Below are 72,089 nucleotides of genomic sequence, written 5' to 3'. Positions count from 1 at the left end.
TTGAGTACAGATCTTAAGTCAAAACAGTGAGGAAATAATAGTAAAAGTCCCCTAAAGGTCCAAACATCTTGGCACGAGGCCCAAATATGGCATTCAGCCCAAATCATAGAAATTCTTTCTAAAGCACATAAGAATCAAATAGTTTTTAGTCAAATATGCAACTTAATAGTTGCTACGAGATGGACCAAGTCGCAATCCCCAATGGTGCACGCCTACACGTTCGTCATCTAGCATGTGCGTCACCTCAAAATAGTGAAACGATGAGTAATCCGGGGCTTCATACCCTGGGGACAAGATTTACAATCATTACTTATCTCGAACCGGTCAAATCTCTATTCCGCGATGCCCTTGCCTCTGGAATCGACCTCCAAACTTCCCGAATCTAACCAAAAACAATACAATATGATCAATATAGGCCAAGGGATCAATTCCAAATGAAAAACTATCAATTTATACCAAAATCCCAAAATTCACTCAAACCCGACCCCCGGGCCCACATCTCGGAATCCAACAAAAATTATGAAACTAGAAACTTCTTTCACTCACGAGTCTATACATACCAAATTCATCAAAACCGACCTCAAATAGTCCCTCAAATCCCCAAATCAAACTCTCCAATTTCAAGCTCTAATCCCCTCAAATTTCATCCTTAATTTCTACAAATTTCATGATTAATGAACGGGAAATCATTACATATACCAGTATTAGGGCTCAACCAACTCACCTTGCTGATAAACTGCTGAATTCCTCCTCAAAATCGCTCTCAAAAGCTCCAACGCCGTCTAAAAATGGTGAAAAATGAACTAAAATCCGCGAAGTCCACCTTATATACATTCTACCCAAAACTTTCGCATTTGCGGTCCACATGTCGCTTATGCGATGATGTACCTGCAAAAATTCCATCGCAGGTGCGCTTTTCACTTAAAGCTCGGAAACCGCTTTTGCGGTCAAAATCCCGCATCTGCGATATCGCAGGTGCGGTCCCATATGCGTACCTGCGGGTCATTATAATCAACAACATTTAACTTCATCAAAAATACATTTCAGTAAGAACTACACAAGACACAATACATTTCAGCAGGCACTACACAAATCAGTAGGCACTACACAATATATTTCATCAACAACATTTAACTTCATCAAAGACAATAACTTGTTCACGATAACTTGTTCGAAATTGGTCTTAACTAATGCATTACTTCATCATCATTACCATAAGAAAGCCAACAAAAAGTGCAAACGGTATCAAAACAAACATCTTCATCTTCAATAATTTCTCTTCCATCTCCCTTGCTTTATTCACTTCAATATTTTTTACAGCCTTTAATACATCAACTTTATCCACTAATTTGTCCCTTTCAACTTTGCAAGTATCCAACAATTAATTCAACATATTGATTGTCACATTAGCAGCATCTAATTTGCACTGCAACTTGTTGATTTCTATCAACGCTCTGTCCAGGTAGGCTTCGTCTTGTCATTCCCAATATCCGCACGACTCATTCTAACAAAAACAATCAATTACGGAATTTGTATCATACCTTCAAACAACGAATCACAAGCAAAATTAAAACTTACTTCAGGTTTAGCACACTTATAGAATCTCCTTCCGGAATTTTGAGGTGTGGTTGATTTGAAGTTCTTGGCAATCTCCCCACAATGGCACCTCCTCTTTGATGTAGCAGTTAAATCGGACATTGAACCCACCTTTGAGACCGAATCTTGAGTTTTGGAATTACAAATTTTGAGTAAAAGAGAGTAGACGATTTTTCTCTGTTAAGGGGGACGAAATTAGGATTCTGAGCCGTGTTTTTGTTTTAGAAGGGTGGGTCAATTATGTGGGTCGGAGCGGGTTGGAAAAATATGGGTTATTAAAAGAACCGGATGGCCTTGATCTTTAAGGTTACGCCACATGTCTATGTCGTCTAATTAGGGGTATTTTTTTTAATAGTGTAATGGTAAGGAGTCTTTTGACCCGATAGTATAATGAAAGATATTTTTAAACAATTGTTAATAGTAGAGGGACATATCAAACCCTTTACCGATTAGTATAATGAGACTATCGTACATCATCCGTGTAATTAATTTATGAAACTCTTGTACATGAATAAATCTATCTGTCTATATCTATATTTATCACGATCCCAAACCGGACCCGGTCGTGATGGCGCCTCTCGTGAAGATAAGGCCAGCAGACACAATTACCAAGTTCATTTTTAACAATTTAATAAGTTAATTTAAGTCATTTATAAGAATAAATCCCCAACAAGTATAAATTTAGCGAAATAGAACAAGTGCGGAAATAGATACAGCCCGACATCGGGGTGTCACAAGTCACGAGCATCTACTAAGGTTTAAATACAATGAAAAGTTTGAAAATGTACTAAATACAGTCTAATGAAATCAAGAGGGAGAAAAGCAGTGCTGCGAACGTCGGGCAGCTACCTTGCTAAACTCCGATGACTCTACCTATGATCAACTAATACATGCTACCGGGTTCAGAAATACTTGAATCTGCACACAAGGTGCAGGGAGTAATGTGAGTGCTCTGACTCAGTGAGTAATAATAATAAATGAAGACTGAGCGATAAGAAATCACGAAAAGGCACGTCAACAAGCTATAAAGAAGCAGTAAAAGCCAGTAAAAACAATAAAATAGTGGAAATATGTAAAGTCACTTTAGTTCAGTTTAAGCTTCTTTAGAAATGCCTTTTTAACAGTTAAGCAATTAAATGCAAAGCAGCTAGAACATATAAACAATGTACATAGAATCTGCCCCTCAGGCACAATGTCAACAGAATCCGCCCCTCGGGCAATATCATGGAACAATCACCAACCCCTCGGGCTATATCGCATATCACAATGGGTACCCGCGCTCACTGGGGGTGTGCAGACTCCTAGAGGGGCCCCTTACGGCCCAAGCACATTATCAAGCCATCTTGTGGCATAATTACATAGGCTCTCGACCTCATATCAACAAGCCACCTCGTGGCGTACAAATTTCAGGCCCTCGACCTCATAATCATAATCAGTGTTTCCTCACAACATAGGCCATCGGCCTTACTCAGTCAGAATCTCGTAAGCCACTCGGGAAACAGTAAAACATGATGCTCAGCCCAATTTATCATTTAAAATGTCATTTAATGTTTAAAACAGAGTAAACATGGCTGAGTTATAAAAACAGTAGAATATAGCATGACAGAGTACAAGTATAAAGTCAAAACAGTGAGGAAATATCAGTAAAAATCACCTAAGGGTCCAAATATTTGGCACAAGGCCCAAATATGGCATTCAGCCCAAAACATGATGGTAGCAAGTAGTTTTCAGTCAAATACGCGGTAAGACAATCATTCGGGATGGACTAAATCACAATCCCCAACAGTTCACAACTCCACGCTCGTCATCTAGCGTGTGCGTCATCTCAATATAGCACAATAATGTGTAATCCGGGGTTTCATACCCTCAGGACAATATTTACAATCATTACTCACCTCGATCCGGTCCAAACTCTAGCCCGCTATGTCTTTGTCCTCACGAATCAACCTTCGGATGCTCTAAATCTTGCCACAATCAGTACATAACCATTAAAATATGCTAAGGAACAAAGCCCACTCGAAAATATCCAATTTACATAAAAAAAATCCCGAAATTGCTCAAACCCGGCCCCCGGGCTCACGTCTCGAAATTCGATAAAAATCACATCAATAGAATCCTCATTCACTCATGAGTCTACCTATATCAAATTCATCATAATCCGACCTCAATTGCCCATTCAAATCCCCAACAGAATTCTCAAATTTTTCTTCCATTTCCCACCAATTTTCATTCTAATTCCTCAAATTAAATGATGAAATTCAAGACTAAATCATGGAATTAAACCAAATATAAGTGAAGAATACTTACCCCAATTGCTCCACTGAAAATCCCTTCAAATTCACCTTCTCCCGAGCTCTCCAATGACTTTTATGATATTGGACTTAAACCCTCGATTTTAAAATATAAATTGTCTGCCCAGGTTGTTCTTCATCGCGAACGCGGCATATCCCTCGTGTTCGCGAAGCACACAGCTTCTCTGAGTGGAATTCCTTATACGCGAACACGAGGACCCTCTCGCGAACGCGATGCACAACAGACTCAACCCTTCGCGATCACGACCCCTACTACGCGAACACGTAGAACAAATGCATTAGGGCCCAGCTACTCCTCTTCCTCTATGCGAATGCGGCATAAGCCTCGCGAACGCGGAGAATCATAGCATCACAACATCGCGAACGCGACACACAAAACACGAACGGGAAGATAAAATTCACCACCTCAGAGAATACCCTTCGTGAACGCGAGTCCCTGACCGCGAACGCGAAGAACAAATCGTCTACAACAAAAACCAGCAAAAATCTGCCAAGTCCAAAGTCCAGAATTGATCCGTTTAACCATCTGAAACTCACCCTAGGCCCTCGGGACCTCAACCAAACATGCCAACATATCCTATAACATTGTTCAAACCTGTTCCAACCTTCGGAACGCTCAAAACAACATCAAAACATCAAATCGCATCGGATTCAAGCCTAAGAATTTCAAGAACTTCCAAATTCCACTTTCGATCAAAAAGTCTACCAAACCTCGTCTGAATGACCTGAAATTTTGCACACACGTCACATATGACACAACGGACTTATTCAATTCCATTCCGACCCCTATATCAAAATCTCACCTATCAACCGGAAAACGCCAAAATCTCATTTTTGCTAATTCAAGCTTAAACCTTTCGCGGACCTCCGAAACACTTTCCGACCATGCTCCTAAGTCCCAAATCACCTAACGGAGCTAACTAAATCATAAAAATTCCAATCCAAGGTCATCTACTAACAAGTCAAATTTTGGTCAAACCTTCCAAATTTTAAGCTTCAAACTAAGAACGGTTCTTTCAAATTCACTCTGATTACCCTGAAAACCAAAACCAACGATTTACATAAGTCATAATACATCACACAGGGATAGTCATGCCCGAGAACTGGCGAGAAAAGTGCAAAAGCTCAAAATGACCGGTCGGGTCGTTACATCCTCCCCCACTTAAACATACGTTCGTCCTCGAACGTGCTAGAGTTGTTCCGAAAACCATCAATTTGCTTTATAACCTTACCATGCACATACCCTGGGGTGATCCCACATTACCCTATCTCATATAGGTCCGATAACACAATGTAACTGAAATTTCACAATCCAATCTAGCCCATAAACCTTAGAACCACATTTCCACTTCCGAAATCATCCACAAGATCAGAATCTCACATATATACTCTGAATAAGCCCGCACAAGCTGTAATAACCCATACCTGTAGCCTCAGGTGCAATTACATGATATAACACATAACTCCAACACTTGTAGCGATAACTTCTAATCATAGTAGATGCACACAACAATCGAATACCGATAGAAAACATCTTATCAACTAAAGTCTCATTCCAACACTTTCATATACTGCCAATAATAAATAAAACACACAGTAAGCCATAACCATTTCTCAGATTAACCATTCATGAAGCCAGTTCTACTTTGGCAAAGACCATAGCAAATTTCTGAGTCGAACCTCGATATTATCCTTCCAACATGCTGAAATCAAATCTGTTTGTATTCATTAAAGATCCCAACGATCTCATCTAATCCAACACAACTACTCTGGTGACATGACACCTCACTACAGACTAAAGCCACGACTTGCATAATCCGCGCACCAATAAGCAACAATCCAAACATACTCAAATCATAAAAATGACTCAAATGAAAGAGCTGTACCACAAGCTCAACAGTACCACCGCACACAATGTTGAGAACCCGTAACACATCATAGAAACATAACACACTAATCTAACCTACAGGATCATACCTCTACATAGCTTCGCTCGAATGCGCGACCTCATCCAAACACTTGTCCACATGAAACATCTCAAGTCACTATGCTCAAAATCGACAACCATGCGCAATATGATATCTAAAACCAAAGCAATCATCATAACCACCGCGAAGCAATAGACATAACATTACACAAACCCGAAATGACATAACGGATATGCCATCCACCGAGCAATACCCAGTACTCTTCCCGCTCGACTTCCACTGTGGAAACCACATGGAACCGCACCATGCATGCCTATAACCAACAAATCATAACGCCTCGCAACACAGAAAAGTAACTCATAGATCAACTCAGAACACTAATAGCTCAATAACAAACGAATCAACACATCCCTCACCCATAGCAACTCAAAGTCAACAAAGCCGTCTTGATGTAGAATACACATCCATATAGGTCTACTAATGAACCCCTTATCAAGGAGTTCCTGAAGCTACTCCTTCAACTCCTCTAACTCCACCGGTGCCACACGATGCGGTGTCCAGCACCAAATCAATACCGAAATCAACAACCCTATCCGGTGACATGCCTGGCAGCAGGAAACACATCCTAAAGGTCCTTCACCACCGAAACTGAATCAATGGTAGGAGTCTCTACACTGACATCCATCACGAAGGCCAAATAAGAAAGACAATCCTTCCCAGCCATCCGCCGGGTCTTCGAAATATAAAACCACCCTACTAAGAACATAATCCATCGAACCTCGCCACTCAATCTGTGGCATTCCCGGCATAGCCAACATCGCTGACTTAGCGCAATAGTCCAGAATAACATGACACAGAGACAACCAGTCTATACCCAATATCACATCCAAAACCTAACATACCAAGCAACAAGCATCCACTCGGGTCTCCAAACCTCCCAATTGTTACCACACAAGACCGATGTACGCGGTTCACAACTACGACCTAACCTGTCTATGAGATTCCCAGTCTCCAAATCCATATAGCACACGGATCACCATATCTGATCCCAACTCCACCTAAATATGCAACACACCTCTAATACCCAAACATCTATGAGAGGTACTCCTATAATTCTTCTGTGCCACCAAGCAAACTCGAATATCAGCAATCGATCAAACAAGAGAGTGCCGCAATACTAATGGAGTATTCTCAACTCAACCACATTGCTCTTTCTAAAATGTATACCCTCATCAAGCCACACCAATCAGTGATCCCATTTAACTAGTCATCTGAACTGTCCATGCTACCTAAGAATTTGTAACCTTCCTTTCAAAACTGAACCATGACCTTGCACATGCAAATCCTAACTCTACACAAGATACCGCATATACCATACCATCCTAGGATAAACATAAGAACTTCATATCCCTTCCGGGCCACAAGCAGCTACGTACTCAACTAGCCAAGAACTTTCCGTTGATCCCATCTAGAAGAAAACCACTACATATCCCATGCTCCTCACACACGTAGAAAATACACATCTCTAACCGTGGTAGAAACCATCAAGAACCCTCTAAATTCCATTTGCACCAAACTAAACCGTCAGGACTGAATCATTCTAACTCAACCAAGCTATACAGGTCACCAAAACCCAAGAGAAATCCCGCAAAATACCTGAAGAAACTCATTACCTCGTACATATTCAAAGAACTAATCATATCCTTGCCATGTCGATCCGGCCTACTATCAAGCTATCCCATTTATCCAAGTTCCTTCTGATTTACCTTCAACTTGATACTTCTTCTTGCTATAACACCACAGTTCCTCAACCTGAACTCACCACACGAGGCCCAAGCATAAAACACACCATCTAAGGCTCATAAGTTGCTGAATACTTTCTTAAATATTTCCAAAAGTACCACGTTCAAAATACCTACCCCGAAGAGACTTCTCGCGAATCCAAAGTCATTACATTCACCTTCCTGATACTGCTATGTAGAATCCCTTAATGATATAGAAATACCACGAGCCTTGACACCTTCCAATGCAAACCTCAGTTTTTAGCCAAACATACAACCTAAAAATCTCCAATTATTGCATGTAACATTTTGAATCCACTAAAACCATTCTCCACTCTGCTCAAACCTCAATTAGACTAATCAAATGAACCAAACAACCTGTGCCTCATTATCACTCCGACACTGCAGAATATAACCTCACCTACAACCAAGCAACTTCCTGCTCTATGCACCGAGCATCCTTTACCAATAACAACTCAAGTCATTTCGTGACTCTCATACACCCATAAAGCATAGCATAACCGTTACTAAAATTTCCTTTACTCGAGCCATTATCGATCTCAACCTCTGCAAGCCCTAACTGACTCGTCAGCACGCCTCAAGCTGGAACCAACGCAGCACATAACCGTAAAATCACCTAATCAATAGCAGACTTCCCCACTTGACTCAAAGCCATAGATCAAATCACACAATAACTCATAATGCATATACTATATCACTGCCATAATACCATAGTGGGATTGTGAACACGTGATGTTTTCCCTATGTGAATTACTCCCATAAAATACAAGAAAAATAATTTTTTTCCATTTTTACAAATTTATAGGATTTTTGTGGAAATTTGTGCTAATTATTTGCATTTTTGTGCATGTTTATTTTGTTAAAAATCATGAAAAAGCCAAAAAAGAAATTACCATGCATTGCATTTAGGTCTTTTTTTTACTTTTTTAAAGGTTAATTAGTCAATTATTTGCTTTATTAAAATTGAAAATCGAATGGGTTTATTTTTGCATTTTTAGTCTTTTAGTATTAAATTAGTAATTTATTCTTTTAATTTATGAGTAATTAACTTTTGCAAATATTATAGTATATAATTAGTTTGGTTTCACAATTTATATTAATTTTGGAGATTAATTTAAATTTTATTTAATTAAGAGAATAGAAAAAAAAAGGGAAAAAACAAAGAACAAAGAAAGGGAATGGCAATTTGGTCTTAAAATGCAATTTGGGCCGAGACCCAAACTCTAGAACCCAATTTACCCAAGCAATTCCGCCCAGGCCCAATCCATACCCGGTTCGATTCTATTAGGCATTGAGACAACCAAAACGACGTAGTACTGAGTCAATACTACGTCATTTTGAGTTCAATAGTTTAAACAAATCCTGGCCTTTCATCTTAGTTCATCCAACGGCCCTGAAGACTTCCCCCATTTTTTTTTAAAATTGTCTGAAGACCCTCAGAACAACCTAGGACCCTGTTCAGATTCTCTTTCATCTCTCTCAAGTATAAACCCTAGAAGACTCGCCACCCTAAAATTCCTAAGCCTCCACCGGCTGGCGGCGTGGCCTAATCGAACCCAAATCTCTACCACACAATCATCACCCACCCTCGATTCCTAATCCACCGCTACATCTCCCCAAAACCCTACCAAATCTGACCAGTGCTAGATCTAAAAAAAGAAAAATCTTTCAATTCTTCATGTCCCAAAAACGATTGAGCCTGAAACTTGTATTGATTGTTTGTTCTCGATGAGAACGTGCGATTGATACCAATTTCGGGTCAAATCGGAGAATGCCGGAGGTCTGTTCAAGCCAAGCGTCCGTCTACTTATTGTAGGTATCTCTATTCATTTCTTCTCCTATCTCGGTTTTTTTCTCTTCCCCATTCTTTTTTTTTGTTCTTTATGACCGGTTAAGAGAATTCGGATAGAAATAATTTGTTGGTAATTCTGGATAATTTTGTCATGCAGATTAGAATTAATTTTGTCCTTTTTCCTTTGTTTGTCTATTTGTCTTTATTTTCTAGATTTCGAGTCAGTATTCAAATATAATCAAGTTGCCTGTTTTTTTATACTATCGATTAGGTTTTAGCTTGGAATGGGTCAGAATTTGAGCTTCAAATGCTTATGTGGTTTGGTTTAAGTTCAACCTTGGGCTTTTGGGTCATTTCTGACCCGTTTCAAAGAAGCCCTGTCATTTTGGTTTTAGGTTTTGGGCTAATTTGACCCATTTTTGATTTCCTGAAGGTAAATAACAAAAATTTAAAGGGTATTTAGGGCATTTTTATTGGAAGAATCTTTTACAACTACCTGGAAAATTTCCAGGAAAGTGGGATTGGGGTTGGCTTAACAAACAGGCTAAAACTTGGGGTCTGAAGTAAAAAAATGAAAATTGGGGAAGGGTTAAAGTGTGAAGTAAAGAATCAGATTTTGCTGCCCTAAGGTCCTCTATATAAGGGTTGTTTTCAATGAAATTGGGCAGAGATTAGAGAACCAAGAGCTAAAAACCGCTGGAAATTGATAAGTACCATTTTTCTTCTGCACTTAGAACAAAAATACATAGAGTATCATAATCAGAAAAGAAAACAAAAAAAATCTCTCAAGCACTATTCCATTGCAGTTGGGTTTTTTCACATTTTTGTTTTTTTTAGAAGTTTGAATATACTACTATTTTCTGGGTTCAAAACATGGTGGAAGCTGATTGATAATAGTTGTTGGTTGTTGTTTTAGAGCTCTACTGATCTTCTATTTCTCGCTGAAGCTCTGTTGATTGTTTCTTATTGTTCTAGGTATATTCCGAAGCTTGAAGTGATAATATGGACTTGTAAATTGTTGATTTGGAATGGGATTCTTGGTCATCTAGCTGAATATTTCTTTTTCTATTGTTCATGATACTGTTTCAGTTTTGTTTAAAGTTTGTCAATGTTGACTTAGTATAGATGGATGATTTAAACATCTAGGTTGTCTTAGCTTATTTATAAGTGTTAAATAATTTATTATACTTAGTAGCTGTAACTATTTGGGACTGTTTCTTTCAAAAGATTATTGGGATGTAAGTTCAGGTATTTGTATTGTTAAGCATGATGTTAGCTGTAGATATAATATTGATCTTTGAGTGAATTTCAGAATTTGATCTCTTGTTGTGATTAATCGCATGTTTAGTGGAATCATTGTTAAGATTAGCAAGTAGTTTTATAGTCTAGGATCGTGTATTTAACATGAATGGTAACAGTGATTTTAAAGCTCATAATATGGTTATTCATGTATTATGATTCTCAAAACTTGTTCAGTATTCTATTGTGTGTATTGTAGTTAGTTGGGCCTTGTCAGGGCCTGGTCGTTTGATTTACTACTGCCCAGCGTTTGGGGTTTTGGAGTTGGCCCAAATGAGCCACCTGAGCTGTGGCCTATCTTATTTGATTCAAGCTATCTCCACTCTTTCATTTGGCTTCGATCTAGAGCCCAGCTGCCCCCTCCCCCAGCGTGTATTTTGAGCAACCTTTTTCAGGTTGTGCAATTGGGCCGTTTGTCGTTAGCCCAGTTATGCCCAAATTCTTCCTTGTTGATTCTATTCTCAATCTGGGCCTCATGTTGAGCCCAGCTTCCTCTCGTGTTTTGTCATGGAAGCTTGCACACGATAATTGGGCCTGCTGCCAGCCCAGGTCCTTTCAACCAAATACCTGATTTCATTTAGCGCGAGTTCATTAATTATTAGGTTTAGTTTGAACATTAACTTTGAATAAATTCAAACTCCCTTAGACGTCTTTAATTAAATAGGACTCTTTAATTAGATTGGGGTATGCCATATCAACAAGACCTATAATTTATGGTCCTCAAAGATTAGATCAAAAAATCTTTTAAAGAGAGAGATTTGAGGCGTGCCATAAGCCAATTAAATCATCTATGGCCCTCACAAATTTTAATTTAGACATTAAAAATAAACTTCGTAGTCTGCTTTAGGCGCGTTAATTATATAATTATCATGGTTACTACTAAAATTCGGGGGTACATTTCATGTGGCCCGATATTAACTTTCTACCTAGGTTAAATAGAACGTGTCGTGACTCACGGGTGAATTTCATGTAGCATGGCTTATGATGTGTTTTAAATAACCCTGAAATAATCTCTTAAATAAATAAAAGCGATTTTAAAGTTCAAATGCACATAGGTTTAAAGGTGTTTTAAAATCAGATAAGTAGGCCAATAATAACAGTTGAGTGACCATGCTATAACCACGGAACCCGAGAATGCCTAACACCTTCTCCCGGGTTAACAGAATTCCTTACCCGGATTTCTGTGTTCGCAAACCGTGAATAGAGTCAACCTTCCTCGATTCGGGATTTTAACCGGTGACTTGGGACACCATAAATTATCCCAAGTGGTGACTCTGATTTTTAAATAAATAATCCTGTTTCGATTGTCTCTTAAATTGGGAAAACTCCCTTATACCCCTTCTCGGGTAGTAAAAGGAGGAGTGACAGCTCTGGCGACTCTGCTGGGGATCGAACCTAGAATCTCTGGTTCAGGGTTCAGAATTCGAGCTTAGAATATCTGTTATAGTTGGTTGTATTTATTATCTGATTTTTATGTGTTTGAGCCTAATGTGCTAAATGTCACCTTTTACCGCTTTGATATTGTTGACTGTATATAAATTGTTACGAATCCCTCCTCTCTCTGAGTCTTCTAAATCATTTGAGAAGGGTGCACTTCGTATGACTTCTCTTCTGTTAGAGTCATATCCTAATTTTAGAACGAGGTTTGGACAAGTTGCAAAGCCGGTGAAGCTTCTGTATTCCCGGTACGCTGCCCCCCCTCCCCCGGCTCGAGCTATTCGCTCGAGTAAGCCAGGTCTAGAACAAATAAACCCAAGTTTTCAAACTTAGTATAACATATCCTCATACCAGATCCCTAGTAGGAACGCTTGTTTGCATCTTGTGCATTTGATTTTGGGGACCCAACACAGGGGTTGGGTCCGTCTAGGATAGGTGCACCTAAAATCAAAAGACCATCTTGATGCATTTTACTTGCTACTTGCGCATTTATTTGACTCGGATTGCATGTTGATCGGCTTCTAGAATAAGGGAGAAAAATTGATAAAAAACAAATTGAGGTGAGAGAGAGGAAATTACCTGCCTGTGAAAAAACCTGGTGTCCAAAATACCCCGAAACTCTGCCGAAATTTTCGAAAAAAAAAAGAAAAAAAAGCTATTTCAAAAAGTTTGTGTTTTCTGTTGCGTCAAAATTGACTGAACTACACAAGTTTGATTCTCACCGGATGTGGGATACGTAGGCAACCCTCATCGGGTCCAACTCCTTTTTTGCAAAATAACCCAAAAAATATGAAGTGTCGTCGTTCTTGTCCAAAATAGCCAAAGTACTGTAAAAGGGCGCCAGAAGGCTATTTTTGCAAGAATATCCACCTAGGGTCCTTTTTCAAAAATTTTGGTTGATTAACAAACACAGCCCTAAAAATTTTCTTTCTTAAGGTGCTGAAGGACTGTATTCGCAAAAATATTTTTGTTTTAAATTTTGTGAAAATTGGTATTTCTCTCTTGAGTCAAAATAAATCACAGTCTTTTAATCAGTCACTTTAAATAAATGTGCAGGATGAGCATGATTGAAAATAAACCTTTCACAGTCCTCGAGGAAAACCCGTTAGAACTACATATGTGGTGGAATGATTTTGGGGGAAGTCAGCCGCAATACTGTGATAAAAGCTTTGGGTGGTCTTGTTGGGCTTCTGAAGATTAAGCCGAGGAAGGATATAATTGAGGCTTTGATACCCTTATGGGACCCAGCACATAATGTGTTCCATTTTGCTGATTTTGAGCTAACTCCTACGCTTGAGGAAATAGCGGGCTACGCTAGTTTTAGTGGGAATCTCAGAAATCAATACCTGGTGGCACCTAGAACAGTGACTCCTCATACGTTTCTGGATCTTCTAAGCATTAGTCGGGAAGTTCAAGATGGAAATTTGGCTAAGGTATTTTGCACATTCTACTTCTTGTACCGTCGTTACGGGAATCCCCGCGGTTTTGAGATGCCAGATACCGGTCTTACTTATTCAGGGAACAAAGACAAGTGGGAAGCTCGGCGGGGACTGGCTTTTATAGTGGCATTTCTGGGTGTTTTGATTTGCCCAAGAAAGGATGGAAACATAGAATTGGGGCTTGTGGGGATAGCCGACTTCATGACTAAAAAGGCAAATGTCACCATTGTACCGATGATCTTGGCGGAGATTTACCGAGCTTTAACTGTTTTTCGAGAAGGAGGAAAGTTTTTTGAAGGATGTAATATGCTTCTACAACTCTGGATGGAGGAACACCTATGCCACCTTCCAGGGTACATGAACCTTGGTATGACCGGTCTTAAATGCATTGAAAAACATGAACAACGGGTGGAGGGCTATGAGTTTCCGGAGGGTACGGAAGCATGGTTTGCACACTTGACCTCCCTAACTACAAACAAGATTGAATGGACATTCGAGTGGCTCTCGGTCAGTGAAGTCATTTATATGTCGGCCGAGGTGTGTTTTCTTCTATTAATGGGTCTCCGGAGCATTCAGCCTTATGCCCCGCATAGATATCTATGCCAGTTAGGCAGGTACCAGACTATCCCATATGATGAGGATTTGAGTCAGCATGTCATCAAACTAGAACCAAAAGCTGTTTTCCTGAAAGAAAGGGTGCATCGGATTTGGCATCAATGTAGGTTCTTAGAGCTAAAGACTCATGTACGAGATCTGTCTAGAGGCGAGTTGGAGCCTAGTTACACAAATTGGTATGGTAAAAGGTCCCAAGTCCATCAAGAGCCCGAACGGCCCACAAAAAGTCCTCATGTACAACAATTCGCTTATGGAGTGCAGGAGCAATGGGATTGGTTGGCAAAAGAGGCAAGCTACAGAGCCACCATAAGCAAATTGGAGGGACAAATCCGAGATCTTAAATTTGACAAAAGTGTACAGGCCGCTGTCGATGAAGGGGAGAAGAAGAAATTGGCTCAAGAAAACAAGGCCCTTTGAGCACAAATCCAAAAAATGAAAATAGCTGCTGAGAATTAGGAAAGGAGCCGAAAGGATGAAAGACTCATAAGTGGCTTTAAGAGGAAAATAGTTGAGTGTGAGGATGATCTGGAAAAATTAGAGGTTAATCTGGCGAGGGCCCAGGAACAGTTAGCGAAGAACGTAGAGGGACGAGTAGAGTTTGTCCGACAATTAAAAAGGAAATATGAGGGAGAAGCCACTAATTTGAAGAAAAAGCTAACTACCCTCGAAAATGAGATGGCCAAACAAGCTAAGAACTTTAAAGTAGAAAGGGAACATTGCTATGCATTAATGTCCCAGCTAGAGGAAGATATGCAACAGTTGTAGGGTCAGACCCATCATGATGCCCAGGTGCTAGAATCTAGGTCTTAGCAAATAGGGCGTTTGCTCCAAGAAAAGGGTATCATCAGGGAGAGGGTTAGAGCAATTGCTGACTACATCGTCATGAAGTGTCATGAATGTGAAGAGATGACTAGAACCACCTTCTTTGTTGCGTTAATGACCTTTGTTCATCAAATAATGAGTGACCTAGAGCGTCTTCAAGGGGATCTTGCGCATAGGCCCGTGGCAAGACCGACTGATGTTCCACGGGCCCCTGGAGCAATTGAGGCACTAGTGTATTCATGATTTTCTTTCAGTCTATATTTTCACCTTTCTTCCACAGTTTGTTAGTCCTTTTTTGAGTTTGTATTTTTGTTTTTCTGTTGGAGCCTGTTAGTTCCCCTTTTCTAGTCTGCTGGTTTTATGATTAAAATCTGTAGAAGAAGTCGTTGTAATCGAGATGTTTTGTGTTTTATTTTATGAAAATTTGAAAACCCCAAAAATGCTTGCTTTATTTAATTTATTCCCCAGCACTACGCTTGGTCTGATTCATGCGTCGTCATGATATGTAGGCAATCCCTATAGGATTCGATCATAACCGTGAAATGAAAAGAAAAAAGGAGAGAAAACAAGAAAATTGTGAGAAGGAAATAATGGAAAAACAAGAGAGGAAAATGAGTGAATAAAAGAATAAAGACAAGAATCAAGCAAGGAAAAGTAGGAATGAAAAAGAAAGAGAAGAGAGAGAAATTTCAAAATGGAAATTAGGGAAAGCCGGGATGACGCAAACGGCCGTTCAAATGCATAATAGAAATGGTTAACTGCTTAGGTGCATCGCATCCCCAACGTGTGGTTGCCTATCTGTTAAGCTCTAATCGCTAATAAGTTGTTGTTGTCATCAAGTACAGGCAGGTGGTTAGTTTGTTTGGCATTCTAGCAACTCACCCGTACAACACCAGGTCCAAAGACAAGTTGATCATGACTAACCAAGAACTGGATGCAAGTGTTATTGATCTGTCAAGAGAGGGGGAGGAGTCTGATGTTAATCTGAAGGAGGAGTTGTATAAGTTGAAGCACCAGATGGAAGAGATGTACCAGGCATGGGTAAAAGGGCATCCACCACCATCCAACCCCGCCAACCCTACTTTCATCCCATCGCTGACTCAATCCTAAGAACCTCCCACTGTTGATTCATCTCCAGGCTTCCCCATTTACCACCACTACCAAGGCACCACTTCCCAAACCCCACAAGCACCACCACCCAAACCAGTCCCATACCCTCATCCACCAACCACCCCTATTTTCGTGGCACCCCCACCCGCTACACTCCACCGATCCTCCAGTGATCCCTTATTCCAGACCCAGGATAACTAGTACTATCCCCCAGAGCCTACTTTCAAGGCCCCAAAGCATTACTCCTACACTACTCGTTTCGACCTCCCAGGTGAGACTGAGAAACCACCTAAAAACCCAGAGTAGGAGGAGATATTCAGGAAGGTAAGAAGCCTGGAATCGTTTAGAAACATGCAGGGATTGGGAGGCCAGGTGAGCGTAGCCTACAAAGATTTGTGTCTATTTCCCGATGTTCAGTTACCTGTGGGATTTAAGATGCCGAAGTTTGATTTGTATGACGGGCACGAAGACCCGGTGGCCCACTTGAGGGGATTCTGTAGTAAAATGAGGGGAGCCAGTGGGAAAGATGAGCTGTTGATGGCGTACTTTAGCCAGAGTCTAAGTGGCGCGACATTGGAGTGGTACACTCATCAAGTTCACAGCAGATGGTATACATGGGATGATTTGGCCCAAGCATTCACTCGTTATTTCTAATACAACATCAAGATTGTTCCAGATCGTTTGTCTTTGACTAAGATTGAGAAGGAGCCTAGTGAAAGTTTCAGAGAATATGGTTTTCACTGGAGAAAACAAGCAACGAGAGTTAACCCCCCGATGGAGTAGAGAGAAATGGTGGAGTACTTTTTGCAGGCTCTGGATACCTATTTTGTCCATCTGATATCGGCCATAGGCAAGTCTTTCAACGAGGTAGTGAAGATGGGCGGCATGGTGGAAGAAGGGCTTAAATCAAGCAAAATCATGAGTTATTAGGCTATCAAAGCAACTACCTAAGCCACCCAGAACGGTACTGGGGGAGTGATTGGAAAGAAGAAGAAGGAAGATGTGGCAACAATTGATTCAGGATCATGGTTTGGACCTAGGGGCCCATCACACCATTACACCCAGCCTCGACCCCCTCACCGAACCTACACCTAAACCCTATATAACCCACCCCAACACTACTTCCCATCACCAAACCCTCATATTTCTATCCACCATGCCCAGACATATACTCAACCTCCTGCCTACGTGCAATGGCATGCCCCAACCCCATAAAACACCTACCCAGCTCCACAAAATGCCTACCTACCCCCACGAGCCTACCGAAACCCTGCCGTCCCAGGTTTTTGGCCTAATCCAGCATTCAAAAACGAGAGGTTGCAGCGGAAAAAACCTTCACCCCATTGGGGAAGTCTTATACCAGTTTGTTCCATAGGTTGAGGTAGTTGTATATGCTGAGGCCTATTGAGTCGAAATTGCTAAACCCTCATCCAAAGAATCTTGATACTCCGTAAGCTGTGAATATTGTTCTAGTACTCTGGGGCATGATACGGAGAAGTGCTGGCACTTGAAAAATGCAATCCAGGAGCTCATTGACACAAACTAGATTGAAGTCCAAACTCCAGAGTCACCCAACATCAACCAGAACCCATTGCCAACCCATCAGGAAACGAACATGATCGAGATAGTACACAAAGGGGGGAACCCAAAAGGCCTTCACAATCTATTATTATGATTCGGTCCAGCGAGATCATGCCAGTCAAAAAACCAATGGGTGAAGGATCAGTGAACAAGTTGAGCATGGCGAACGGTGAATCATCTATGGTAGTCAAGAAAGGGTCCCCAAGTGATGTTGCGGCGAAGCAGGAAAAGTCAAAAGTGGTTGTTCCAGGAGTGGCGAACAAGCCTATCATAATTGTAGAGGGTGTTCGTACGGATCCTGTCATCATCAAGCCTATAACCCGGTTGCCGGTAATCAGCACCAAGGCCATCTCATGGAACTATGAATGGGTGATAGTGACCTATAAGGGGAAGGAAGTGAAAGAAAAAGTCAATGAAGCACAGGGATTAACTCGTTTAGGGAGATGTTTTGCCCCGGAAGAGTTAAGGAAAGCTAAAACATCCAGAGATAATCCAGTCTTAGTAAAGAAAGTAGTGACTAAAGAAGAGGCGGAGGAGTTTCTGAGAAAAATGAAGGTACAAGATTATTCCATCATGGAGCAGTGGAAAAAGACGCTTGCTCAGATTTCCTTGCTGTCATTGTTAATCCACTCAGACGAGCATCATCGGGCCCTGATGAAAATTCTGAACGAGGCTCATGTCCCCGACAAAATTTCAGTGAACCATTTGGAAAAGATCACCAACAAAATATTTGAGGCGAACAGGGTCACCTTTTCTGATGATGAGTTGCCTGTGGAAGGTACTGAACACAACAAAGCTCTCTATCTTACGGTAAAATGTGAAGATTCTGTGGTTACCAGGGTATTAGTTGGCAATGGCTCTAGTGCAAACATCTGCCCTCTTTCTACTTTGAACAAGTTGAAAGTTGATGATGAGAGAATTCACAAGAATATCATATGCGTCCGAGGTTTTGACGGTGGAGGGAAAGACTCAGTTGGTGATATAGAGCTTGAATTAACAATAGATCCAGTGGAATTCACCATGGAGTTCCAGGTACTGGACGTAGTCGTCTCTTACAATTTGTTGTTGGGTCGACTTTGGATTCATGCCGCCAAAGCAATCCCGTCCACTCTGCACCAGATGGTCAAGTTCGAATTGGATAGACAGGAGATCGTCGTGCATAGCGAGGATAATTTGTGTGCCCATAGTGATGCCTCCATCCCGTTTATTGAGGCTGAAGATGACAAAGGGCCTTGGGTCTATCAAGTTTTTGAAATAGTGTCGGTCGAGAAGATTCCAAAGGGGAAATGTGTTCCAACTCCAAAGATAACCTCCGCATCAGTCATGGTGGCCTTTGAAATGCTGAAAAATGGCTTTGTGCCCAGTAAAGGTTTGGGTGCATCTCTGCAGGGTATCGTACGGCCAGTGTCCCTCCCTAAAAATTTGGGTACATTCGGTTTTGTGTTCAAACCTACAGCGGCAGATGTGAAAAGGGCTAAAAGGTTGAAACAAAAGGCGTGGGCACTTCCAAAGCCTGTTCCGCGTCTCTCCAGGTCTTTTGTCAAGCCTAGTACCAAGAAACGCCCAGTGACGACAGTTCCAAGTTCTATGGTTGACATTGATGAGGAGTTAATTGAAAGGTTCCAGAGGTTGTTTGATGATGTGAACGTGGTATAAGTTGGAGAAGGTTCTAGCAAAGTGGACGTGCAGTTCGTCGGGCCGAATGTAAAGCTTAACAATTAGAAGGCTACTCCTCTCCCTACCCGGAAGGAGTCTTGGTAGTTTGTTTTGTTTTCCTTTTTATTTGGGTCACTCCAGGGTTGTGACCCAAATTTTTATTTTCCGCTTATTGATGTACAAACCCTGTTATCCTTTATTTTAATGAAATGCAATTTCCCTTTCCGAAAGTTTTATTTTTTTTGTTTGTTTTTTTTCTCTATACAGTTCTTTTTATGCTGGTTTCAATGACATGACATGCATGAGGAATCTTCGGCCCAGTCTTAAAAGTCAATCTAATTCTGAAATAATAATCCAAGAAATAGAGTGTGATGATGAATCATAATATGATGAGGATGAGGCCTTTGAAGAGATTAGTAAGGAACTAAGTCATTTTGAAGAAAAACCCAAGCCTAATCTGAATGAAAAGGAAGCAATCAATCTAAGGGATCCAGATAATGTCAGAGAAACTAAGATAAGTATCCATCTTGTACCGCAAATCAGGGAAGAAATAATTAAAGCATTGTTTGAATATAAGGATATTTTTGCATGGTCGTATGATGACATGCCATGCTTGAGTACCGATTTGGTGGTCCACAAATTGCCAATTGATCCAGCATTTTCTCCCGTTAAGCAGAAGTTGAGAAAGTTCAAAACTGACATGAGTGTGAAGATTAAAGAAGAGGTCACGAAACAGTTTGATGCAAAGGTCAGTCGGGTCGCGCAATATCCCCCGTGGTTAGCCAACGTTGTGCCTGTGCCAAAGAAAGATGGTAAGACCAGAGTGTGTGTTGATTACCGTGATCTCAACAAGGCAAGTCCAAAGGACAACTTCCCACTGCCAAATATCCACATTTTGATTGATAATTGTGCCAAGCATGAGATTGGGTCTTTTGTGGATTGCTATGTGGGGTATCATCAGATTTTAATGGATGAGGAAGATGCGGAGAAGACGACCTTCATCACACCATGGCGAACATACTGCTATCAGGTCATACCTTTTGGTTTGAAAAATGCTGGGGCAACTTACATGAGGTCAATGACAACCATATTCCATGACATGATACACAAGGAGATTGAGGTTTACGTGGATGATATGATCATGAAGTCCAGGAAGCAATCTGACCACGTCAAAGATTTGAGAAAGTTTTTCCAAAGGCTCTGCAGGTACAATCTTAAGCTCAATCCTGCAAAGTGCGCATTTGGTGTTCCATCGGGGAAATTGTTGGTGTTCATAGTTAGTCGTCGAGGCATTGAGTTGGACTCGTCAAAGATCAAAACTATCCAAGAATTGCCACCTCCAAGGAACAAGACTGAGGTGATGAGCTTGCTCGGGCGATTAAACTACATCAGTAGGTTTATTGCTCAACTCACGACAACTTGTGAGCCTATCTTTAAGTTTCTGAAGAAGGATGTTGCGGTCAAGTGGACTGATGAGTGTGAGGAAGCATTTTTGATAAGATAAAAGGGTACTTGTCGAATCCACCTATGTTGGTCCCGCCGGAACCTAGAAGACCTTTGATTCTTTATTTGACAGTCTTGGATAACTCATTTGGTTGTGTGTTGGGACAACATGACATCACTGGCAAGAAAGAGCAAGTCATCTACTATCTCAGCAAGAAGTTCACATCTTATGAGGTTAAGTATACTCCCCTTGAAAGGACATGTTGCACCCTGACTTGGGTAGCACAGAAGTTGAAGCATTATTTGTCATCCCATACTACTTACCTCATCTCTCGTCTAGATACATTGAAGTATATCTTTCAGAAGCTCATGCCCACAGGAAGGCTCGCAAAGTGGCAGATCTTGCTCACAGAGTTTGACATCGTATATGTGACTCGGACGGCGATGAAAGCCCAAGCCTTGGCCGGGAACCCGGTGGACGAAGAATATGAACCTTTGAAGACTTATTTTCTTGATGAAGAGGTAATACACATTAACGAGGTCGAGAAGGAGGAAAAGCCCGGTTGGAAACTCTTCTTTGATGGGGCTGCTAACATGAAAGGCGTTGGGATAAGAGTTGTACTTACTTCTGAAACAGGGCATCACTATCGTGTCACTGCTCAGCTTCGTTTCTATTGCACCAACAACATGGCCGAGTACAAAGCATGCATTTTGGGTTTGAGATTAGCTATAGATATGGGAATCCAGGAAGTCTTGGTCTTAGGAGACTTAGACCTTCTGGTGCAACAGATTCAAGGAGAATGGGAGACACGGGATTTAAAGCTTATATCGTATCGACAATGTCTGCATGATCTTTGTCAACGGTTTCGATCTATAGAATTCAGGCACATTCCAAGGATCCATAATGAGGTTTTCGATGCCTTGGCTACTCTGGCGTCGATGTTACACATCCAGATAAGGCTTATGTTGACCCTTTGCATATTCAGGTCCGTGATCAGCATGCTTACTGTAACATGGTGGAAGAAGAACTTGACAGTGAGCCTTGGTTCCACGATATCAGGGAGTACATCAGGTCGGGAGTGTATCTAGTACAAGCCATAGGGGATCAGAAGAGAACTATTCGACAATTGGCAAGCGAATTTTTCTTTAGTGGAGGAGTTTTGTACAAAAGAACTCCAGATCTTAGATTGTTGAGATGCATAGATGCTAGACAAGCCACTACTATCATGACCGAAGTGCATTCAGGAGTCTGCGGACCGCATATGAGTGGGTATGTTCTGGCAAAGAAAATCCTCATTATTGGCTCACCATGGAGCGAGATTGCATCAGTTTTGTGCGCAAGTGTCATCAATGTCAGGTACATGGAGATTTGATTCATTCTCCGTTGTCTGAACTGTACACAATGTCCGCACCATGGCCCTTTATTGCTTAGGGTATGGATGTCATCGGACCAATTGAGCCAGTAGCATCCAATGGACACAGGTTCATTCTAGTGGCCATTGACTATTTCACTAAGGGGGTTGAAGCTAAAACTTTCAAGGCTGTGACCAAGAAGGCAGTGGTTGATTTTGTTCATTCAAATATCATTTGTCGGTTCGGAATCCCAAAGGTGATCATCACAGATAATGGTGCTAATCTTAACAGTCATTTGATGAAAGAAGTGTGTTAACAGTTTAAGATTACGCATCGCAATTCCACCCCATACCACCCCAAGGCGAATGGAGAAATTGAGGCAGCCAACAAGAATATAAAGAAGATACTTCGGAAAATGGTACAAGGGTCCGGCAATGGCATGAAACGTTGCCCTTTGCATTGTTGGGTTATCGCACTACTGTTCGCACTTTAGTGGGTGCAACTCCTTATCTGTTGGTATATGGCACTAAGGCGGTGATACCCGCGGAAGTTGAAATTCCATCCCTTCAGATTGTTGCTGAAGCCGAGATTAATGATGATAAGTGGGTCAAAACCCGTCTAGAGCAATTGAGTTTGATTGATGAAAAAATATTGTCAGCGGTGTGTCATGGCCAGTTGTATCAAAAGAGAATGGCGAGAGCATGCAACAAGAAGGTGCGTCCACAGAAATTTGAAGGGGGTCAGCAAGTATTGAAACGCATCCTTCCACATCAAGCTGAAGCGAAAGGCAAGTTCGCCCCAAATTGGCAGGGGCCTTTCATTGTAAAAAGAGTGTTGTGCATTGTATTTAACAGACATAAAAGGAAAATGTGTAGATATGGCTGTCAATTCTGATGCAGTCAAAAGATATTATATATGATTTCTTTGGTTTAAATTGTGTTTGTTTTTATTTGGCATGTTTTGAGGATTGGAATGACGAAGGCATTTTGTTCTGCTATCTAAATACTTTATCCTTTGTTACCCCTTTGAGCCTTATTTATTTCCTTTCATACCCCTCTTTTTGAATCAGTAGAAACATTCAGAAACACGAACGCAAAGGTAAGTAAAAAGAAAAGAGAAAAGAGAAGAGAAAAGAAAAAAGAGAAGGAAAAGAAAAGAAAAAAAAAGAAAAAAAAAAGAGAAAAGAAAAAAAAGAGGGGAAGAAAAAAAGAAGAGAAAAGTACAAAAACAAAGCAATTCCTATGACATGAACTACGTCCGACCTAATTCCTTTTAAGGATATGTAGGCAGCCTCACGGTTCGGTCCTATCAAAGTAAAAATCCAGAAGTCCCCAAGCAAAGAAACTGGGGCAGAAAGTTGTGGTTGTTGTAAGAAATATGATTCCAAAAGCTGTAATTTTGAACCCATTCAAGTTGTTTTGAGCCTTTGTGATACCTTTTCTTTCTAACCTTATCCAAAAGCTCACATTACGGTCCAAAGAAAGACCTTCCGATAAGTCTTCAAGAGATGCCAAGTCTAGCAAGTAGGGGTGTGATTCATATCAGGGGCAACACTCCAGTCTAAGTAGGAAAAATGAAAAATGAGAGAGTCTTATTGGTGAAAACCCTCACGGGCACCGTAAGGCGATGGAAAGCTGAGAGAAATTAAAAATGAGAGAGTCTTATTGATGAAAACCTTTGCAGGCACCATAAGGCGACATTGAGTTGAGAGATGAACAAATAAGAGAGGTATATTGGTGAAAACCCTTCAGGGCACCGCAGGCCGAACAAGGTCAGTGATTAGGCGAAGAAATTGGGTTATGGAGATCCTGGGGCACAAAGTATGGCAACTAAAAGGTGATTGGTTGAATAGATTGGGCTGATTAATCCGAAATACATGTCATGATCATTGGTACCAGTTGCTCCACTTAGATAAGTCTCTTGTCCTTTTCTCCCTCAAACAGTCATCCAGTTTTGGATTTTCTTTTATTCCTAACTCTTAAAGTCATTGCATTTCATTTTTATTGGGTTTATTTCTCTAAGGTTTTTCCAATGTCAGCTTTGTTTAAGCAAGTAAGAAAGGATTACAAAGCTTACTACCAACTTCCAAAATTGCACAAAGCAAAGTGTGGCCAAAACATACCAGAGATAGCAGGATGTAAAGCGGGAAATAAGGTGTCATCGAAAGTTCCATTGGTCGATTGGTTTAGTAATCTTGTGGGAGATACAAAGGTTCAGGTAGAAGGGTCAGAAATGTAAAAAAAACAGTTTGGGTGTAGAGCACTCCGGTCATCCAAGGTCCTGCGGTTAAGAGTCAGTCAGAAAGTCAAACAGTTCTTGGCTAGTTTAAGGCAGGCAGTCAGAGCAAAGCATGGTAGTGGAAGGGCCACTTTCAGCAAGAATGCCACAAACTAACCACCACATTTTAAACTGACAAGATATTTCTTCGATTTGCAATAGGGGCAGAAAATTTCATTCGTTTCGGAGAAACCCTCCGTAAGGAAAGCAAGTACCAGACAGGTTCGACCATAAATTTTCAGGACCCGCCTGGATAATGGGATTTAATTTGAAGTTTTCAGAACCTTCCTAGACAATGAGACCTAGTTTAAAATATGAGTAACAAGATCTAGCATAAGCTTTACCTTGAGGAAATATAAGTTGGCTTTGAAGTTTTCATTCTTAGGATAGGATTCAATTTGAAATTTTCAGGACCCTCCTGAATAATGGGACTTAGCTTTAAGACCTTCATTAGATAACAAGATTTAGCGTAAGTTCTGCCGTAGAGAAATATAATTTAGCCTTAAAGTTGTCGCTCTTAAGATGAGATTTGATTTTAATTTTCAGGACCCTCCTAGATAATGGGATCTAGCTTTTAAATTCTTAGAGATATCGGGTAACATGATCCAATTAACACTCACAGGTGTACCCAGCTATAAAACTGGGGCAGAAAAGTTTCTTTTATTTTTTCTGTTTTGTTGTAATCAGGCACCCACCTGGAGAAACAAGGGAAGATAGTTCAAAGGGAAGACAGTTCCATGGAAAAGAAGTTTCAAGGAAAAGCAATTCAAGTGTTGGTAATCAGGAGCCCACCTGGAGAACAAAGAGAAAGCAATTCAAATGTTGGTAATCAGGAGCCCACCTGGAGAACAAAGGGAAAGCAATTCAAGTATCGGTAATCAGGAGTCCACCTGGAGAACAAAGGGAGGTAGTTCAAGTTTCAAGGGAAAGCAATTCAAATGTTGGTAATCAGGAGCCCACTTGGAGAACAAAGGGAAAGCAATTCCAATATTGGTAATCAGGAGCCCACCTGGAGAACAAAGGGAAGCATTTCAAGTTTCGAGGAAAAACAGTGTAAATATTGGTAATCAGGCGCCCACCTGGAGAACAAAGGGAAAGCAAATCAAGTATTGGTAATCGGGAGCCCACCTGGAGAACAAAGGGAAGTAGTTCAAGTTTCGAGGAAAAACAGTGCAAATGTTGGTAATCAGGAGCCCACCTAGAGAACAAAGGGAAAACAATTCAAGTGTTGGTAATCAGGAGCCCACCTGAAGAACAAAGGGAAATAATTCAAGTTTCGAGGAAAAACCGTGTAAATGTTGGTAATCAGGAGCCCACCTGGAGAACAAAGGGAAAGTAGCAATGTTCAAAGGAAGACGGTGCAAGTTTGGCAATCAGGCGCCCACATGGAAAACATAGAGAAAACAAGTCAAGTTTCAGAGGAAAGGAAGATAATTCAAATGCTGGTAATCAGGCGCCCACCTAGAGAACAAAGGGAAAGCAACAATGTTCAAAGGAAGACGGTTCAAGTTCAGCGATCAGGCGCCCTCCTGGAGAACAAAGGGAAAGCATCTCAGAATACAATTCAAGACAGCAATAAAGGAATTTCACCTGGAGAGTACAAGTCAACAAGGTGGCAGAAACTGCGAGATCAAGTTGAAGATATAGATAGGATTCTTGTAATTCAAAAATCATAGTTTAGTCTAGCTTCTTCTTTTTTGTTTTGGTGTAATAAGGAGTTCAGTAAGCAGTAGCAGCAACAACAGCAATAGTGAAATCACAGTTTCCTGGTAGTCCCAACTACCGAAACTTCTCGAACTATACTGACCTGATTCTTTTATAGCGAAGGATATGTAGGCAACCTTGGAAGTATGGTGCGGTCAAATCATTCAAAAATGCTTCCCACGAAGTATCCAAATGGGCAAAAATCGCTCGTATCCGCTCACTTTATCTTTGCAAGAAAACTCTTCGTGTTTCTGAGCAAAGAAGGGCCAGCTGTGAGCACGCGATTTTTGCCCTATGTGAATTACTCCTATAAAATACAAGAAAAATATTTTTTTCCATTTTTACAATTTTATAGGATTTTGTGGAAATTTATGCTAATTATTTACATTTTTGTGCATGTTTATTTTGTTAAAAATCATGAAAAAGACAAAACAAAATTACCATGCATTGCATTTAGGTCATTTTTTTTTACTTTTTTAAGGTTAATTAGTCAATTAGTTGCTTTATTAAAATTAAAAATCGAATGGGTTTATTTTTGCATTTTTAGTCTTTTAGTATTAAATTAGTAATTTATTCTTTTAATTTAGGAGTAATTAACTTTTGTAAATGTTATAGTAGATAATTAGTTTGGTTTCACAATTTAGATTAATTTTGGAGATTAATTTCGATTTTATTTAATTAAGAGAAAAGAAAAAAAAAGGAAAAAAAACAAAGAACAAAGAAAGGGAATGGCAATTTGGTCTTAAAATGCAATTTGGGCCGAGACCCAAACTCTAGAACCCAATTTACCCAAGCAATTTCGCCCAGGCCCAATCCATACCCGGTCTGATACCATCAGGCATTGAGACAACCAAAATGACGTAGTACTGAGTAAATACTACGTTGTTTTGAGTTCAATAGTTTAAACAAATCCTGGCCTTTCATCTTAGTTCTTCCAACGGCCCTGAAGACTTTCCCCATTTTTGTTTAAAATTGTCTAAAGACCCTCAGAACAACCTAGGACACTGTTCAACTTCTCTTTCATCTCTCTCAAGTCTAAACCCTAGAAGACCCGCCGCCCTAAAATTCCTAAGCCTCCACCGGTCGGCGGCGTGGCCTAATCGACCCCAAATCTCTACCACGCAATCACCACCCACCCTCAATTCCTAATCCACCGCTACATCTCCCCAAATCCCCACCAAATATGACTAGTTCTAGATCTAAAAAAATCTTCCAATTCTTCAAGTCCCAAGAACGATTGAGCTTGAAACTTGTATTGATTGTTTGTTCTCGATGAGAACATGCGATTGATACCAATTTCGGGTCAAATTGGAGAATGCCGGTGGTCTGTTCAAGCCAAGCGTCTGTCTACTTATTGTAGGTATCTCTATTCGTTTCTTCTCTTGTCTTGGTTTTTTTTTCTCTTCCCCGTTCTTTCTTTTTTTTTTGTTCTTTTTGACCGGTTAAGAGAATTCAGATAGTAATAATTTGTTGGTAATTCTGGACAATTTTTTCAAGCGGATTAGAATTAATTTTGTCCTTTTTCCTTTGTTTGTCTGTTTGTCTTTATTTTCTAGATTTTGAGTTAGTATTCAAAGATAATCAAGTTGTCTGTATTTTTTATACTATCGATTAGGTTTTAATTTGGTATGGGTTATAATTTGAGCTTCAAATGCTCATGTGGTTTGGTTTAAGTTCAGCCTTGGGCTTTTGGGTCATTTCTGACCCGTTTCAAAGAAGCCCGGTCATTTTGGTTTGGGGTTTTGGGCTAATTTTGACCCATGTTTGATTTTTTGAAGGTAAATAACAGAAGTTTAAAGGGTATTTAGGGCATTTTTATTGGAATAATCTTTCACAACTACCTGGGAAATTTCCAGGAAGGTGGGATTGGGGTTGGCTTAACAAACAGGCTAAAACTTGGGGTCTGAAGTGAAAAAATGAAAACTGGGGAAGGGGTAAAGGATGAAGTTAAGAATCAGATTTTGTTGCCCTAAGGTCCTCTATATAAGGTCTGTTTTCAATGAAATTAGGCAGAGATTAGAGAACCAAGAGCTAAAAACTGCTGGAAATTGATAAGTACCATTTTTCTTCTGCACTTAGAACAAAAATACATAGAGTATCATAATCATAAAAGAAAACAAAAAAAATCTCTCAAGCATTGTTCCATTGTAGCTATTTTTTTTACATTTTGGTTTCTTTTTAGAAGCTTGAATATACTACTATTTTCTGGGTTCAAAACATGGTGGAAGCTGATTAATAATAGCTGTTGGTTGTTGTTTTAGAGCTCTGCTGATCTTCTATTTCTTACTGAAGCTCTGTTGATTGTTTCTTATTATTCCAGGTATATTCCTGAGCTTGAAGTGATAATATGGACTTGTAAATTGCTAATTTGGAATGGGATTCTTGGTCATCTAGCTGAATACTTCTTTTTCTGTTGTTCATGATACTGTTTCAGTTTTGTTTAAAGTTTGTCAATGCTGACTTAGTATAGATGGATGATTTATACATCTAGGTTGTCTTAGCTTATTCATAAGTGTTAACCAATTTGTTATACTTAGTAGCTGTAACTATTTTGGACTGTTTCTTTGAAAGGATTGTTGGGATGTAAGTTCAAGTATTTGTATTGTTATGCATGATGTTAGCTGTAGATATAATGTTGATCTTTGAGTGAATTTCAGAATTTGATCTCTTTTTGTGATTAATCACATGTTTAGTGGAATCATTACTAAGATTAGCAAGTAGTTTTATAGTCTAGGATTATGTAGTTAACATGAATGGTAACATTGATTTTAAAGTCCATAATACGGTTATTCATGTATTATAATTCTCAAAACATGTTTAATATTCTGTTGTGTGTATTGTAATTAGCTGGGCCTTGTCAGGGCCTGGCCGTTTAATTTACTACTGCCCAGTGTCTGGGGTTTTGGAGTTGGCCCAAATGAGGCCACCTGAGCTGTGGCATGTCTTGTTTGATTCAAGCTATCTCCACTCCTTCATTTGGGTTCGATCTAGAGCCCAGCTGCCCCCCCCCCAGCGTGTATTTTAAGCAACCTCTTTTAGGTTGTGCAATTGGGCCGTTTATCTTTGGCACAGTTATGCCCAAATTCCCCCTTATTAATTCTATTCTCAATCTGGGCCTCATGTTGAGCCCATCTTCCTCTCGTGTTTTGTCATGGAAGCTTGCACACGACAATTGGGCCTGCTGCCAGCCCAGGTCCTTTCAACCAAATACCTGATTTTGTTCAGCACGAGTTCATTAATTATTTGGTTTAGTTTGAACATTAACTTTGAATAATCAAACTCCCTTAGACGTCTTTAATTAAATAGACTCTTTAATTAGATTGGGGTGTGCCACATCAACAAGACCTATAAGTTATGGCCCTCAAAGATTAGATCAAGAAATCTTTTAAAGAGAGAGATTTGAGGCGTGCCATAAGCCAATTAAATCATCTATGGCCCTCATAAATGTTAATTTAGACATTAAAAATGAACTTCATAGTCTACTTTAGACGCGTTAATTATATAATTATCATGGTTACTACTAAAATCCGGGGATACATTTCATGTGGCCCGGTTTTAACTTTCTAACAAGGTTAAATAGAACGTGTCGTGACTCACTGGTGCATTTCATGTAGTGTGGCTTACGATGTGTTTTAAATAACCTTGAAATAATACCTTAAATAAATAAAAGTGGTTTTAAAGTTCAAATGCACATATGTTTAAAAGTGTTTTAAAATCAGATAAGTAGGCCAATAATAACAGTTGATCGACTGTGCTAGAACCACGGAACCTGGGAATGCCTAACACCTTCTCCTGGGTTAATAGAATTCATTACCCGGATTTCTGTGTTCGTAGGCCGTGAATAGAGTCAACCTTTCTCGATTCGGGATTTTAACCGGTGACTTGGGACACCATAAATTATCCCAAGTGACGACTCTAATTTTTAAATAAATAATCCCGTTTCGATTGTCACTTAAATTGGAAAAAACTCCCTTATACCCCTTCTCGGGTGGTAAAAAGGAGAAGTGATAGAGATTAATCTCAATCCTTCATAAGCTCGTACAACATGGACCATCTAGTACTTCAAATCTTCTGCAAATCTCGCATTCAGCCTTGTAACAATCAAGCCCACTCTCTTAAGCGACCCAAATTTAAATTGCAACATATATATTTCACTTGTAAAAGAGATCTTCCAACAGACAACATAAGGATCGCACAAACTTCAGAACACCCGCAGGAGATAACCTACCTGCTTCGTCTCAAACTAACATATTTTTATATCCTTCCACCATTATAACCATTATGCAGTCACTTAATCTTCCTGAGTCTGAACTCATATCGCAACATGAAATTTACTTCGCTCCCCAACTAGAAAATATGAAAAGACTCTTTACACTCTCATAACTCGGGGCTATACATCAAATCAAGATGGAAATCAAGTACCAAATAGTTCTTTCTGTCCTCAGGCAGACCCTTCTCGTCTCATTCAATTCATATGAACACATCTCTTAGTCACATCACACTCGTCACGTAGCTATCCAGTCATCACTCCCACTAATAGGGACACTATCGGACATATAGATCCAAAAGCACATGCTCACATGATCAACGCCTCAGAGCTCAAGCTATAGGCAAAAACCCAGCCTCAAGTCCTCCAGACTAGCCCAACATCAACACACAGAGATCACCTCTCGCCCCTCAACCAGGGAATCACAAGCCATCGATGCGCATCTGATACTGAGCGCTCATGCGCGCATACGAATGCGTGGAAGGAATTCAAGGAATTACATTTCAAGCTGAATCAAGGACGCACGATAGGATTTCAAGAATATGAAGTTTTTCCTAAAGGTTCTGCAGCCTCCCGAGGATAAGTACAGAAGTCTCCGTACCGATTTGCAAGACTCTACTAAACCTGCTCATGACTCGTGAGACCTATGTAACCTAAGCTCTAATACCAACTTTTCACGACCCCAAACCGGACCTGGTAGTGATGGCGCCTCTCGTGAAGACAAGGCCAGCCGACACAATTCCCAAGTTTATTTTTAACAATTTAATAAGTCAATTTAAGTCATTTATAAGAATAAATCCTCAACAAGTATAAATTTAGCGAAATAGAACAAGTGTGGAAATAGATACAGCCCGACATTGGGGTGTCACAAATCACGAGCATCTACTAAGGTCTAAATACAACGGAAAGTCTGAAAATGTACTAAATACAGTCTAATGAAATCAAGAGGGAGAAAAGCAGTGCTGCGAACGTCGAGCAGCTACCTTGCTAAATTCTGATGACTCTGCCTCTGATCAACCAATACCCGCTACCGGGTTCAGAAATACCTGAATCTGCACACAAGGTGCATGGAGTAATGTGAGTACTCCGAATCAGTGAGTAATAATAATAAATGAAGACTGAACAATAATAAATCACGTGAAGGCACGTCAACAAGCTATAAAGAAGCAGTAAAAGCCAGTAAAAATAATGAAACAGTGGAAATATGCAAAGTCATTTTAGTTCAGTTTAAGCTTCTTTAGAAATGCCTTTTTAACAGTTAAGCAATTAAATACAAAACAACTAGAATAGATAAACACATAAGAATCCTCCCATATGGCACAATGTTAACAGAATCTGCCCCTCGGGTAATATCATGGAACAATCACCAGCCCCTCGGGCTATATCTCATACCACAATGGGTACCTGCACTCACTGGGGGTGTGCAGACTCCTGGAGGGGCCCCTTATGGCCCAAGCGCATTATCAAGCCATATCGTGGAATAATCACATAGGCTCTCGGCCTCATATCAACAAGCCACCTCGTGGCGTACAAATCTCAGGCCCTCGGCCTCATAATCATAATCAGTGTTTCCTCACAACATAAGCCCTAGGCCTTACTCAGTCAGAATCTCGTAAGCCACTCGGGCAACAGTAAAACATGATGATCAGCCCAATTTATCATTTAAAATGTCATTTAATATTTAAAATAGAGTAAACATGGCTGAGTTATGAAAACAGTAGAATATAGCATGACTGAGTACAAGTATAAAGTCAAAACAGTGAGAAAATATCAGTAAAAGTCCCCTAAGGGTCCAAAGAATTGGCACGAGGCCCAAATATGGCATTCAGCCCAAAACATGATGGTAACAAGTAGTTTTCAGTCAAATACGTGATAAAACAATCATTCGGGATGGAGTAAGTCACAATACCCAAGAGTGCATGACCCCACGCTCGTCATCTAGTGTGTGCGTCACCTTAATATAGCACAACGAAGTGCAATCCGGGATTTCATACCCTTAGGACAACATTTACAATCATTACTCACCTCGATCTGGTCCAAACTCTAGCCCGCGATGCCTTTGCCATCACGAATCGACCTCCGGATACTCCAAATCTAGCCACAATCATTACATAACCATTAAAATATGCTAAGGGAACAAAGCCCACTCGAAAATATCCAAATTTACATCAAAAATCCGGAAATTGCTCAAACCCGACCCCTGGGCTCACATCTCGGAATCCGATAAAAATCACATCAATAGAATCCTCATTCACTCACGAGTCTACCTATATAAAATTCATCAAAATCCGGCCTCAATTGCCCATTTAAATCTCCAAAAGAATTCTCAAACTATTCTTTCATTTTCCCCCAATTTTCACTCTAATTCCTCAAATTAAATGATGAAATTCAAGACTAAATCATGGAATTAAACCAAATATGAGTGAAGAATACTTACCCCAATTGCTCCACTGAAAATCCCTTCAAATTTCACCTTTTCCCAAGCTTTCCAATGGCTTTTATGATATTGGACTTAAACCCTCGATTTTATATATAAACTATCTGCCAAGGTATTTCTTCATCGCGAACGCGGCATATCCATCGCGTTCGCGAAGCACACAGCTTCGCTGACCGGAATTCCTTAAACGCGAACGCGAGGACCCTCTCACGATCGTGACCCCTACTACACGAACGCGTAGAGCAAATGCATTGGGGCAAAGCTACTCCCCTTCCTCTATGCGAACGCGGCATAAGCCTCGCGAACGCGGAGAATCACAGCATCACAACATCGCAAACGCAACACACAAAACGCGAATGTGAAGACAAAATTCGCCGTCTCAGAGAATACCCTTCACGAACGTGAGTCCCAGATTGCGAACGCGAAGAACAAATCGTCTGCAACAAAAACCAGCAAAAATCTGCCAAGTCCAAAGTCCAAAATTGATCCGTTTAACCATCCAAATCACCCGAGGCCCTCGGGACCTCAACCAAACATGCTACGTATCCTATAATATGGTTCAAACATGTTCCAACCTTCGGAACGCTCAAAACAACATCATAACATCAAAATCGCATCGGATTCAAGCCTAAGAATTTCAAAAACTTCTAAATTTCGCTTTCGATCAAAAAGTCTACCAAACCTCGTTCGAATGACCTGAAATTTTGTACACACGTCACATATGACATAACGGACCTATTCCAACTAACCATATGATAGGCTTCAAGAATGAGATCACTCTACTGGTTACATAGTCAGTCAAACCTCGCCACTCGATCTGTGGCACACCCGGTATAGCCAATGTGACTGTTTTGGCATGACGGTCCAGAATAGCACGACACGTAGATAGCCAATCCATGCCCAAAATGACATCAAAATCCACCATACACAATAATAAAAGATCCACTCGGGTCTCCAGACCCCCAATAGTCACCACACATGACAGGTACATATGGTCTACAGCAACAGTATCGCCCACTGGAGTAGATACATGAACAAGTGAAACAAGAGATTCACGGGGCATATCCAAATAACGAGCAAAGTATGATAACACATAAGAAAAGGTGGAACCGGTATCAAATAGTATAGATGCATCTCTGTGGCAAACTAAAACAATACCTGAAATCATGGCATCTGAAGCAGTAGCATCTGGTCTACTTGGGAGGGCATAGAAACAAGCCTGACCACCACTTGATCGACCTTCCCCTCTAGGGCGACCCCTAGCTGACTGACCTCCACTCCTAGCTGGATGGGCGGGTGGTGAAGTAACTGGAGCTGAAGTCAAGGGCTGACTCCTCTACTGAGACGGACCATCATGAAAACGAGGACACTGCCTCCTCATATGCCCAAACTCTCCACACTCATAACAACTCTCCGGTGCTGGAGATGGGGACTGAAGGGAACCCCTAGCACCAGAATGACCAGTAGTAGGACCTGGCATGGAAGAACCTTGAACTGATGGAGCACAGGACGAACTCTGGGCTAGGAGGGCGCTGAGTGATGAATGACCCTAATGAGAACTGTGAGAACCATGACCCGATGATGACCCGATGATGCCCCATGATAACCTGGGCGAGCTGACTGAGCCTACCTGAATGGATGGTCTTTGCTCTACTGGAACTGACCCCTCGAAGGAGCACTACTAAAGCTACCAGATCCCTGAGGCCTCTTGGCCTCCCTTTTATCTCGCTCCTGGAGACGAACCGACTCAATCTCACGGGCAATGTCAACAACCTCCTCGAAAGTAGCACCTGTCACCCTCTCCCTAGTCATGAGAATCCGAAGCTGATATGTGAGGCCATCAACAAACCTCATGATCCTCTCTCGATCTGTGGGAACCAACCAGACCGCATGACGAGCTAACTCAGAGAACCGCATCTCATACTGCATCACAGTCATCTCTCCCTGACGCAACTGCTCGAACTGCCTGCGTAGCTCCTCTCGGCGAGACTGTTGCACATACTTCTCCAGAAAGAGAACAAAGAACTAATACCAGGTAAGGGCACTGCACCAATAGGCCTACACCTCTCATAAGCCTCCCACCAAGTGAAGGCAGCTCCAGAAAAAACTGAAAGGTAGTGAATGCTACACCACTGGTCTCTAGAATACCCGTTGTACGAAGCATCCTCTAGCACTTATCCAAGAAATCCTGGGCATCCTCGCCCTCTGCACCGCTGAAAGTCGGAGGCTGGAGTCTACCAAATATCTCTAATCGATGTTGCTCGTCGTCCGGCATAACCGGTACCACATACTCCTGAGTTGGTGCAACCAGCTGGGCTAGAGGTGCCCCCGGTGTCTGGAGTCCCTGCACAACCTACTCAGGTGTGCGAGCAACAGGAGTCTAGGTGCGTCCTTCGGCCTGAGAAGTAGCTGCGGCCATAGTAACTGAGACCGCCTGAGCCAAACCGGTACACACTGATAAAATCTGAGCTAAAGCCTCAAGAAGGCATGGAATCACAATAGGCACAGCTGGTGCCCGAGCTGGTGCTGCTGTAGCGTCCATAACTAGGACCTGACCCTGAACTGGGGCAGCTGGTGGATCTACATGTGCTGCCCTAGCTGCTCTGCCCTACCACGGCCTCGACCGCGTCCTCGGCCTCTAGTGGCCCCAGCTGGTGGTACTGGTAGTCGTCCATCCGGCCTGGTAACATGTGTCCTCACCATTTGTAAGAGAATGGAATAATAGAAGTTTAGTACTCGGGTCAACAGATTCGCACGATGAGAATTTCAAGAATATGAAGTTTTTCCTAAAGGTTCTGCAGCCTCTCGAGGATAAATATAGACGTCTCTGTAATGATCTGCAAGACTTTACTAAACCGTCTCATGACTCGCGAGACCTATGTAACCTAGGCTTTGATACCAACTTGTCACGACCCCAAATACCCGGTTGTGATGGTGCCTATCACATTACTAGGCAAGCCAACCCAAACATTTATCATAACCCTTTTTCTTTTATAAAGCCATTTTTCTAACACGGGTTTAAATACCAATTTTCATAAGAAGTATTTAAAATAACTAAAAGTGTGCGGAAATCAATAAAAACATAAGACAACACAGCCCAAACATCTGGTGTCACGAGTCTAGAGCCTCTAATACACAACCAACTGTCTAATACATCACAAGTCTAAAAATGCGGAAAAGAACAAGATAGGAAAGAGGAAAGCAGGGCTGCAAACGCCATGCAGCTACTTTGCAATCTTCGGCAACCTCTGAAAATGCTGAGGACTCTCACTCCGCCACTCAGGCACCTGGATCTGCACACAAGGTGTAAGGAGTAACGTGAGTACGCCAACTCAGTAAGTAACTAAAGTAAATAAGGTCTGAAAGCAATGACGAGCAGTTAAAAATCATATAAATGAATAAACAACAGGATAACAGATCAAACTCCACAGTTTAAAACCAGTTCCATAATAAAATCCTCAATTTCAGTTTAAATACTTGAGATCATATACTTAGCAATTTTTCAACAGAGGCTTATTTTAAAAGAAGAGTGAAATCAGTAAAAATATCATAACTGGGCCCCTCGGGCAATGAATCACTCAGAATATGGCCTCTCGGGTAGCCTCTCAGTCACTCGTGACTCAACTCTCGTGACTCAGTACTCACTCTCAACACCATGCTCCTTAATATCTCATAATAATAATCATAGTAACCGTTGCGGTGTACAGCCCGATCTGTAATTTATAGTCGACTATGCTCATTAGGGGTGTACAGACTCCGGATGGGCTCCTACAGCCCAAGCGTCATATCGTTATGGAGCGCATCCCGATCCAATATATATATCGCTGCGGCATGCAGCCCGATCCATATAAGTATCATTGCAGCGTGCAGCCCAATCCATAATTCATACATATATGAATATCCTCACCATTAGGTTCTCAACCTCTCTCAGTCATTAGCCTTACAGCCTCTTGGGCACAACAGTAGAAATTAGGGAACTCAGTCCAAACAGTCCTCACATTTTAAGAAGTAGAGTGATAAAACCAGTTTTAAACACTAAACAGGTAAAACATGACTGAAGACATACTTTCAAACAAGTAGAGTGAGGAAAGACAGTAAAAATGCCCCTAAGGGTCTCAACAGGTCAGCACAAGGCCCCAAACATGGCATACAACCCATAATATAGTATAAATGACTAAAGTACGGAATATCATAAGGTTTCAAATCAAATACGCGGCTTAATAATCACTACGGGATGGACCAAGTCACAATCCCTACCAGTGCACGCCCACACGTTCGTCACCTAGCATGTACGTCACCGTATTCATCAAAAACAAGTCAAATACCAAGGTTTTGTACCCTCAGTTCTAGATTTACAATGGTTACTTACCTCAAACCGATGAAAATACTACTCCGCGATGCCTTTGCCCCTCGAATCGGCCTCCACTCGCGTCGAATGTATCCAAAATCAGAATCACGGTGTCAAAATATGCTAAGGGAACAAAGCCCAAACGAAAATAATCAATTTACAACATAAATCCTGAAATTACCAAAACTCGACCCCCGGGCCCACGTCTCGAGATTCGATATTTTTACATTAATAAATTTCCTTATCTCCTCACGAGTTCATACATATCAAATTTTGAAATCCAACCTCAAATAGACCTTCAAATCCTCAATCAAAGGTCTAAGTTTCCAAGCCCTAGTTTCCCCAAACTTTGATCCTTAAATTCCATAAATTACAAGCATAATCCACGAAATAATACCATAGAAATGAGTTTTAGGTCGAAAATCCTTACCTCAATGAAGTTCCCTTGAAATCCTTCTTCAAAATCATCCAAAAAGCTCCAAGGCCGACTTAAAAATGGTGAAGTAGCTCAAAAATCGCGAAGGAAACAATCGACGTATATGACTAAAACACTTAAGCATCTTAAAGGCCTTCGATTTTATCGAAGACTCGAAGCCACCAGTAATCCGAAGTTGCCATCGAAATCGGGCCCCATTCGGGCCTCCGAAGAACGGATGCTCTAACTACATTTGATTTTATGCTAAGACATTAAAAATGATACGCAAATAAAAAATTGCAAATAGACGCTGGAAGGTAAAAATATGGTATCGCCAAAAGGGGAAATTTTATATATTTCAAAAAAAAAATATTTACAAAGGCACGATAAAACAGCCTCTAAATAAACAAAAACAAATATACAAGGAAAAACTAAAAATGAGCTAAGTCATCTATGCCTGGTCTTCACCGGGGTTCAATTCGTCACCAGAACCGTTGGAACCCTCGAAGTCTTTGGGACCCTTAGGCTCATAAAGTTTCTTTGCCTCGACCTCAAGTCTCTTGGCTTCTTCGATCTTGGCCGACAGGTTAAAGCCTTGGGCATGAATTTCCTCAAGGATCTCTCTTCGGGATAGCCGCTTCACATAATTGGTCTTCTCTTTAAGCAAGCCTCGGCTATCTCCACATCAACCTTATACTGGGCCAGAATTTCCTTAACATCAGAGGAATCGATCGGAGTTTCCTCTAATTTAGACCTCAGCGCATTGTATTCTTAGCCGAGGGCATCCTTACTTTCTTGTCCAGATTGGCATGCTCTCGTTTCACAGACAAGGCATCTTTCTGAGTCTTTTCCAGCTCGACCTAGAGAGTTGGGAGATCCTTAAGAGCCTCATCTTGTTGCTTACTGAGAGCCCTATACATGTCCTTTTTCCGGATCCACTCTTTGAGCTCGAATTCGAGCTTACTGATTTCCAAGCAAGACCAAAGGAAGCTTTCTTGATAAAGCACCAAAGCCTGAAAAACAATAAGGTCATTAGAATATGCTGAGCAAAAATCTACAAAGGATAGATGTCTCACCCAATTTAGTGTCTGTTGCACCTCGTTGAAGATGCTCGACGTGCCTGCTTCGTTAATCTTTTCCTGGTCCTCCTTAGTCACCAGGCAACGAAGATAGCTGGCCACGCCCACTAAAGCGGACAACGTTTGGGAGTCCGCTGGGATAGTAAGAACGACTGTTCTCTTATGTCGGGGTCCACACTCGCGCATGGAACTACTTCACTAGTTTCGGGTTTGAGCTCACCTCGCCCACTCCCGAGGGCACATCCTTCTTTGGGACCTCGAGGTGACCAAGCCCAGAGAAGTCCTCCAATGCGGCCATGCCCATGCCATCAAAGAATGTTTTGAGGGCATTATCTGGGCCCGATGCCATCTCGTTTGATTTCTCTTTGTCAACTTGAGCCTCTTCGAGCATGGACTCAGTATAGGATGACGTCTCCGTGATGTCAATGGCACTAGCTACCTCTTTCGGGGTAGGAGCGGCTTCTCGGGAGGCCGTGGCCTCCGACTCTCCCTCTAGTTCCCAAGCTAGAGGGGGATTAAACTCTAGGTCACCTTTCCCGGTTATTGCCTGCTCCCCCACATTGATGGTCGACTCATGAAAAATGATCTCAAGGTCGTTATCCTCGGGATAATCCTTGAGCCGGTAGAGGGAATTGGAGTCCAGTCCCCTGGACTTGGTGCTCCCTTTGTTGCTTTTCCGGGTCCAGATGACCACCCTCTTCTTCTTCACCTCGACATCCGAGGAGCCCAAGGGCTTCCTCTTCTTCTTCTTTTTCTCCTCCTTTGCAGCAACCTCGGGCTATCCTGAAGTGGAGGGTTTGGTGAGCGAGGACAGATCCTCGCCCTTATCCAATGGCCTGATCTCGGTGGTCTTGGGAAAACCTGCGAGAGGGAAGAAGGCTGAGTGAAATACAAGCTAAGTGTATGAGTGTAATCATTCAGGATAGAGCCTCACCATGGGAATGGGCCTCCCACCTGCCTCTTGAGAGCTTGCTCCATGCACGTTCGAAGTAGGACATCTGTTTGTAGATCCCTTCAATCCATTCCTTGAAGCAAGGGACTACATTAGGAACCCGGGCAACTGCTGCACAACGATAATCACATGCAATTAGGGAAAGAATAAAGGGGAGTACAAAATACTTGAGAGGAAAAAGACTTACCTTTTCGGGGAACGGTAGAAATTCGGAGGGAATGAGGTCTTCGATTTTCACTCGAGGAACCTACCCTGCCAATCCCTATCTTGGTCCTTATCGATGCTCGAGAACGGAGCTTTGCTTGCTTGGAGAACGAGCTTGACCAACCCCACTTTGGAAGATTCGGGGACTGTATAGATGAAACAGATGGTTGAGGGTGAACTGAGGTGCTTCGGTATTGTTTACAAAGTGACGGGGGAGGGTTACAATCCTTCAAAAGGGCGGGTGAATTTGCCCAAGGCAGACCTCGTATCTTTTGCAGAAGTTGAGGACTACGGGGTCCATGGGGCGAGCGTGAATGGGTAAGTGTAAATACTTAGGTACCCCTCCACGTGAGTGGTGATGTCTTTGTTGGACCCGGGAACGACCACCTCCTTGCCCTCACAGTTACAGTCTACCCGAACTGTGGGGAGTGTCTCCTCAGTGACGGAGCATATGTACCTCCATGCTCCCTCGTCTCGATCCTGTTGACTGAAGGCCTTTTCAATGTTGAATTCGTTCTTAATAGATCAACCCCCAGGGATGAAGGTCTTCAAGGGAGGCTCCTGGGCCACCTTGGGAATGGCCGCCTCAGCACATGTGGCCGGATTGGAAGATGAATGGGCGATTTGTTGAGGCACAGATTTAGAAGTTTTCACCATCAGATTATGGGAATATGAAGGTTTGAGGAAAATATATGAAGGTTTGAAAATGGGATGAAGATATGAAGGTCTGGGTTGAAGTTTCAAAGAGAAAGTATGAAGAATTGAAGATGAATAATATATGAAGATTTGAAGAAGTTAAAGGTAAGTAGAGAATTCGAGGGTAAATCAAAGAACTCTGGAATTGAAAAGTGGAGAACTGAAAAGGGGTCGGAGCTTTTATAGAATAAGGGCAATCAATGCGTGACATTTCATATTCGAGGACAGTCAACCAGCGACTGATACATGTCCGAAGTCAGAACAACACTACTGATGGGACGTTTCGTTGACCCGTCATCTCGGTTGTAACTTATGAAGGAAGGAACTAGGGTTCATTTGTCGCTACCCCTCATTTCAATAAATCCATCCTCCGGAAAATAAGGGGACTATCTGTGTACGGGTAAAATCGGGGGCAATGTCTACCCTGATTCCCCGATGAGAGAACGAAGGGGGAGCATGGATCCGCGAGATTGTAATCGAGGCCAAAGACCCTTCGTATCGAGACCCGGAAAGAGTAAACGATATATCCAACATCGGACATGGTAAAGCGACACATCCCGGACTGAGCAAACCTTCTAGACCTCAGGAGATGCGGTGGACGGTTATGCACGACAGATAGAGGCTGTAATAATTGCCCTCAACCGAGTATTACGACACGAATCTCATTTAGAATCAATTATGGATCAACAATTACCAGAAAAAGAAGATTTTTATCTTTTTTAGACTTGTACTATGACTGAAATTCTCCTACTATATAAAAAGAAAGTTTTTCTTTGATCTGACACATTGTAACACACAATTCAAAGCAATAAAAGTGTATTTTTGCCTTCTAGCTACTGTTAAAGACATTGCTCACTTGTTCTGTTTTTCATTCATGACTGGGCTTGAGTCGAGGTTCCAATCGAGGACGAAGTCACTGTTCAATCTAAGATCAGGCTTGACCATAATATTGCGATTAATTTTAATCATTTATTTTATCTTTAATTCATTTATCTATTTTTCTTAACTATTCGTGTTGAATTAAACAACGCATAAATTTAATTGTTATCCAATTTTGGGGTAAACACTCTTATTCGTTACTATTTATTCTCTTGTTTCATGACAAATTTAGATGGTATTTAGAGGGGACGAGAGGGAGAGAGCCTCCAAAAATACACTCATTTGATGGAGCTCTTCACTTAAATCTTGCTTGAACATATGTATGGTGTACTGTTTGTTCTTTAGAGTTTAGATATTTCAATTTTTTATCTGATATACCTAAATTTATATTAAGATTTTCTAAAACTTTTTGTTGGCATAATATTTAAATACTTTTTTAATCTGAGTTTATTTATAGCCATAACCTCTAAGTAAAGATAAACTTTATTCAGATCTAAACCTTAGTATTCGCATGTGTATTTTTTTAATTTTATATACATTATTAAAAACAAAAAACTCTTAAGTGAAAAGTCAAATTACGAAATTATCCCTTACTAAAACATTGCTGGTTCGCAGATAATGTAAATTACCCCTTCGCTATATATTTGTTTGAAAACAAAGTTAACCTGTCGCCCTTTCTCCTTACGGTCCTCGGCAAGCAGTGTCACCGATTGCTTTCCCTGCCTTTAAAATCAGATATACCATGCCAATTTCCCTCACTCTGCTAAAGCAACAGGCTAAATCCTAGGCGATATCTGTCCCTTGCAAAGTCGAGTTGTAAGTTGCTTGTCAATTTTATACTGATTTTCTTATGTGAATACCTTAATAGTTTTCTGCAAAATTTTAAACTGAGATATGTTGTTTGTGAATTTTGAGATGACTAGCATCTAATTCAGTTTTAGTTTTCACGGCCTTTGCCCTTACTTTTCTATGTTTCTCCTTTGCTTTGTTTAATATGGTTATTGCTGCAATTTGTCAATATAACTTGTACATGTGCTTCATAATCTTCATAACCCATTCTTTTATTTATGATTTTAATGGTTAGCGTGGTGTGTTCATGTAGAAGAAAAAGGACTTGGGGTTAAAATTTCTTAGCAAAGATTTTGGTGGGACAAAAGACAATTCTTGCATTACAGATTTATCCAAGTGCAACAACACTGATTAGTTTCGGATGTTTTTAATTGTAAATTGGTTTAAATTGTCGTAAACTTTTAGTTGGAAATAGTTCCCTTTGCTTTTTATTCAAGGTTTTAATATGTTAAAACATCCAAGAAAAAAAGATTTTCTAGCAGAACATGAAATACCCACAAGATGAAACGATATCAATATCAAGAATAACATATTGTTTGTCACATACCTTTTGGGTAAGAGCTAGGTTACAGAGAAGAGAAGGGGATTGAATAGTTATAATAAGATTTGGGTTTTGAGTTTCTTATGTTGGTTAGCTGAATTAACACTTTATTTTGTAACCGACTAGAGATATTATAACTCGTGTGCTTTTGAAGCATTAATTATTTACAATAATTCATATCTTGAGGATTATGTTCGCGATTTTCATGTAATTCTACATTGTGAATTGTGTTTACCTTCTCTATGTTGTCTCTAGTTTGATGTGAACGATATTACACACTCTCCAAAAGATTAAAATAAATCTTTCGAAAAATAGTAGTTTTGGTTCCTAAATTGGCTGTTGGACCTCTTTTGTTTGAAAATGGTTGTATGGTTATTCTGATTGGTGATTCTTAAAAATGCCTGAGTGCTGAATTTTCTTAAAAACTCTCGGAGTTCTTGAAGGTTCATTAATTTGTCTTTATTTAGGATATAATATACCACTGGACTATTTGAGTTGGAATTCTTTCGCACTTTGTTAAATTCATCTTCTTAGATAGTTTCCGAAATTCCAAGTTGATATATTTTTAAATGTCCCATAAAGATTTTAAAGTTGTCTTAGTCATTCAGAGCATGTTGAATTTAGGTAAATGTATAAAAAAAGTTGGAACTATTAGTACCAATTAAAGGAAGAAAGCCTTCTTCATTATAGGGAATAATTGGGTCACTTCCAGTTATCTAATCTCATGGGAGAAAACAATTGTATTTTTTGATAATTGCTAAGAAAAAATATATTTTCCTAAAGCATCTAATCTTACATTCAAACTTTGTGAGACAACCATCCTCTCTGTTGCAACTTTTCAATTGACTTCTCTTCTCAGGTTGAATTAAGCCATTTTTTTCCCTTCTCCAGGATCAACATCCACCTTTGTAGGTTAGTGATGTTCTCTCCATCTCATCCTCAATATTGTATTTCCAAATCTCAAGACTATTATTTTTTTCTTTTAAATTAAACCATTCACCCAGGCTTTCACGTCCGGTGGTGATGGGGCATTTGGCAAGGTTTATATTTTTTTTTACTTTAAATGGTTCACTTTTTTGCTATGTTTTTTGAGATTAATTATAATGATCACAATGTTAAGAATGTCTATCGGAAACAACCTCTCTTTCTCTATGAGGTGGACCCTCCCCAGACCCCATTTATTGGATCAAACTGGGTTTGTTGTTGTTGTTGATCACAATATTAAGAACCTATTATGGTCTAGGTGGGGCAGGAGCTCAGGGAATCAACTTCAAGATCTTGTTTTCAAACTTCTTCCTCCCTTTGTTATTTGGGAAAATCCGGATAAAAATGTGCTTCTATATATGTCAGTTAACTTCTAATTGGAAGGAAATCTGTACTATAGTGGATGTCTATTGATAAAACTGATTTCTTTCCCAATGTATTGCTCAAATAAGAGAAATATTCTTTCAAACTTAATACAAATAGTAGCTCAATGGAAAGGGAGAAGACTGCATGTGGTATCTCTAGGGATCACAACACTATTGTTATGGTTTTCACTCTCCCTGCCTTATTATACTAACAATCTAGCAGAAGCCATGGCAGCTAACACTTATTAACAATGTGATTTTGGAGATGGCTCCAAGATCATTGTTGGTTCACTAATAATAGGACTCCCTCATGGAAATTACTGGAATGGATTTCAAAGATCCAAAGAAATTTAGCTACTATACATGGTGAATCCACTCATTGCTATAGAGAAGCTAATATAGTGGCAGACTTGCTAACGCTGGATAAATCACAATTCACAAACACCTCAAGAGTCTATTTTAAGTTTGAACAACTCCCCGAAATGGTAAGAGGAGCATACAAATGCGAAAAGCATGCTTGAAAACTATAGGATATGGACTGAAAAGAAGGGATTTGGCTAAGGTCAATGAACAAATGAGGATTTTATAATTGAAATAGTCATATGTTTAGTGAACCTTTCTGCTGAACTTGAACTGAAAATGGGAAATTCTCATTGCTTTCCATTAGTGTCTTCTTTTGTAACTTTTCTTTGAAGATAAGGTTTTGTGTCCCCCTCCTTGTATCTTTTGTTTATTAATATGGTAGGAGTCATGCCCATCATCATAGGAGATGAAAACCTAGGTGAATGGCTTATTTAAAGAAAAAAGTAAGTAGTTCACATGCAACGCACGTGTCGAGAAACTAGTTTTAATAAAAACAAATGAATCCTTAATACCTTTTATAATTCTGTAGTCGGGCCCAAATAATCAAACATCGCCTGCCAAATTCCGGGTTGTCCTTCACGGTACCTACCCCAAACCGGGTCACCCGGGTCTCCCTACTCCACCCGAAGTTCCAAAACGCAAAGACCTTCATCCGGTCTGTGTTAATCGGCCATTGTTGAAACCTCTCTACGGCCAATTAGGTATTCTAGTTCATATTCTGTTTACCCATAACTTACCTGAATTGGAGATGTCACAGTAGCACATTAGCACAAGAAGAAACAATACTCGACTAAGTAAAGTGGTTTAATCACCTCTTTCAAACTGGTGGAGCTTTTCTACGAACCGCAATTTTACTGTTTCTGAAACAATTGTCAATTGTTAGTTCAATTATTGAATTTCGAATATAGAAGAAATGAGTGCACTTCAGGTCGAAATTACATGACGGTGTAAATGTCTATCTCCATTGTATTGAATTTCCACTCCTATTTGATTTTATTTAGAAAATATTGAAAAAAGTTACTACCTTTTTTTATGTTCACCGTGAAATTATATGAAAGTCTAAAACTCAACTTGTTTTCTAGTATGTCACATGTGAACAACCGCCCCTATCATTTCAATCCCTGTCTGTGACTAAGAATTTTTAATTTATTAGTAGAAGTAGTTTGGTCTAAGGAGAATTCCAGTTTGATAACACATGAATGGGGTCAAAAGCTCAGGTCTTTCAGCTGATCGATCAAACAGATCAATCAACTATGCCTCAATCCTATTCTACAGACTTGAACACATTCCGGTATTGCATGCTGAATAAGAATCAAAGTTACGTCAACTACTTGCTGATTTCTCAAAGCTCTTACTAAATTAAAACGGGTGTTAGATTGTGGTATTTGAGCAAATTAATCCCAGCATGTATAAGCTAATACAAAGTTTGGTCGGCCACAAAAAGAAAAAACCACAGAGCATTTGATTTGCGATATTAAATAATGTTGGTATTAAGTTATATGGGAATCTTTTTTTTTTATATGCGGGATAAAGTGTGCCCTTTTAGAGTAACTAATTCATGTATGACAATCCCTTTATAATTAATCATCACATAACAATCCCTTCATTATTAATCACTGCATAAACAATCGCTATATTATAATCCCCACATAACGAGTATGTGAACCGGCCGACTTTTGAGTTGCTCTGTTGTTCGTCTAAGTTTCTTGATCTTTGGGCGCAGATGTTGTTTGATCCTTGTTTATTTCTGAATAAACTGCACATTGTCACCATTTTATGCTTGCGTGGGATTTGGTTGGGATTGTGAGTTTTGGTTTTCCTTTGCTTTCCCTGTTCATACTATGTTTACAACATCTAAGTTTCTTAGTGTTTGGCCCCAGATGTTGTTTGGTCCTTGTTTAGTTCTGAATAAACTGGAATTATCGCTACTTTATGCTTGCGTTGGATTTGGTTGTGATTGTGAGTATTGGTTTTCCTTTGCTTTCCCTGTTCACACTATGTTTGTTCGTTCTTATCTATTCTACTTGACATTTCTAATTTAGGTGACCTGGTACTAACAGTGAATGTGAGTGATATTTAGCCTTTTTCAGTGCTTCCGACCAACCTTGCTTTTTGAAATTTTGCAGGTTGTGATGGAGGAGCATCTAGTACGGAGAGGCAAATATTTAGTCATTTTTGAGGATACAGTTGAGTGCTAAGTGTTTGTCAGTATTCATAGGCATCAGCCTTTTCAAATTCTGTGCTGAAGATGTCTTTGTCTTTGAGTTCAACTGCATTATCTAATGAAGATAAAGAGTCCCATCAGGAGAATGTGCTCTTGGTACGCAGCAACTTATCCAACAATGGAAGTCCTCTAGAACAAGAGGCTGATGAACAAAAGAACGATGAACAAAAGAACGAACACCACGATGGTGGTTGTAACAGGGATGGCGATGAGATTGAGTATGACGAAGACGAGGAAGAGGATGTGGACTTTAATCCTTTGTTAAAAGAAGCTGTTTCTCCTGATGCTTCTTCAAGCCTGAGCTCAGAAATCGAGGGTTTGGATGCTGATGTTGTTGACAGTGTGGAGAACATTGCTGAATCATTGAAAGCTTATTGCAAAGAAAGAATGCCAGGTTTGCGACAGGACTGTCTCATTGGAGACAAAGAACTTGGTGTGGAAACTGTGATGCAAAATAGAGCTTCTTCTGGAGCTTGTCCAGAAGACGTGAAGAAAATCTCTTCTTCTGAACTCAAGGAGAAAGAATCTGTTTTGGATACTGAACCTGAAAGTGGAATTTCAAATAACAAGAGGACTGTATTTAGTGGAGGGGGAGAGGGCATTGAAGATCTTTCAGTTGGAGAGTGTAACAATGTTGCAAATTCAAGGAGATCCATCATAGATATGGATAATGAAGATGCCATATGCAAGCGCACTAGAGCGCGGTACTCACTTGCTAGCCGTACACTTGATGAACTCGAGACATTTCTTCAAGAAACAGATGATGAGGATGATCTTCAGAATGCTGACGATGAAGAGTACAGGAAGTTTCTTGCAGCTGTTTTACTGGGTGGAGATGGAAATTCTGGAAATGTACAAGAGAATGAAAATGCTGATGATGAAGATGAAGACAACGATGCAGATTTTGAGCTTGAAATTGAGGAGGCATTGGAGAGTGACATTGATGAACACGTGAAGGATGATGCTGAAGAGGAGTACGAGGCTGTTAGTCGAAGACCTAAGACTAGGCAAATTAGGCGCCAAAGAGCTTCTGTTGAGAACAAGAAGAAGGTTTTAGGACTGTCAAATAGGCCACTACGCCCTTTGTTACCATATCTGCCCATTTCTCCTTACTCTGGACATGGTGCAAAAAGCATGATGTTGCCAAGATGTTCTCTAGCTTCACCCAATCTGTCGGCTGCAAATGATGGCTGTATGAATGGATTTACAGCCCATCAGATAGGACAATTACATTGTTTGATACATGAGCATGTTCAACTTCTTATTCAGGTTTTTGCCGTTTGTGTTCTTGAGCCGGCCAGACGGCACATTGCTTCTGATGTTCGGGAATTGATATCACAAATGCTTCATAAACATGATGAAGTGTTAGCAAGTAGAAGTGTGCCATATCCCAGTTTTTGCTTCTTCTCCCCATATGTTCATCCCTCAGTGTCTGATGAACCTTCGAAGACTTCGCGTGCCCAAATCACCAACAAAATGTCTTCAGCACATGTTTTGCAGGGAGATTGCTCATCTGGACTTAACATGGTGCAGCCTTTTGATGGAATTTCTCCTTCAAGAGGAAGACATGATGCTATTAGTCAAGTGGGATGCCCTGTAGGCTCCTGGGTACCTTATATAAGTGGTCCAATACTATCTGTTCTTGATGTGGCTCCAATCAAATTAGTTAAGGACTTCATGGATGACGTTTCTCATGGTATATCATGTTAGAACACCAAATTCATTTAGTTTTCTTATGGTTGTTCGTTTTATGATACTTTATTTACTTCATCACGGGTGATATTTATTGACAGCTATGCAAGATTACCAACATCGGCAACTAGGAGGTATGGATGATATCTGCTCCGAGAAGGAACCCTTGTTTCCTGTGCCAAGTATTCATTTTACTGCTGAACCTGATGGTCAGGCTTCCTTGTATTCAAACATTGTGCCTCCTCCTTCATCAAGTTTTCGAACATCAAAGAAGACTATGGCTGCTGTATTAGTAGAAAAAGCTAAAAAACAGGCAGCTGCTCCTGTTCCAAAGGAGATTGCTAAGTTAGCCCAGCGCTTCTATCCTTTGTTTAATCCTTCCCTGTATCCTCATAAGCCACCCCCTGCAGCGGTAGCAAACCGGGTGCTTTTTACTGATGCAGAGGATGAGTGAGTTTATGTCTTCTTTTACCTTTCGTGCAGTAGCAGTATCAGGGTTCTTATGAAATGAGTTGCTTTACTGATTAGGCCGTGATTGTAAAATTGAGGCAACATTGGCCTTGCTTCGGGCCATTTGATGCTTCTTGCTTTTATTAGTTGGTATTGCTCACCTTCTCCACAGTGGTCATTCTCTGCTATGGTGATAGGTTGTGAACTAAAACCTTGCTATAGGAAGAACTGAGAAAGTAGTGAATTTAGTTAGATTTTAGAGTTGCAAAGTTGGAATGTTGGAATTCACATCTTACGAAAATTTAATGGATTCTGAAATTTCCCTAAATAAACGATCTCTTTTAGTACAATTTATTTCTCAGTGTGATACAAAATTAGGTGTTATCATAAAACGGAAAAGAATTTTGTTGCATCTATTGTACGAAAACAATTGAATGAAGCTAATTACCTATATCTGTGAGAGCCTAAGCAGTTTTAGTCATTGTGCTTTGGTTATATACCATGTATCATTCATCCTCCACTTCCTTAGGCAATTTCATCAATTCCCTACTAGGTTCTTAAGGTTTAATGTCATGGATGATCTTCATTTTTACCCATATTCGCTTTTACGATTACTGATAAGTTTAGTAATATTACCTTGGCATCTGGTGCAGATTATTAGCATTGGGTTTGATGGAGTATAATACAGACTGGAGGGCAATTCAGCAGCGCTATCTTCCTTGCAAATCTAAGCATCAGGTGATTCTTATGTTCACTTCCAGTTGCAGCAACAGTGTTGTCAGTCATTTATCCTCTCGATTTCATTGTCTTCTTAAAAGTTTAATTGTGCTTAACGTGAGGAAGTACTTGACCCTTTTTGCAGATTTTTGTCAGGCAGAAGAATCGCTCGTCATCTAAAGCACCTGAAAATCCAATAAAGGTTTGTTACTGGTGTACTAACATTAATAAACAATCATAGTATTTAACGCTATGGCCCCATTTTAACTGCCTCTGCCGAAATGTGCCTGCAAAACCGCTTTAGCAATCTATTCATTCTATCAATTGGGACATGCTGGGCATGTTTAAGCCATCTCCTACCACCCCTTCAACTGTTCTAAGATTTTTTTAACTCAAAAATGACTTCCTCGATTCACCTAATAAAAGTACAACTCACAATCACAATTCATCCATGAATCATGACCTTTTTTTGCAGTTAGTATTTTCCAAAATATGTGGTCCTTACTTTGTTTGGGGTGTGATGGGTGACGCCGGGCACAATGAAGGAGGCGTTGCATAGTTGGGCTCACATGAGGGGGAAGAGACGTCCAAAGGCTTGGAGGGTTGCCCTCTTAGCAATCATATGGGTTATTTGGAAAGAGAGAAATAGGAGGGCTTTTGAAGGGGTGGAACTTACAACAACAACAACAACCCAGTAGAATCCCACAAGTGGGGTCTGGGGAGGGTAGAATGTACGTAGACCTTACCCCTACCCCGTAGGGGTAGAGAGACTGTTTTCGAGAGACCCTCAGCTCAAGAAGACGAAAATAGACAATAGAATCTGTGACAACAACAAACTTCAGAAAGATAATATAGGCATCATAGGGAACAAAAACTAGATGGAAAAGCAATAACAACAACTAGTAATAGAGCCACCGTACTATGAAAAAAAAACGGAGAAATAGTGTGGATACAAACTTACACCACTAATAATCCAAGACAACACCCTAACATGCTAGCCCCACCTCCGATACGAAGGAAGAAAAACGCTCGACTCCCTCCTAACCATCAACCCTAATGCTTGATCTCCACACATTCCCATCTAGAGCCATGTCCTCAAAAATCTGAAATCACGCCATGTCCTGCCTGATCATCTCACCCCAATACTTCTTAGGCCGCCCTCTACCTCTGAAGGGATGGAACTTGAGTTTGTGAAATTGCAAAGTTGCCTTTTGTTTCTAGTTTCTTTTTTGGTGCACTCATGAGGTCCCCACTTGTATAGAGGATTGGGCCTCTTTTGTTGAGAACCATATAGTTGTGTAGGTTCTCTTCTTTTTGGCGCACGGCTTGTATACAAGGTTTCCCTTAATTGTTAATAAAATTATTTACCTTATCAAAAAATATATATGTTACTAGACATGCCATTTATTTTGTTTTGATTGATAAGTTTTTGATCATGGTGTGTTTTATGATTGTTGTGGTCATTGATTGTGGTAAATAATGCTGTAATGAATCTTGTAGGCTGTTCGTAGGATGAAAAGCTCTCCCTTGACAGCAGAAGAGGTTGCACGTATTGAAGAGGTAAGTTTACACCGCAACTTACATTTCCGTTGCACCACCATCTCCATTTGTCGCTGCTTCACTATTTACATAGTCATGATCATGCAGGGTCTGAAGGTGTTCAAGTTTGACTGGATGTCAGTGTGGAAGTTTATTGTTCCTTATAGAGATCCTTCATTGTTACCCCGGCAGTGGCGCACTGCTATTGGAACTCAGAAATCATATAAATCTGATGCTAGTAAGAAGGCAAAACGTCGGTTATATGAAGAGAGAAGAAAATCAAAAGCTGCTGCTTTGGAAACTTGGCATATTTCTTCCGAAAGGGAGGTAAGGCTGGAATTTCCAGATCGTTTTAGTTTTATAGGTTGTCCTGAGTCAATGATTGCTCAAAACATGAACAGTAGAGTATAGGACACTAAAATTGGAAGAAATTGCCAGGATCAGGAGGCTCTCGGTAGACAGTTCAACTAGGTTAACTCTAGATTGAAGGGAAAGGAACGGTTTCTGGGGGAAATTAATTCTCTTTGATCGAAATTTGACAGTAAACATATGTTCTCTGTGTAAGGTACTTATGACGCCCTATCCAGTTATGCAGACAGTAGACGCCCTTGGCGATGGAAACTGTCGCAAAACTAGAGGTCTACCCGAAGTTTCATGTTTTGGTTGGATAGTAGTTCATGAGGCATGTCTAACTTAGGACAATTTAAGCAGAACAGGCTAGTAAAAACAAGAAGCCGAAGAGGCTTTATACCATATGCGGCAACCGTTACATGTGTTAGGAGGAGACTCAAATATAAATCATTTGTTTTATATTGTGCTGTGGCTAATAAGTATTAGTGCAGTGTTTGGAACATGAGACCTCTTTTGTTCTGTGGGTTATCTGGTGGGAGCAGACCACAAATATTTGAATGAAAACAAAAATTAGTATAGTTTGAAATTTTCTTGTTTACAACTGTTGAATATCTTACGTAATTTTATTTCTATAGATGACATAGATGTTATGTGTGAGATTTAGAGGATCTCTAGTTTTAGAAAACTTCTAATTTTCTTAAAAGTCAAATTATTAATTAGTATTAAAATAAAATGTCCCGAATAAAGTGGAATAGATAGTACAATCCCAACTAGTTTGTGATTGAGGCATAGTTGATTCATTGAATGATGAACTGATTTTGTTGGCTCCCTACACTTTTGAGAAGGCTCTTTAATTTTAATTTCTGTTTCTACATGCATCCACTGGGTGCAGTTGTATATAAACTATAATGCCCTTGCTCATGAAAAAAATGCAGGATAATGTTGCTGACTATGCTGTAGCAGAAAATAGTGGTGCAAATAATTGTACAGAAAGAGATGAGGAAGCTTATGTTCATGAGGCCTTTTTGGCAGATTGGAGGCCTGCTGTATCCAGCATCCAAGTGAATCATTCTATGTCAGACCTGGCAAAGAAAATTCCTCCTGCTCAGCTATTGGGAGATGAGAGTTCTCTAGTTGCTGAAGAGATGAATAGCCATCGTTCTGGAAATGGGCGTTCTCACATCTCTAACGAGTTCCCTGTTTCTCTGAGGTACACATTGCATCTTTATATTCTTTTTCATCTCCTTTATTTTTGTGTTTGTGTTCTCAAGATGGAAGACATTCTGCATTCTCCATTGTGATGTGCTTCTCATCTGACTTGAAGGGCCTCAGAAACCGAGTCCTTTTCACGGCCATACCGAGCCCGTAAATTTAACAATGGACAATTGGTCAAATTAGCTCCGGGCCTGCCTCCTGTTAATCTTCCACCATCTGTTCGAGTAATATCTCAGTCGGCTTTTAAAAGCTATCACGGTGGAACGTATCCAGGGGCTTTTGGTGGGGATGCTTGTACGGGTGATACTGTGAGAGACAACACAGTCCCAAAAATTGCAAGTCCTGCAAAGAATTATTTTGTGAAAGATGGACCGTTTAGCAGTAGTGCTGGGAGGAACAGTATAAGTAATCAGAATCTACAGGAAACCAGTGTGTCGAAGGATAATAAGAATGTTACCGAAGGAAAAGATGAGTCAGGTCTACAGATGCATCCTTTGCTCTTCCGGGCCCCTGAAGATGGCCCTTTGCCATATTATCAGTCTAACTCTAGTTTAAGTACATCCAGTTCGTTCAATTTCTTTTCGGGTTGTCAACCTCAACTAAATCTTAGCCTCTTTCATCATCCACGCCAATTAGCCCATACTGTTAACTTTCTTGACAAGTCTTCTAAGCTCAGGGACAAAACTTCAATATCATCTGGTTTTGACTTTCATCCACTTCTGCAAAGAACTGATGATGCAAATTGTGACTTGGAAGCTGCATCCTCTGCTGCACGAACCTCATGTATCTCAGAGTCATCAAGAGGAAGGTGCACTCAAGTTCAGAATGCTGTCGATAGTAGTTCAAATGCTGCCTGTTCTATACCCTCTAGCCCTGTGGGAAAAAGCAATGAGGTTGACTTGGAGATGCACTTGAGTTTCACGTCCAGAAAGCAGAAAGCCATGGGAAGCAGAGGAGACACTGACCATTATATGGGAAGATCACTAACTAGTGCTTCAGATTCTGGAGATCAAAATCATCACATCAATAGAACTCCAAATATAACCATGCAGCACCATGATTCAGGTGCTACTGCAATGATTTTATCCAGCGACGAAGAAAATGGAAATGACGTTGATTATATGCCAGACCAGTCTCTTGCAGAAATTGTGATGGAGCAGGAAGAGTTAAGTGACTCAGAGGAAGAAATAGGAGAAGATGTAGAGTTTGAGTGCGAAGAGATGGAGGACTCAGAAGGAGAGGAGATATTTGAATCTGAGGAGATAATTAATGATAAAAATGAGGTATCTCTTAAAAATAACTCTCAGATATCTAATTTGGCATAAAATGGATTAGTTCGGAATCTTACTAAAATGGGTTGCACCGCATCTTTATCAATAACGAAGCATTTATGAACAAGATAAAGAAAAAAATTAACATTAACCTTTCTTCCTCACCTATTAGTATAACGTAGAAACTTACTTGAAGGTGAAGATTATCTCAATTTTAGCATATCTTTTGCATTTATCCTCCAAATTCATACAACAGTTGTAGACAATAGTTTGTTACTGTACTTATTTTCTTCTTCTTCTTCTTCTCAGCTTTTGTCCAATAACGTTTTGAAGACTTTCATTCAGTACACCTAATTAAGATTTCAATATGCAGATACATTAGTTCGGTCATCCCAATTGGTGCTATGTTTGCTATGACACTTTGGCTGGGGAACACTGCTTACCTTTATCATGTCATCATGCTGACATTTATGCACTGAAGAAACATCTTTTACCTACTCTGGTATAAGGTTTCACATCGTGTTAAGTACTTTAATGGAACAGAGGTATCACATTCCAACATAATTGTGGCTATCTGACATATGAAGCATGCCCGCGATATTTTATAGGAGATTGAGATTATGGAACCTAATCCTAAGTTATTTCTAGGATAAGGGAGCATTTAACAGATCTTGGATGCTGCAGGAGGTTTTGTTGATAAGCCAAATTATCTCTCATCATATGTCTCGATGATATTAGCTAGGATAGTAAGTTCCTACAGGATCATCGTAATAGTCATTGGGACGTGCATTTTAGTGGTGCATGGACTTGTATACGAAGATTGAGGACATACTAAGATTCAGTTTCTTGCTTATATATGGAATATTCCGTCACAGAGCCCCGAACCGACCTTTAGGTATGCTAACGTAAAACGAGGAGTTGAGCCTGAACCTGCATAGATTATTGGTTATTGATGGATGCTCACCTAACAGGAGATCTTCTTTCAGATAGTATGTTTTAAGGTATGTATCAAAAAAGGGAAAAAACTGTCTTTATGGGATTTAACCTACCTTACCAAAAAAATAACTGTCTTAATGGGAGAGATCCCTTTGCAGTATGATATAGTTACTAATCTCTCAAAAAATAAGTATGATATGGTTACTAATCTCTCAAAAAATAACTTTTTCCTAAAAAAAGTATGGTATAGTTACTGAGTCAAGTGTAGAGGTTGAATATAAGGACGTACATTGATTTCATATTAGCTTTTGTGGTTAAAGTAGTTAGCAGAGGAGGTGAAGTTTAGACAGCGATGCAGATGAAGCTGATTTAAGATAGTCAAATTGCAATGCATATTGCTTTTAAGCCACTATTCTCATCTGCAAGAAAATACAGTTTCAATGTATCTCTTCATTATTTTTGTTGGCTTACTTAGTCGGCAGATATACTCCCAAAGCTCTCCTGAGACAAGTAGATTCGTGGTAAGTATATGCTCTTCAGGTCATTTTAGAACGTATTATGTTTGGTGTTCTTTATAGTTTTATGTCAAATCTGCCGAGAGATATTTACTTTTACACAAGAGATCTATAAATAAAACGCAAGAGATCTCTGCAGGGTTATTTTCTTGTATTCAAATTGTAAAGGGTTATGTTGAACCATTTCCTATGTTCAGCATCTAGAATGTTAGACATACTTGTTAGTAATTATGATACTTCCCTTTATTTCATGTACCCTAGATTCCTATATGAGGAGCTCTTTCCTGTGCGCTTTCTTCACTAATTCAATGGTAGCTTCTCTTTTCTCATGTAGTTAAACATTTTAACATGAAAATAAGTTCAAATGAAGCAACAGGTCCGAACCCTGCTCCAGACAAAAGCTTGGTATTTAAGTGGGAGAGTAGGGGGTGGGCCCATCATCCACTTAGCTTCAAACCGTGCACCACTGACCTCAAGAATTTCTCAATTATCAAAAGAAAGTTTAAATGAATCAATATAAAAACCAATTTGCTAAAGTTTTAAATTGTGGTGGAATATGTGGCGTGGAGGCGGGGTTGGGCAGGAGGTGAGGCATTAGTGGTGGGAAGGGATGGTGGGAGGAAAGAACTAAAAAAACTTCGAATTCTCAATTGGTGGGAAGGGATGGTGGGAGGAGTAGAGTATAGCTAATTCGGGGATGCGATGGAAACATTAACACAAAAAAGTTTCCTTGGATTATGAACTGGAATATGGAATCAAGGCAATATGTTATTTCTTCACCGAGAAGGTAGGATTCTGATTGTGTTATTTGATCTCTTTTGACTATAAGGGGTTGTGCAGTGGAAATTTAAATCTTTTGGACTCTTTTGGTTTCCCTTTTGTTTAATTGTCCCGAAGAGTGTTAAATGTAACTTAGAATTAACTGTTTCTTAGAGAAGCAATTGATGATAGATTGTGCTTTTCATTTAGCTAAGAGAGTTTCAGACCTTTATGTGTATCCGTTGCAGCGTCTGGGTTCCATGAAATGAGTAAAATTAATCTTATTACTAGTTATCAAAAAAATTAATGCTTTTACTAAGAAAAAGGATAGATTGTGCCTTGAATATGCCATCATGCCACATTGGACATCTGCAATCTGGGAAAAATACATGTAGTTTATGAATGTCAGAGAGTATAGGGATTAATTCATGTTTTGGTTAGACCAGTTTTATAGTTATTGTTTTTTGTTTCTAATTTCATATTGTAGAGAACCATGTTTTTGTGTAGGTTCACCACTTAGTAACATTATTCATAACGTACTGGGTTTTTCCCACCATATCAATGGATCACTTTATCATTCTTTTAAAAGATTTAGCAACCTATATGGCTAGGGTTATTTGACATGTGTAAACTTGTTCTGTAGGTTGTCGACTTCCATCAGACTATGGAAGTAAATGGCATTCGCTTTTGGCGTTATACTGCCGGTCATGTTCCTTGGTGCTGCCATGTTTATGGTTGATATTGCTGGTGTTCAAGTTCTCTATACAGGAGACTACTCCCGTGAAGAAGACAGGCATCTCCGTGCTGCTGAGACCCCAGAGTTTTCTCCAGATATTTTCATTATTGAATCAACTTATGGTGTTCAACTCCATATGCCATGTCAGATAAGAGAGAAGCTTCTCAACACTCATGCAAGGGGTTCGGGTGCTGATTCCTGCTTTCGCCTTGGGACGTGCACAAGAACTTCTCCTTGTCTTGGAGGAATATTGGTCTAGCCATCCTGAACTTGCTAATTTCCCCATATATTATGCTTCTCCACTTGCGAGAAGGTGTATGGCTGTCTATCAGACTTACATCAATGCCATGAATGAAAGGATCCGCAATCAGTTTGTCAACTCAAATCCCTTCAATTTCAAACATATTTCTTCCCTGAATAGTATTGAAGATTTTATAGACAACAAATCATGTGTGGTGATGGCAAGCCCAGGTAGTCTTCAAAGTGGTTTGTCAAGGCAACTGTTCGATAAATGGTGCTCTGACAAGAAAAATGATTGTGTTATACTGTACCTGCTTAGGGGATTTCTAGCAAGGCAGTCCATTTATTTTTCTTGAATTAGTTTAGAGGTGTCAAAATTGGCCCCAAAAAACATGACCTGCCCATTTGTTGAACTCAGCACGTCTTGACCCAGCCCATCTCAACACATTTAAAGTTGGGCTGATTTTTAGCCCAAATTGATTCATGAGTAACTTTGCCAAAATATTTTAAAAATAATATTTTTTTTTGGATATTTTATGTCCATAATAAAAGAAACAAAATTCTTATATGGTAATTAAACGATTCACAAGAAAACAATATACATTAATTAAAGCTTGGTAAGAATTTGGCGGGTTGGGCGATGACCCAAATTTTAACCCACATAGCCCAAGTTACTTTTGGGTGGGTCATTGCCCCGTCCATTTTTGACTCGTCCAAAATCAGTTCAACCTGTCAATTTGACACCCTAAATTAGTTATTTTGGTATCATGGTTTTGTTTTTAATGCTGAGAACTTGCGTGTGTTCATATTATTAGGTGGTTAGGTGTCAACCGTTTCTTGTTAGTCCACAGGCTTGATAATTTTGTTTTTCATCTGTGGCCAAGTGAATACTTTATAATGTATATTATGTTGTTAGTACTTTAGGACTATAACTAACCTGGATGCTTCTCTTCTGGTATCTACACAATGTGTACCCAGAAACAACTTGATACACACTCAGTTAAAAGCATAAGAAGCTTCAGAATTTGCTGTCTTGCGGTGACTTATACCTCCTGCTGACTTGTTTTGCTCAATAAATCTGTTTGGAACATAAAGTTGCATTGGACGACTCTTATGATCAACATGTACCAAGTTGTCTTCCAAGTCACAGGGTTGATATTTCTTGGACGTGTAAATTTCATTTAACATATTAATTAGGGCTCCCAGGTAGTTTGCTCCACTTTTGAAAGTTTTGTTGCTACTCTTGGTAAGGAATGTATTTATGTATATATATATAGCAGATGGATAAAAAAGGCCTATATCCCGAAATGAAATTGACTTACAGATTCTTCAAAACAAAAACAACGTTAATTATTTTGATGGAACAAGGAGATATGGTGCTGTACTGCTGTCATAGCTGAACAACTGACTATGAACAACTGACTACCACTGAGTTGACACCACGTGGAGTAATACTAAAGAAGTGAAGAACACAATGACATTGAATTCTACGTTGTTAGCTTTCTCTTATACTTGCGTATATAGTAGCTGTTAAGTACTATATAAAGGTAAGATACATACGGTTTTTTACCTTCATATTATATGATTATGACAAAGCATGTATGTTTACCCTAAAATTTGGATAACAATTAAACTTATAATGTGGTTTTAAGGATATGTGATTTCACCTAACATCAATTGATGAACGTAAAGATAAATGATGCAAAATTGACAATCATATAAAGCAAACCAGCGTTTGGATAGAGCTCTCGAGCTCGGACACCCTCGAGCTAGTTATGCAAGAATAGTTAAAAACACAATAAGCTGATGAACAAGTAAGTGAGCTGAGAAATATTATATTGCTTTGATATTCGTGAATGTAGTGCCTTTACAAATGATGGGGACTCCCCTTTATATAATAGATGAATCCTAATTATGGTACAATTCTAATTACGGAAATAAATCTCATGATTGGTGCAAATAACCGCCCTTGACTCGATCTGTTCCGGGATTTCCGCCGTGATCTTCGATCGGTTGCGGATATCCGGCCTCTCCGTTATTGCACTTCACTCGAAGTCGGTCATACTTAATCTCGATTGCTGTTGGCCTCGGTCTCGACGGACATCTCAATTCTTGAAATCGACACCTCGTCTTCACGCTATCGCCCGATTCATTGCGAGGCTGACCTTCACCGTGATCTCCTGGTCTCGATTGAATAGCAAAATTGGGCAAGCCTAATTTTAAACGTATACAGATAGTCCCCTTGTTTCTTGGAGTGTAATGAGAAGAAACGAATTGAGCCTTCGATTTTGTACCTCGACCAATTATAATGTCATCCTCGTGACGTAAGCGGCGGAGGCGACTGAAGCATCCCGTCTGCACAGTTCTCAAGATCATTAATTAGTGCCAGTTGATGGTCCGCCACTAATGCCTTTGAACCGTCATCTCAAATATTATAAATAGATCATCTTCATAATTTTCTCAAACTTTACTTCAAAAATCTCTTCTAATCTTCAGAGCACTTCTTTCCCTTCAAGTTTTTCAAATCTTCAAATCCCGTTTGTCAACTTTCTCTTCAAACAACAAATTTTACCTTCTTCTTTCTCTGAACTTGTATAAAAATGGTGAAAACATCAAAAACCATTCCTCAGAAGGAAAAAGCCTCTTCTTCGCGGCCGGCCGGCGATAAAACGCCGGTGGAGCCGATGTGATCTTACTTCCGATTTCAAGATCGAGAAAACCTTGTCAGTCCCTGGCAGATGTGAGCCGATGTCGAGATATATATGCTCGATAACTGAGGGTGACCTAAAGCATGTGTAAAAGGATTGCCATTGGGAAGGCAAAGATGTGGTGATTCCGACCTCCGAAGAGGACATCACCACCCACGTGAAAGGGTTCTTGAGTGTTTACACTTACCCTTTTACGCTGGGTCTCGTTGACCCCGTTATCCTCGATTTCTGCCGCCAATACCAAATAACCCTGGGCCAAATCTATCTTTCCTTCTGGCGCATTGTTATTTTGCTCTGATTCTTTGTGAGCAAAGTCGAGGGGATGCCTTTTACCCTCGATCATCTCATTAGAATGTACAACCCCATTTTTATCGAGGCGGACTAATAAGGCTTCAGTGTCAGGCCACCAAGGTGCTGTTCTCGAGCATAGATGAGGACAAAGATCGAAGATGGATGGTCTGGTTTGTCGAGTGAGGACTTCCGACATAATTCCGACCGAGAAGATGCCTTTCCCTGAAGAGTGGAACATGAAGCGTAAGTACAAACCCACCTATAGCTTCCGTTTACCGTTTTGTTTGTTTTGTCTTTCCGTATTGACATCCTTTCCTATGATGCAACATTTTCTTGGGTGCCCGGTGCAATCCCGAACCTTGAAGGCTGGGTTAGGAAACTGGCCTCGACCTCTTCGTACGCTTAGCACTCGTGGCGTGATTTTGTAAGGGGCCGATGGAAGGCCAAAAATCACGGTAAGCCTTCCTATCCATGTTTGATTCCCTTCTGTGAAATGTTTCTTTTTAATTTTTACTTGATTTCCTTTCATACAGGTCTCGGGGACAATGTTATCATGAGGCCGCCCCCACCTGGGAAGAGGAGGCCCTGAAACTGGCTAAGGATAAGAAGAGGAGAAGGGTCTCGCCTTCCGATACTCCAAAGCCTAAGAAGAATAAGGCTCGTAAGTCGAAGAATGACATGTAGCTCGAAAGAGGGGGAGCACCGAAGCTTCGAAGGCAGCTGAGCCGGTGATGGTCAAGGAGACTCATCTTCCTACCGAGGAGATCTCGGAAGATGGTCCCAGCAAAGCACCCGAGTCATTGGAGGCTGAAGATGTCTCCCGCCGTGATGAACAATCGGCAAGTGAGCTTGTCTGCCATGACGAACAACGGAGGGTGTGCCTGAAGGGTCCGGTTCCGAGGCCCTTCGAGAAGGAGAGAGAGCCCCAAGTGTCTTGCTTGGGGAAATTAACATTGATGATTCGCCGCCCCTCCCCATATTTTCTGCGGGGAAAATTTGGGAGGCCCAGGATATGGAAACCCCCGATATGGGAACGGCCCACGAAGGGGACGACTTATTCCGTGGCTGCTTCACGGGGGTCGATGATGTTTTCGATCTGGATGTATCGATCATTTTCGATGAGGCTCAACGACTCCTGAATCAGGTAGATTTCAGCCCCTGTTATTAGTTTTATGTTTGCCTTTATTTCCTTTTGGTGGTTTCCTTCCTTTCTCCATAGGTTGTGACGCTTCATGGGGAGGCATTTTCCAAATTCCAAGCCGAGCTGAACCGATGTGAGGCCGATCTCAAAAGGCTCACGGAGGAGAGAGATGCCCTTAAACTCTTCAGTGGGCAAAAAGAAGAGGAGATCAGGGACCTCCGAGCTGAACTGGCCAAAGCTCACAAAGAGCAGACTAACTTGATCTAATAGGTAATGAAGAATTTTCTTAGAAGTTTGTTACGTCTATTCGGGGATGGCGACTAACACTTTGATCCTGCAGGTTCAGCAGAAGCCGAAAAGATCGAGCAGCTTCGCGAGGAGGCTAAGATGAGAGAGGCAGAGACTTTGGGGTAAAAGCAGAACATGGACCGCCTTGCCTTGGAGAAAGATACTGCTCGAGCCCATCTATCTTGGGCTGAGCATCAACTTCAAAGCATAAAAGAAGAGAGCTTGGCCCGAGCCAAGAAAATTGAGGAGCTCGAGACTCGGTTGGCCGCTGATCTTGCAAAGGCCGCATCTGAAGTAGAAAAAGTAAAGGCCGACACAGATGTGGTCGTGGCCGTCTACCGAGTCGATGCTGAAGCCGCTAATGCTCGAGCTAAGGAAGTTTTCGATGCTGCTCAGGTTCGATCATCATGCGTTGCCGAGCATTCCAAGTGCCAGTCTAGGAGAGAGATTCTCGAAGAGATTCATGCTCATAGTTTTGACCTTTCTGCCGATATCGAGAACGCGAAAGTGCTAGAGGCCGAAGCCAAAGCTTTGCTCTCTAATAATGATGACTCTAGGAGCACGAGAGGATCCGAGAGCAGAGAAGATGAAGAAGTTCCCGGGGAAGATTAGGCACTTAGAATTTTTTTCTTCTTTTTTGGATTTTTGTGTAAGACCTTGAGTGGTCTTTGTAAATACTTTTGCATATATGAAAGATCCTTTTTCTTTTCGATTTGTCTCTGATTTCTGTTTCATGAAAACTTTTTTTTTGTCTTATGATAATTCTGATATACTTTAGGACTTGTGAGAAATTTGACTCACTTCGTTGCCTTGTGAAAATTTTGTTGAAATCGGATTGCTATAGTTTACATAATCGAGTGAGTACTTGATTGAACTCGAAGTAGTAAAAACCCTTGGGTTTTGGTTAAGCAAGGGAGAGTCCTCGAGCTCAATAATGTAACGGCCCTTACGCTCTTGAATCAGGCCGATATGGCCTCAAAAGAGTGGCTATTTCCCTTTTTTCGGCTTAAAAGTTTTAATCATATAAAAATTTGTTATGTCTTAGCATGAGATAGATTTGTACCCATTAGGGTTCAATGTTATCGAAAAACTTTGTTATGCCTTAGCATAAGTTTGTTAAATTTGGTACCTTTTAAGGTTTTCGAGAGTTGATGTTATCGAAATCCTATGTAAATTTGCCGAGAGTAGCCCATTTTTAACTGGTTTTATGAAAATATTCGAAGCCCTGTTTGATTACGGAATTTAGACGTCTCTGAACCCTGTTAGTTTAGCCATAGCCTTTAACTTGATATTTGCCCTTTGGGCTTGTTTCTTAATTATACTTCAAACTTGTTCGAAGTATCAGTCCCTGAGTGGAGTGGCCGTGGTTGTGGCCTATAAAATCGAGGATTGGCTTTTTAAGGTCTTAAGATTTCGAAGTTTAATAATTTGAGTATGTCGATTTTTGGACGGCAGTCCCTTAGTACGGGGTTGATTGCTCGAGCTTTAGTTGTAATTGGGTCTTGAACCGATTTCCGTAATATATCGTAAGTACGAAATTGTAAAGTAGAAATCTCACTAAGGCATGGAACATCTGATAAGGAAAACGTACTTCTTTCAATAGATCATTCATGGGTACATGTTTTGTCATTAGGGCTCGGGCAATGTACACGTCACAGTTCGTTTGACCGTCTGGCCCTTTACAAAATTTTCCTAGCGAGACCCTGTTGACACGAAGCATCTTCCTTGAAAACATAACATCCGAGGGTGATGCCCCCTAGTATTCGAGGTTGATTGTAAAGAAGCCTCGGATACTATTGAATTGTCCCCAGGTAGCGCATATAATTTTTGCCTCGTTAAAAACCTCTCCGGAAAAACCCATTTGGGACAACAATCGATCTAAAGGAAAAAGAGTGCAACACGTGCTTTACAACCTGAGATCCTTGTGTTGAAGAATCTCCCGATGTCTTCAATCGAACACCTATAATAAGTTAGTATCGAATATAAACGAAAAAGGAAGAGAGTCATACCTTAGCAATAATATCATTTAAGGAGTGATATATTCCAATTATTTGGCAGTTGTTCGTCGTTCATCGTGCCAAGCTTATAAGATCCTTTTCCGATAACACTTATTCGATCTGGGGCTCTCTATCAATGTCTCTTTGAATCTTGCCTTCGGACCTATTTGGGTAAACAAAATCGGATGGAGCTCCCAACTGATCATCCTCGACTTCGATATTTGATTGGTATCGATTATGCACATCGGCCCAGGTCACCGCCGGATATTCAATCAAATTCTGCTTTAGTTGACGTGATGCTACCGAGCTTCGCTCATTCAAACCCTGAGTAAAGGCTTGGACAGCCCAATCATCACTAACCGGGGGTAGGTCCATGCGATCCATCTGAAATCGTGTTACGAACTCCCTTAGCATTTCATTATCCTTTTGTCTTACTTTGAAGAGGTCTGACTTCCTAGTAGCGACCTTTATTGCTCCGGCGTGTGCCTTTAAGAACGAATTGGAAAGATGGCGAAAGAATCGATGGAATTGGGTGGCAAATTGTAGTACCATATCATTGCCCCCTTCGACAAAGTCTCTCCAAAATATTTCAACAGAACAAATTCAATTTCATCGTCTTCTAAGTCATTTCCTTTTATTGCGCATATATAAGAAGTGACATGCTCGTTAGGATCAGTGGTTCCATTGTATTTGGGAATTTTTGTCATGCGAAATTTCTTCGGATTGGGCCTCGGAGCTGCACTTGGTGGGAAAGGCTTCTGTACGAACTTTTTCGAATCCAAACCCTTCAAAATCGGGGGTGCCTCTGGTATTTGATCAACCCAGGAGTTGTACATTTCTACCTTTTTATCATTAACCTTGATCTTCTTTTCTCTCGATTCGATCCTTTTAGTGAGCTCCTCAAGCATATTCAAGATGGTGGGATCAGTTCCCGATCCATTATCGTTCATGTCAAATATCATTCGAAGGCTAATTCTGCCTTCTTCACTATTTTGTTCGCTCTGTTGGCTGCATGGGCGTCTTTGCGGATGCTATTTTCAGGGTCGGAGCCTAAATCTCCACGAATGGCGACACAAGAATTGACATCAATCGGATCTATGACCTCTGGTGCGTCGGGATTGATTGGAGGTATTCCGTTTCCCGGGGTGACTACGTGTTCATTTTTGCCATGAAGACCAAGGCCGGTATAAGTGTGAGTGGGTACTTCTTGAGAGTTTGACATGTTAATTCCTATAATAAAAAGTACTTACGAGAACAAGTGTAAAAGCAATGTGTGTTGTGAAGGTTAATATCAAGCAATCACTATTTTTCTTAGCCCCACGGTGTGCGCAAAACTGTTTACCCAAAAATTTAGATAACAATTAAACTTATAATGTGGTTTTAAGGATATATGATTTTATCTAATATCAATTGATGAACTTAAAGATAAATGATGCAAAATTGACAATGAAATAAAGCAAACCAACATTTGGATAGAGCCCTCGAGCTCAGACACCCTCGAGCTAGTTATGCAAGAATAGTTAAAGAAACAATAAGTTGATGAACAAGTAAGTGAGCTGAGAAATATTATATTGCTTTGATATTCGTGAATGTAGTGCCTTTACAACCTCCCTTGACTCGATCTGTTCCGGGATTTCCTCCATGATCTTCGACCGGTTGTGGATATTCCACCTTTTCATTATTGCACTTCACTCGAAGTCGGTCATACTTAATCTCGATTGTTGTTGGCCTCGGTCTCGATGGACATCTCTATTCTTGAACTCGACACCTCGTCTTTGCGTTATAGCCCGATTCATAGTGAGGCTGACCTTCGCCGTGATCTCCTGGTCTTGATTAAATAGCAAAATCGGGCAAGCCCGATTTTAAACATATACAATGTACAACAAAGATAGTGTGGATAACCGGATAAAACATTCCAGATGATATGTGTCATGTTTCAATGAGTTAACCTTTTAAGTTTTGTTGATATAATTACCCGTAGAGATGGCAGTGGGGCGAGGCGGTTGTGGTATGGGTTCAATGTTAACCTGTAAAGACTTCAACCCGCCCTCTGCATAGTAAAATTTTCTATTTTAAACCTGCCTCGCCTTACCCGCATAAACCTGCCCCGCCTCGCCCCACATTACAAACAGTTTTTTTCATTCTTAATGTTTTTTAGTTGGTGGTCAATCTTTTCTAACTTGAGAGGTCATTCAACTAACACTACTTTTATATTATTTTTAATTACAATTTTAGACATTCTAATTAATACACTCACCTTTTGTCCTTCTTTAGTATTCATTTTTTTTGCTTTGACTCACTATCTGAAACTCTTTGTATGGAAGAAACATATGCTTAGGAGAGACCTTTATATGTTGCTATTTTTTTTATTGGGATGATTTTAACATAGATACTCCAAATTTTATGATCTTATAATTTTATTAGGGGAAATTGCAGACTTCAAACTCTGAAAAGTTTTTAAAAACAAAAGAAAAAGAAACTAATCATATCTATTTAAAAATATAGTAAAACACATATTTTTTCCTGGGTTAAGAACTGCATAATTCTAAAATTTTGTTGAAACCCACAACCCGCCCCGCATCAGTTTTTAAATTAATTATTTTAACCTTATCCGCAACCACCCCCTCCCACATAGCTTTAAACCCATATCATCCTGCATAGTATCTGAAATGATGGAAATAGGCACTCCATGCAATCAGATAATCTCATGAATGTCAATCTAGGCCAACCTCTCTGAAGAGTAAGTAGTCACCACCAAAATAAAATATGCCGCCTTGGTCAGCCCGCCGATAATGACCCAAACGGCATCAAACTTCCTCAATGTCCGCGGCAACCCAACTAAAAGTCCATAGTGATGCACTCCCACTTCCACTCCAGTATTACTATCTGCTAGAGTAGGCCACTTGGCCTCTAGTGTTCATACTTAACCTGTTGGTAATTTAGACATTGCGCTACATACTCAACTATGTTCTTCTTCATCCGCTGCCACCAATAATGCTGCCTTGGATCATGATACATCTTCGTAGCACCTGGATGAATATAATACCGAGAATTGTGTGCTTCCTCATGAATCTTGTCCCTCAAGATATCAACATTAGGAATACATAGTCGACCTTGGAGTCGCAGAACACCATCCTTACCGATAGTAACCTCCTTGGCGCCATCCTGCAGTACCATCTCTCTAAGAACCATCAAGTGTGGATCATCGTATTGATGAGTCTTGATCCGCTCAAATAATGAAGATTGAGCCACAACACATGCAAGAACTCGATTGGGCTCTGAAATTTACAATCCCACGAGTCTGTTAGCCATGGATTGAATGTCCAAAGCCAATGGCCTCTCCTCTATCGAAATGAAGGCCAGACTACCCATACTCTCGACCTTTCTGCTCAAGGCATCCACAACTACATTCACCTTGACCGGATGGTAAAGGATGGTAATATCATAGTCCTTCAGTAACTCAAGCCACCTATGTTGCCTCAAATTAAGGCCCCTCTACTTAAACAAATGCTGCAAACTATGGTGATCAGTGTAAACCTCACAGGACACACCATAAAGATTATGCCTCCAGATCTTGAGACCATGAACTATCGCGTCCAACTCCAAATCATGTAAGGGGTAATTTTTTTTATGGGGCTTCAACTGACATGAAACATATACAGTAACTCGCCCCTCCTACATCAATACACAACCCAAGCCAACATGCGAAGCGTCGCAATACATAGTATACATCCTTGAACTGGAAGGCAACACTAACACCGATGCTATAGTCAAAGAGGCCTCGAGCTTCTGAAAGCTCGCCTCGCAATCATTGGACCATCCGAGCGGAGCACCCTTCTAGGTCAACCTAGTCAAAGGTGCTTCAATAGACAAGAAGCCTTCCACGGATCGACGATAACAACCTGCTAACCCCAAGAAACTCCTGATCTTGGTTGTTGTGGTAGGACGAGGCCAACTCTGGACTACCTCGATCTTCTTAAGATCCACCTTAATACCTTCACCTGATACAACATGCCCCAAGAAAGCCACATAATTGAACCAGAACTCGCACTTGGAGAACATATCATATAGCTTCTGTTCCCGCAAAGTCTGAAGCACTAATCTCAAATGCTACTCGTGGTCCCTCATACTACTACGCGAGTAAATCAAAATTTCATCAATGAAGACAATGACAAAGAAGTCGAGATACCACTTGAACACTTGATTCATTAAATCCATAAACGTCGCTGGGGTATTAGTCAAGTCGAAGGACGTAACTAAAATCTCATAGTGCCCATACCTGGTCCGAAAAGCCGTTTTCAGAATGTCTGAAGCATGAATCTTCAGCTAATGATACCTAGATCTCAAGCCGATCTTAGAGAACACCCTGGCACCCTACAAATGGTCAAACAAGCCATCAAAGCACGTAAACATTTACTTGTTATTGATGGTGACTTTGTTCAACTGACAGTAATCAATGCACATCCGCATACTCCCATCCTTCTTCTTCACAAATAACACCGGTGCGCCCCAAGGTGACATACTGGGTATAATGAACCCCCTTCTCAAGCAAACTTGAAGCTTCTCCTTTAACTACCTCAATTCCATGGGAGCCATGTGATAAGGCTAAGTAGAAATAGGCTGGGTGCCTGGCTCCAAATCAATGATGAAATCAATATCCCGATCCGACGGCATACCTGGTAGATCAACAAGAAATATATCGAACAACTCTCGTACCATCGGCACTGAATCTAATGTGGGAGTCTGTGTAGTAGTATCCCGAACAAAGGCCAAATATGCCAAACAACCTTTCACGACCATATGTCGAGCCTTCAAGAAAGAAATGACCTGGCTGGAAGTACTAACCGACAAATTCCTCCACTCTAATCTAGGCAACTCAAGCATCGCCAAGATAATAGTCTTAGCATAGTAATCAAGAATGGTATGGTACGGAGACAATAGGTCCATGCCTAGGATAACCTCCAAATCAACCATATCGAGTAATAAATGATCCACTCTGGTCTCATAAACAAAGAAAGTCACCACACAGGACCGGTAGACCCGATCCATAATAATAGAATCATCCACTAGTATGGACACATATACGGGAACACCCAAGGACTCGTGAGACACATCTAGATAAGGAGAAAATAGAGAAGAAACATAGGAGTAAGTAGACCCTAGATCAAAAATAGTACTTGTGATCACTACATCAGAGGTGACTTTCTTTGGCCTGGTGGGGAAAGCATAGACTCTAGCTAAAGCGCCACCTGACTGGCCTTCACATCTAGAGTGACCTCTACCCACCTGCCCTCCGCCTTTGGACGGCCGGTGTGGTAGCTGGTGCAGTAATCATGGGCCGATGGTCCTACTGCTCGGCCTTCCCTAGAAGTCTGGGATAAAACCTCTTCACGTAGCCAAACTCCCCGCACTCAAAACAACCCCTCAGAGCAGTGGATTGATCACCTAAAGTTTGACCCTAATGGTCTGAGTACCCACTGGAAAAACCCTGAATAGCTGGCAGACGGTAAGTACTCTATGGGATATCACTGAAGTAGGGTCGTACTGGAGCACTCCGAGCAGGCAGTGGTGCTGACTGCATAGTCCTGTTAGACTGGCCCCTACTGAATTGACCTCTGCCCCCAGGTGGGGCGCAACTAAATCCACCAAACTGTTAGGGCCGCTTGTCTCTCAGCGCAAACTCTCTGCTTCTGTTCAGATACGCTCAATCCTCCGAGCTATATCCGCAACCTGATTTAAGGGAGTTTCCATCTCTGACTCCCCGGACATAAAAACCTGAATCTCAGGGTGCAGACCTGCAATGAACCTCTATACCTTCTTTGCTTATGTGGGAGTATAATAGATGCATGTCGAGACAAATTAGTGAATCTCGCCTCATAGTCGGTCACAGACATATGACCCCGACGGATTCTCTCAAACAGACTCCGAATCTTCTCTCTTTCCGATGGTGGTATGTACTTATCCAAGAGCAGATATGTAAACTAATCCTATGTTAAGAAAGGTAAACCTACTAGCCTTCTAACGAGGTAAGCCTGCCACCATCTGCGGGCCTTGCCCTTAAGCTGAAAGGTGGTGAAGTCCACCCCGTTGAACTCCAATATCCCTATGTTACGTAGCCTATCTTTTCACCGGTCAATGAAATCTTGGGGGTCCTCTGGCTGCTCACCCCCAAAGTTAGGGGGACGAAGCCTAGTCCATCTGTCCAGCCGCTTTTGATGATTAATAGTTGCGACTGGTACGAACCCTGGCATGGCCGCTGTAACTAGTTGGGCCTCGCTTGCAGGTAGTGCACCTGGGGTCTAATAAACGACAACAATGTGACTTGAGCCTGAGCGATAGGGGTCTATGCTCTCTCTACCGCCTAAGATGTGGCCGGGTCCGCTGAAAATAAATCAGGCTACATCATAGAGTCCACGAATTGTAGCATACAGCCCATGACCTCCCGAAATCGCATTGCAGTCCTGAAATCTACCGGGGCTGACTCAGCTACAGGCGCCTCATCCTGCTCCTCAATAACAAGATCCTCCACTGGATCCACATATGGTACAATAGGAGCAACTCTAGGATGCCCTCATCCTATTACAGGGGCTGGAGCCCTCCCCCAACCTCTACATTGGCCTCAAACAACATGGAGGGCAGCTCCTCTACCGTCTGGTACATCTACCGCGCACGTTCTCACCATCTGTGAGAGATCAATACAAACATACATAACACAATATCAACTGCACCATAACAGATAAAGAAAGAGAGGTTTCCTAACACCCTGTAGACTCTCAAAGATAAGTATGGATATCTCCGTACCGATCCGCAAGACTCTACTAAACATGTTCATGACTCGTGAGACCTATGTGAACTTAAAGCTCTAATACTAAGTTGTCACAACCCAAAACCCGTAATAGGCCGTGATGTACCTAATGCTGCCGTTAGGCAAGCCCACAATTAAACCTACAATTTAGTTATCCCCTTTTAACTTTTCAGAAAAAGTTTCCTTTTTAAAAAAATGAAATAAGTAAGATCTCATGCAATCGTACATACTCTTTTCTAAAAAAAATACCGGTGTGAGAAATACATCAACCATAATGATAGTAATGATAAGTACAACAATACATAAATTCTAGAAGCCTCCAAAATCTGGTACCACAAGTGCATGAGCAATCTAGAGACTATACAAAACTGATACAACAACTTTCTGAAAGGTAATAGACAGAAATAATAAACAAGGTAGAGGGAGACTCCGGTGCTGCAGATCGAAACAACACAAGAAGATCACCACTAAGTCTCTGTAGAAGTGAGGCTACATGTACGTGTGACCACTAGTAGTACCTATCTCAATACCTGCACATTCAGTATAGAAGTGTAGCGTGAGTACGGAAAATAACACGTACCCAGTAAGTAGTCTAACCTCAAAGAAGTAGTGACGAGGGGTTGACTTGACACTTACTAGTGGTCAAACAGTAATTGAAATACATAAAGTAGACATGGTGAATGTACAACAAGTAGCAACAAAACAAATAAAAGTAATTATAGTAATTTCACACATGAGTCTATATCAAATCACTAAACATGTCATAGCCGGCCTTGAAGGCGCTAACTCAGCCGTTACCAAACCAAATCCAGCCTCATGTATTAAGCACGAAGCTACCGAGGTATACAACCCGATCCCATAGGAATAGTGGTACTCAGAACTGCCGAGGCAAACGACCCAATCCCATAAGAATAGTGTTACCATACCGTCGAGGCGAACGACCCGATCCCATAAGAGTAATTTAATTCACTACCGAGGCGGACAACCCAATCCCATAAGAGTAGAAAAATTTAGTTTGCTCACAAAAGTACATGTGAGTCAAGAAGACATGGATCCATAGTTCATCAAATATTTTCCAATTTTCCCAAAGTAAGAGGCTAAATCAGTATCTTTATTCTAATTCTAAATATTATTCATAATCAAGGAAATGAATACACAGGATAGATACAAATATCACAATTAAGGCATGATGTAAGTCTAAGTCTACCTGGGCATAATATGAATATAGATACGTACAGACTCTCATCACTTCGTGCATATGTATCTCCCCATAACAAGTAGCACACAACAATTAACACACCTAACCGGATAAATTTCCTCTTACAAGGTTTGGCAAGAGACTTACCTCAGTTCCAAGTCCTCAATCCAGCTCTTTAACCTTACTAGAACTTCTCAAACGACGTCGAGATCTCCAAAACTTGTGATCATTGATGAAAATCATCTCAAAAGAGCTCTCAAAACCGACCTACCTAAGTGAAAATGAAATAAATAAGCCAAATCCCATATTAAAAATCAAATTTGCCTAGGACCGCTCTTCTACATGATCGCAGAAAAAGCCTTGCGATTGTGAAGGCCATCTCCTCTTAGCTGCCCAGTTACTCATCGCGTTCATGTAACGATCTAGCCGGTCGTTTTGAGAATTAATGCCCTTATCCTCATGTTTTTTCCT

General features: G+C 40.7%; 3 protein-coding genes across 8 annotated transcripts; all 3 read left to right on the top strand.

Annotated features, from left to right (window-relative positions):
- The first annotated feature begins 17,862 nt into the window (after positions 1-17,862).
- LOC138870824 (uncharacterized) lies at positions 17,863-20,893 on the top strand. Its single transcript, XM_070148665.1, has 3 exons — positions 17,863-19,255; positions 19,800-20,242; positions 20,351-20,893. The coding sequence occupies exons 1-3, from the start codon at positions 17,863-17,865 to the stop codon at positions 20,891-20,893; spliced, it is 2,379 nt and encodes a 792-aa protein (XP_070004766.1).
- Positions 20,894-42,115: 21,222 nt separating this feature from the next.
- On the top strand, positions 42,116-57,261 carry LOC104230792 (uncharacterized). 6 transcript variants are annotated; one of them, XR_711945.2, is made up of 11 exons: positions 42,116-42,259; positions 46,672-48,465; positions 48,563-48,911; positions 49,565-49,649; positions 49,774-49,830; positions 51,129-51,188; positions 51,276-51,494; positions 52,454-52,728; positions 52,843-54,016; positions 54,378-55,005; positions 56,858-56,985. XR_711945.2 is itself a non-coding variant. In XM_009783671.2 (11 exons), exons 3-11 carry the CDS (start codon positions 46,794-46,796, stop codon positions 56,951-56,953), a joined length of 3,987 nt encoding a protein of 1,328 aa, XP_009781973.1. In that variant the 5' UTR covers positions 42,116-42,259; positions 43,693-43,745; positions 46,672-46,793; the 3' UTR covers positions 56,954-57,261. The 6 variants fall into 6 exon arrangements, 2 of the variants coding, with proteins under 2 accessions (XP_009781973.1, XP_009781971.1); XR_011400620.1 differs by having other exon boundaries at positions 54,378-55,461; positions 56,858-56,961; XR_011400622.1 differs by having other exon boundaries at positions 54,378-54,506; positions 56,858-56,947.
- Positions 57,124-60,873, top strand: LOC138870823 (cleavage and polyadenylation specificity factor subunit 3-I-like). The gene is made up of 2 exons (XM_070148664.1): positions 57,124-57,497; positions 60,723-60,873. The coding sequence occupies exons 1-2, from the start codon at positions 57,124-57,126 to the stop codon at positions 60,871-60,873; spliced, it is 525 nt and encodes a 174-aa protein (XP_070004765.1).
- Positions 60,874-72,089: the final 11,216 nt, after the last annotated feature.

This window comes from Nicotiana sylvestris, chromosome 6, assembly GCF_000393655.2.
Source record: "Nicotiana sylvestris chromosome 6, ASM39365v2, whole genome shotgun sequence".
In the NCBI taxonomy this organism is placed as follows: Eukaryota; Viridiplantae; Streptophyta; class Magnoliopsida; order Solanales; family Solanaceae; genus Nicotiana; species Nicotiana sylvestris.
The sequence above is the reverse complement of the archived record's forward strand: the minus strand, read 5'-3'. Positions and strand labels throughout refer to the sequence as shown.

What these genes read in the sequence shown, in the direction of transcription:
- LOC138870823 (XM_070148664.1), top strand. Translation starts at nt 57,124, where the DNA reads ATGCAAGGGGTTCGGGTGCTGATTCCTGCTTTCGCCTTGGGACGTGCA. An exon ending in AAAAATGATTGTGTTATACT is followed by an intron (nt 57,498 to 60,722) that starts GTACCTGCTTAG and finishes CCTTTCATACAG; the next exon opens with GTCTCGGGGACAATGTTATC.
- LOC138870824 (XM_070148665.1), top strand. Translation starts at nt 17,863, where the DNA reads ATGGGTGAAGGATCAGTGAACAAGTTGAGCATGGCGAACGGTGAATCA. An exon ending in ACTTCCAAAGCCTGTTCCGC is followed by an intron (nt 19,256 to 19,799) that starts GTCTCTCCAGGT and finishes AGGCCTTTGAAG; the next exon opens with AGATTAGTAAGGAACTAAGT. An exon ending in ATTACCGTGATCTCAACAAG is followed by an intron (nt 20,243 to 20,350) that starts GCAAGTCCAAAG and finishes GGGTATCATCAG; the next exon opens with ATTTTAATGGATGAGGAAGA.
- LOC104230792 (XM_009783669.2), top strand. Translation starts at nt 46,794, where the DNA reads ATGTCTTTGTCTTTGAGTTCAACTGCATTATCTAATGAAGATAAAGAG. An exon ending in ATATTTCTTCCGAAAGGGAG is followed by an intron (nt 51,495 to 52,453) that starts GTAAGGCTGGAA and finishes AAAAAAATGCAG; the next exon opens with GATAATGTTGCTGACTATGC. An exon ending in GAGTTCCCTGTTTCTCTGAG is followed by an intron (nt 52,729 to 52,842) that starts GTACACATTGCA and finishes TCTGACTTGAAG; the next exon opens with GGCCTCAGAAACCGAGTCCT.